The sequence below is a fragment of the Astyanax mexicanus genome, chromosome 1, assembly GCF_023375975.1.
Source record: "Astyanax mexicanus isolate ESR-SI-001 chromosome 1, AstMex3_surface, whole genome shotgun sequence".
Taxonomy (NCBI): Eukaryota; Metazoa; Chordata; class Actinopteri; order Characiformes; family Acestrorhamphidae; genus Astyanax; species Astyanax mexicanus.
In genome coordinates, this window is record NC_064408.1 from 59,110,204 (window position 1) to 59,182,292 (window position 72,089).

Genomic DNA, 72,089 nt, shown 5'->3' on the forward strand with positions numbered 1-72,089 from the left:
CACATTACGCCCAAAATACACCCATGATTAATTAAGATAATAGGTATAGGCCTTTTGCCATTTCGAGCTGCACAAGGTGTACTTTTCCTGTCATTCATCAAGCTGCGAGGTGCACGGTTGACAGCTCATCTATAGATGCCATGAGTTACAATGACAGATGCCTTAGGGAACTTTCCATGTCTAAAGGGTCTGTGACACACATGTTGGCATGGGCTGTTTTGGATTAATGTAGACGTGATTTGATACACGTTTCCACAGACGATAAATACATTACAGACAGTGAGTAAAAAGTCAGTTTCTGAGGTTGTTTAGGAAGCATAAGAATCAGATATACTTTGAGTAGAGCCAAACAGTGATGGCTACACAGGTCAGAACATCTCTAAAACACCAGGTCTTGTGTGGTGTTCCAGTGGTTAGAACAACTAGTAAACAGCTGCCAGGATTTACAGTTCATGCTGATATGAATATGATTGGATATTTTACTTAAAGTATATGTGGGATTTAACTGGCAAAGGGTGCACAGAAAAAGTACAAACCTTCCAAACAGCAGTTCCTCAAATAATATCCACCTATGGTACATTCTGAATCTGCCAGACCTCTGAGACTGAGGCATTTATTGTGCCATTACATAAATCTCTCAGTGCCAATTTCCAATCAGTGATGGACCGGATGTGAAAAGCCTTTTGTAACACAGGAGCGAAGCCTAGTCTCTGTGAAGTGGGAGTGTGATCCAAGAGTGAGGAGAATGAATATGGGCTCTGACAGGGTGGCAGAAAAGGTGTGTGTGTATGTGGAGTTGTGAGATAAGCTCTTGTGGCATGACTGTCCTCATCTGTCCGTCCTGCTGTGCTTCTGTTTTAATCAGTCATGCAAGCCCAAGCTTTTAAATCAAACCACTGTGATCATGCTACCAAAAATATTTTTTCTTTCAGATTAGTGCTGGGCGGTATAATATTTTAAATAGTTCCATAAACACTATAAATAGACCTAATAGAACTAGCTCTACTGCATAAGACAAGTTTAATATCAATTTACAATATGTTCCAAATAAAGCCATTAAAGGCATTACAGTAATAAAATCAGCCACATTTCCCTTCTTTCTCCAGTTAACAAATACACTAAAATCATCCTTTAAGGATTAATATAATTAAAAGCGCTGTAGTAACTGCTCTATTTTACTGGGATAAAACACTCACACAGTGGAAACAGCAGCAGGAGCAGTTCTGATTTCTCTCCAGGCAGGACGGAGCTACACCAGCGTCTGACTCCACAGAGCTGCATATGCTTCTTTGACTGCACTGTTCTACACGGCGCCCTGCAGCACCTCTATCGGTATGGCGGTATAAGAAAAATGCATAGCGGTTCTAGTTTCCCCTCTGGTATACCGCATTAACCGGTACACCGGCCAGCACTAGTTCAGATTAAAAACATGGATTTGTGCCTTTAAGAAGCAATGGAGGCAATATTATAATCTCCTGAGCATGTTCAATGGGTTTCAATGGATTTTTAGGACACCAAAGTCATTGAGAATCAGTCTGAACCAGGATAACAAGTAGACAACATTAGACAAGATCACATTCTGTAAATAAAAGATATTTATTCAGTTGGAACAAAAAAAATAAACAAAAACAAAATCTCAGTTCATGCATGTCTGTTCAAAATCATGTAAACAAGATCACTTGGAGAGATGCTGAATATGTCCACATCAGTTTCTAAACCAAACAAAGCAAAAAAAAAAAAAGAATGTATTTACGCCAATTCACTTACATAGATCCTTTCATGTGGAGAAAATATATATGTGAATAGCAGAGTATCTGGATTTAATCTGGATTGGACACAATTTAGATGCATTGGACGCAGACACACGCACGCACGCAGACACACGCACGCACGCAGACACGCACGCACACACAGGGTCCCTGATGTGGAATGCTTTAACAGGAATAAGAAGCCTGAGGAAAGGATACACTTTTAGTGTACTCGAATGAAGAACAAGGTCCAATTGCTAGTAAGACAGACGTGGTTACATAAATCTATCCAATATGTATTGATACAGTCTAATGTGGCAGCAGTTTCAGTCTACTGAGAGTCTGTTGACAAGGCCATCCATAGTGTTTGGCATTTAGAATAGGGATTTTAAATCCGGGAAAAGCCATCTTTTAGATCGAGGGATTGTGCAAGCAAGCAAAAGCACTTAATAATTGTTGGATGCTGGTGGGTAGGGTGTGGTTTAATCACCATTTGTCCAGACACATGGGTGAAACAAGGGTGAAGTGGAACATCTGAATGAAACAATGCAACTTTTAGGATAAATGCCTTGGCTAAAACTGTTTCTTTGCTACAGGTCTGTGTTGGTTCTGGCATCACTGCAGATTTATTAGAGCCACTGCTCTACAAAATGCTGCTCTTTTGCAGATGGTGAAGCGCAAATCAGACATACTAGAACAACCACTGGATGCTCCTACACCCACCGTGTCAGAAACATTAGGTTCACACTGGTCCTAAATTCAAACCTGACTGGATCATCACTGGACAGCATTAGCTTGCCTGCTATGTTACACACTGGATAATTAGATCATCTGCTCAGGAAAAGGTATTGAAGTGTTGGGGAGATCATTAAACCAGCAGTCATTTTTATATTATATTATATCACCTACTGCTTAAAGAACTGTCATCTGAGAATAAGTCAATAACTCATCCATGATACATAAAACACATACAGTTTTTAACCATTTTCTGCAATCACTAGACCATAAATATATATTTTCATTACTGTAATTCTGAGGATATAAATGAAAGCTCCCAGTATTAACACTTGTAAAACAGGCACAATAGTGTCACCCTGGATAGGAATGTTAGAAATAAAATAAAAAAACAAACAAACATAATACAGGCCTATCTCCCTTTTAACAGATTATCAGAAAAAAAAAGAAAAAAAAAATAACTAAAGCATCAGGAGTACACCATATATTCCCAAGTCATCTAAAGAGGCTAACATGGAACGATTATTGCTGTAATCACAAAAGCTTAAAAAAGGGAAACAAAATCTACCCAATGTCATAAAAATAAAGAAAAGAATCCCCTCCTTTACTTATACAGCTTCAGTAGTATTAAATTTGCAAATTCAGCCACATTCTCAAAAGAATGCAGAGGTTGCATATCCAGCACAGTAGTATATAATAAGGCCTCAATCGTTGTTGGCAAACAAAAAGAGAGAGATAGAGACACAGTGAAAGAGAGAGCGAGAGAGAGAGAGAGAGAGAGAGAGAGAGATAGAAAGACATATACATCTGTCTTAATTACACCATTTTATACCTTAAAAACCTCATTATGTGCAAATGTAAATTTTACAATTTGTGGAGTAAGTCAGTGACTATAAGGATTATGGGAATGATATTCGTCACTTCTGGGGGCTTCCATCCACCAGCAAAGGGACAGGAGGAGGGCTTTCAGGCTTGATCGCTGATCTCACGTTGATTGTACCTGCTTTTTTAATTTCTCTATCTCCAGCTGGAAAAAAAAACACAAAAACACAAAAGAACAGTTTAAATTGACTTTGCACATATGTCATTACACACAAGTTTGCTTTCGGAAAACATGTGAAAAGGTCTTAGATAAAGCAAAGACAAAACAAACGACATGAATTCTCCACTGTCCTTATCAAGGTTTTAAAGGATGTAAATGTTGTAAAAGATTGTTTTTCCTTAAACAATAATTGTATCCAATCTGAATCACAAAGCATTTCCCAACAAACAAACACATGCCTACAAACATACACCACATATTTATCTTCTTCTCTCCACATGTTTCAGAGAGGTACAGGAGCATAAACACCACTGACTTGCATTGTGTTACGGTATCTCTGGGGACAGAGGTTTTATGCCCATATTCTACACTGACTGAATTGTGTTCTGGTTTAATAATGTAAGTATTTAATTATAATAACTCCACTAATAAGGTTTAACTGGTCTTACATGTATATTGTTAACATCAACTGATAACAAAGCCAAGCTACATATATCTTAGTGTCAATAACAATTACACTTTGCTACCAAGAAACAGGACAGTGAAAGAGGGCAAAATAAGACAGGGAACATTCTTCTCAGAAGCTTTTTGTGAACTGATTGGTGTTTTATCATCTGAAGAAAAAGCTCCAGTGCTCTGAGGATTCTACTGGTGGATGTTGGTAGCTGGGCTCAGCAGGAGTCAGGCTCTCTGCATGTGGTGAATGTGAGGGCAGTTTCTCTGCTGAGAAGAACTCCAATCTCTCGGGCACAGGCCCACAGAATTAAAAAACGCAGGATATAGAAATTGACCTGTAGAGTGATTTACCTGAAGGGCCACCCGTTTCAACCGCTCCTCGTCCAGCTCATTTCTCAGTTCAGAAAGCTCCCTCCTGCAGGAATGATTTTTATTACACTTTAGCAATTAAAATAACAAATCTGATAAAATTACATTCCAAAGCAGTTTTTTTTTATGTTTCATACTGTTCAAAGCACCTATTAGACTCAGTATTAAAAAGCAGGGCCCAAAATAATTACCCTGTTCTTATTTTTAATTGTGTTTTTGTTTGTTTGTTTGTTTGTTTAATTATTTGTAATAAATGAATAACATAGTCCTGAAAATAATAATAATAAAAAAAAACATCTTGAATAAAATGTTAAAGATATGTATGTTTAAACTGACTTGGCGCAATGAGACTATAAAGATTAGACACACACGCACAAAGTAAAACTCTGCTTACGTTTGCTGCGTCTTTAGTAACTCTATGGAGAGCGCCAACTCCTTCAGCTGAGTCCGGAGCTCCTCCACCTCGCCTCTTTTTTCCTCCTCACCCTCAGCTTTTGGTTTGGGCTCAGGAGTGGAGGTGCTGACCACTTTATTGTGCACAGCAGGTGTTGGTGTTGGGAGGGATGGCTGTGGAAAGACACAACATGTTAGGCTTCAAATTCAAGTTTATTAGTGCCAGATGGGCACAATGTGTGCACCAATGTGACGGGTGTATCGGTCACTTTAAACCGCACTGAGACACTTTATTTTTTACTGCTCTAATTTCATTATCATGCTGCTATAGCAAACTTGCACTCTGAACTTCATGTTGCTGCTACTTGTCTACTCTATCTATTTTGTTATATTAAATCTTTTTTGTATTCTTTTATTTTGTCATCTTATTTTATCTATATATCTATTGGGTGTAAACTGGATCGTGAGATCACAATTTCGTTCCACCTCATGTACCACATGTGATGCGAATGACAATAAAATCTCCTTGAATCCTTAAATCCTTAAAATCGCCCATAAATGTAGGTACAAAGCACATGTACTTCATGACCTGGCAGAGCATGAACTGGAAGTGCATGTACAGATGACATAAGACTGCATAGTCTAATAAGTGACCTTCTCATTATAAAACAGCTGTAAATAAGAGATTTCTACAGTTACAACTGCTCAATGCAATTATTTAAATAGATATTTTAGTAGAGACATACAGAATTAATTAGATTTTAATGCAAAGTGCTGTTATCTACATTTCCTACATTGTGAAATGGCATTTTAATTTATCAAATTAAGAAATGAAGCCTGAGGCTCATAATCAAATCAAACCAGGTCAAATTATATTACAGAAGCTGAAATTGCCTCATTAAATAACATGGAAAATAAATATTCTTATAAAACACACAATTCATCTGAACAGTATGCAATGGTAAAAGGAAGAATAGTGTTAAATATAGAAGAATAAAATGTTCTCCTACCTTCCATGACTCTGAGGACTTTGGTCTTGGAACCTCCTCTTCCTCTGTTTTCTGAACTTTCTCACTGGCCTCCTTGCTTGGCTGCGAAACACCACAAAGCACATTTCTCAAACAGAGGGTTTGGAAGCTCTGCCACTTCTGACAGCATGTCCACCTGCTTCTAAGCCGGCCCTCGCTGCTCCGCTAATTCCTTGTTTATCTTCTGGCCGCTTTGTTTTGTGATGTCATAACAGAAGCAGGAAAAACAGCTAAGCAGTTAGGTAAACATTTGGAGCCGAGTGATAAAGGCGAAATAAAATTATTACAGCAAAATGACTGGACTAGAGTTTCCACAGATGTGTCACATCACATGGGTCATATGCGGTCATATTCGGATCATTCGACAATCAATGATTTTTTGTGATATGTTTATTTTAATCAATGTAACATTTCTAGCTTTTACAGTTTAGCGACACAGGAAATTCAGCGACCAATAGCATGTGATCTGTGCATTCAGATTTACACCAGTATGTCTAATTTGTTCCAAGACTGTAAAAAATGATTTAAAACAATGCAATAATTGTTTTTAAGCACTTTATTTTATAAGATGTTTTTTAAATCATTATTTTGTTATTTTAATTGAAATAAAAATAATAAAAAACATTTATACACAGTAACTGTTATTTACAATTAATATATTTTAGTATGAAAACTGAAAATATACAGTACCAGCCTGGACACACCATCTCATTCAATATTTTTCTTTATTCCCCTCATTTAAATGATTTTCTTCATTGCAGATTAATATTAAAGACATAAAACAGAACAGTTACTTAGCTTTACTGCTACAGGTGTGAATTTCCATTATTTTTTTAGTTTGGAGAACTATTAGCCCTTTGTAGGTTTACTGGTTGAATTAAGAGGGTTCACCCTCTGAGGGGGTGGTACATGAAAAACTATGATACTTTAACTGGCCTACAATAAGTATAATTAAACAGGAATGTCCTTATTCAAGCTGATCAGAGACCCTTAATGATAAAAATACACAGATATTTGTTTTGATAATTGTATTATATATGATCCAATACCACTTAATTATGGAAGTGGTCATCAAGTGGTCATCATCCACACACAATCTGATGACAGTATTGTTATTTCAGGGATTTCTGCACAAAATCTAAATTTTTTTTTAACAAGATTTTTTTTTTCTTTCTGAAATTAACCCAGGGTCAAAATGGAGCAATCATACAATGTTCAACTGTATAATACCACAAAAACTATACATATCATCATGTTGCTCAGCCCTACTGCATACAACCCAACACTGACCATTGCTGACTTGTACAGAACCTTGTACATTTTTTCACAGCAAAAATATAATAGCACTTTGCAATTTTCACTATCATTTAATTGTAAATTTTCTTTCCCAAGCTAATGCCTGTTGTAATACTCAGATTTTACTTACGGAGTGACCACCGAACTGGGCCGGGAGCCGTCTGCCGGGCATCTTTGGTCTGCTTGTAGTTGGATGAGACAGTTTTTCCGAGGTAGAGGAGACATCATCGAAACTCATGAGATCTGTAGGGACAGGGACACACACACAGATGTGATTATATTCCACAAGCATAAAAATACATGTACTAACACAAGATAAATACAACACTTTCTATTAGAAAAACCTAAAAGAGAAAGATTTGCTGAGTGTGGCGACAATGACATCCTTTTGATTTTTTATCAAGTTAAAACTATTATAACCCAAGAGCTTTACTAGTGCTGAATCTTCAAATACTTATTGATATGCCATCGTTATATGCCAAACAATGCAGGCTAACTTTATATATTAAAAAAAAAAGTTTATACTTTGTGGTTCTTTGTGAATGTAAACATGATGAAAGGAACTTTACTCTGTCTCAGATTAATTTCTTAACATGTTTTAGTGACGTAATAAATTCATTTGGTTACAGCTATATGTGAGGAAAACAGCTAAAGACACCAGAGAGAGATAAATATCTCACATAAACTGTAAAATGATTACAGCCACATTTCTTAATGCAGTCTCTTAAAAAGTAAAACATTTTTATGAAGCTTTATGCACCACGGCTTCCGCAACCTTTACATTTACTGACCATAAATTAGGAGAACACCCTCTACACAACATATGTGCTGTTAGCAGAAAGGAAGTTGCTGCAGATTGTGGTAGACAAGGAGTCTCAAATGAACCAGGTTCATCTGGTTATCAGACAGATGTATTTTTCACAGAGCAACAACTAGAAAAAGCCAGTAGCTACTACAGTCAGGAGATGTAATCTGATATCTCTTTTTTTGTTTTTAATCCAGAAAAGCAAAAGTAAGTCAGTCTAAACACAAATTATACATATTTACCGATCAAAAGGGGGCCCAATCTACAGCACAAAGCAAGTCCTCTGCAGTTCCACAGTGCAGTAACATGATGTGACAAGTTGGTGACCTTTTAGCATGACATGCTTTTAGCAGCTTTCATGTTGCTTTTATCAAGCTCTCCGGCAGCTTCGGCTGCAAAGTGAAGTTATAGGCCTGCGGCCGTTCTGAGAAATCTCCTCACTCCGCTGTTCTGCCATCACAACACATTCCTGTTTCTTTCTCTTTTACTGAATGCTCATCTTTGATGTGGAGCAGTGACTGTATTTTATTTTATACCAGCTGACGTTGACCAAGTTGTAAACTAATGAGCTAAACAAAAATTCTCAGAATGAAAAGACTGAAGGAGTAAAAAAGAGCCACTTGATCTTGATAAAGGCAGGTTCTACTGTTCAGAGTTTGAATGCTAGAATAACTAATATTAGTCCTAAATTACTTTCAGAAAAAAATGCTATTTATACAATGAGCACAGCTAAATATTTTATTTTATTTAAAGTGGTAATACACAAAAGCACAAACCATGGAACTGAATAGCTTTATAAACAAAAAAAAGCTTCAATTGTGAATTTAATGTGCATCTTAACTTTAAAAAAATCCTGTCCAAGCCTAACCTGACCATCACTACAAAAAAAAGATGGGGATTTTTTTTTGTAAATTTTGTAAATATGTTCTTATTTATAGGAATAACATATTATATCTTCAAAGGCAACCCTCTTACCGTTAAGAAGGTGCATCCATACATATTCAAACTGTCTTTAATTTAAAGATGATTGATTAAATTACTTACAGTGACCTCAAGTAACCTGTGCTGCAAAGTAATGCTCTTAAGACATTAATACGGACTGATGCTATGTAAAATAGCCCTACAAATGAGGGATGGGTGGTGGGGGGGCTTTCTGCGTGTAATGGCACTCTGCCAGCTTCTTCAGCTGAGGGCAACAATTTAGAATTAGGGCATGTCAAATGTATTTAAGAGAATCCGGTCAATTTCACAATCAGATATGAGAGTAGCTCTGACAAAGGCCTAATCCAATCATGAACACTAAGATCCATAGTCCATCAATTTCAGAGGATCAGAAGTAAACCTGTCCACAAACTTTACTTCTGGGTATAAACTATGTTGATGCTCCGCAGCCACTTCAGTTCTCCTTGTGCATTTTGAGCACTGAGAATATTTCTATACACTGCTGATTATACTATTAATCACATCTCATGACATCACAGGCAGCTGTTCATTACCATATTACAAACAACTTTGTTTCAAGCGCATTTAAAAGTATGAAGAAGGTTCATTCCAAAAAGGCTGATCGTTTAGACCATCCATAATATTTTTGACTGTTAAGGCCCTTTCACACAAAGTTAGATATGTTTTACATGAAAAAAAAAAAACAGAAGAAATGTTCAGCTTGGTGGATCAACACATCAAGCATGTCTTGTCTTTGTCGTTATTTATTTTTTTTTTATTTTTTTTTTTTATTTGCACAGATAGAATGTGACATCAAAAAAAAAAAATCAAATAAACAAACAAAACAAACAAAAATAACTGTGCAGGGAAAGTAAAAAAAGCCTTAAAGAGGCTTGTACAAGGTACTTTCCCTCCAAGGAAATTATAAAAGAAACACAGAAAAAAGAAAAAATTTGAGAAAAAAAAAAAAAAAGATAATAATAAAATAAAATAATAACAGTAATATATAGTTACTCAATATACATAATTAGAATAATATACACAAATACATATTTACTACTTGGATTGGTTATAATGAGAGTAGATAAGTTTTAAGCTGTTTTTTAAAACTAGTGATGCTATTGCAGATTTTTAAATGAGTTGGTAAGCAGTTCCATATTATGGGCCCTCTGTGCGAAAGTGCAAACTGTCCAATTGATGTTCTAAAAAAAGCAGCACGGAGATTATTAGAGGATCTAGTGGAGTAGTGATGTACTTGAAAGTTATATTGAAAATTATTTTCCTAACAATCAGGAAGTAGGTTATTGGTAAAAGAGAAAATAAACTGACATATTTGAAACTGGTTAATTTCATACACATTGAGTATCTGAAGATTTTGAAAAAGTGGGCGAGAGGTTGCACGGTAATTTGCTGAGGTGACCATTCTAACAAATCGCTTCTGAAGAATATGTAAACAGTTAATACTACTTTTGTAAGTGCTAGCCCAAATTATATTACAGTAAGAGAGATATGGATAAATAAGTGCATAATATAGATTAAGAAGAATGTTATATGGTAAAATATATTTGACTCTTCTAATGACACCAACATTTTTAGATATTTTATTAGAAATCATTGAAATATGTTCTTTCCAGCATAATTTGTCATCAATGAGTATACCTAAAAATTTTGTACAATGAACGTGATTTATTATATTACCAGACATGGATATTGGTGGAAGACTATTACTGCTTTTTTTATTTTTAGGACTAAAAAGCATATATGAACTTTTTTTTACATTAAGGGATAATTTGTTCGCTCTAAACCAGTAATCAATGTTTGACAGAGACGAGTTCATAGTTGAAATTAGTTTGTGACCATCTTTATCAGAAAAGAAAATGTTTGTGTCATCAGCAAACAAAACAAAAAATACATCTCTTGCTACCATGTAAAGATCATTTACGTATATTAAAAACAGTAAGGGTCCTAGAATTGACCCCTGTGGAATCCCACACTCAATGGGTTTGAGATTAGAGCAAGTGCCCTGCCATGAAACACACTGTTTTCTCTGTGATAAATAGCTTTTAAACCATTCTAGTTCCATATTATGAACACCATAATATTGTAACTTTTTTAACAGGATACTATGATTGACTGTGTCGAATGCTTTGGATAAGTCAAGAAAGACTCCTATTGTTATTTCATTGTTGTCAAAGGCACTGGAGATTTTTTCAATGAGCTGAACCAAGGCCATCGAAGTAGAGTGATTTTCTCGGAAACCATACTGGTGACTGTATAATAGTTTATGCTTATTAAGGTGATAGATTAGTTGGTTGTAGACAAGTTTTTCATAGACTTTGGAAATGCATGGAAGAATGGAAATAGGTCTGTAATTTGAAAATATTGTTGGGTCATCTGATTTGTATATTGGGATAACTTTTGCCAATTTTAATTCATCAGGAAATACCCCCAAACTTAAAGATTGGTTTATGAGGTGAAGTAATGGGTTAGATATGGATGGGAGACATTTTTTTAATAATGTTGGCGAGAACTCGTCTATCCCAGCACCGGTGTTCCTAAGTTTGTTAACAACATTGGTAAGTTCAGTTAATGTTACTGGCCGGAAAGAAAAGGATTTGAGTGCTGGTGGATGGTCTAATTGAGGCAGTGGAGTATCTGGTATTTTGTTAGCTATAGAGGGTCCTACCTGCACAAAAAAAATATTAAATTCATTGGCAATTTCTATATGATTAGTGATAGCTGCATTATGTGTTATAGACTGAAATTCGCTTATATATGTAGTTTGGTTACTCCTATTAGTAAGTTCATTGATAATTTGCCATGTACTCTTCATGTTATGATGGGCTGTTTTAAATTTATTATCATAATACTGTTGTTTAGCTTTTCTAAGGATATGCTGTAGTTTATTTCGAAATGTGGCATATTTTCTGTACATTAATGGGCTGGGGTTTGTCAAGTAGTCTCTGTAAAGCTTGTGTTTTTTACTGATAGCAGTCTTGTGAGCATTGGTAATCCAGGATTTAGAAGGCTTGTTAAGATTTTTTTTTATATATGGAAATGATTGATTAATTCCCTGTTTTATTATGTCTGAAAAAGCCGTGTAGGCATATTGTGCATTATTTTGAGTTTGAACATCATCCCATGAGCAGTTTGCAATGTATTCCCTGAAAATGTTTATGTTGCTATTATTGAAATTTCTCACAGTGATACTTTCTCTGGTTGTGTGTGTAGCTGAAGTTACTATGGAGAAGACTGGAAGATGATCAGAAATATCAGCATATAATATACCATTAATACTGGGAACTGAAATTATATTGGAAAAAATATTATCAATTAATGTTTTGGTATTTGCTGTTATTCTAGTGGGTTTGCTTATTAGGGGAAAAAAGAAGGACGCGTTTATCTGATTAATAAAATTATTGTTCTGCTGCTGAAGAAGATCAATATTAAAATCTCCCATCATGTACCCCATTTTATTTTCCTCTGTGATTTTATTTAAAACGTAGGTAAAGAGTTTTTCAAATGTATTGCTATTTAGTTGTGGTGGCCTGTAGATGCAACCAACTATAACATTTTTACTATGTAAAGAATTCTTAAGCTCGATAATAACTGCCTCTGCCTCATCAGCCAGTAGTGCTACTAGATCACTGCGTTCAATAAAATTAATGTGATTTTTTATAAATAGAGAGACTCCTCCACCAGGCCTATCAGTCCTGTAATATGAAATGTGATGATATTGTGGAATATTAAACATCGAGACTTTATGACTATTCAACCAAGTTTCTGAGAGACCCATTATAGTGAATTGTATAGGAAATAGTGAGATAAAGTGTTGCCAAGAGTCATAGTGCTTTGCAAGGCTACGTATATTTAAGTGGAAGAGGGAAAAAGAGTTGTCTGTGCTAATTTTACTTTTTACACATAGATTTGTAAAAGATTTATCTGTAAGATATGAACATTTACAAACTGCATTACCAATGGACATATTTAGGAAATTAATATCAGGATCTATGTTAGTAAATAAATTAGGTTTATCAGGCTGGAAAGCCATGTGCTCAGATGTACATGGGCCTGAATAGTGATCATAAAAAGGAAAAGGAAAACTGTGAAGAGCTGAAGCCATGAAACAGTGAAGTACTACTTCAGCCTATGTATATATATGAAACAGTGAACATTGTAAGGTTACTCATTATGCTTCGCTGGGGATTTGGGAGGGTGAACAACAAGCTGATCATATCTGAAATATGCAATGTTTCCGCGCCTTCGTGCTTCATGTAGTTGTGGTAACAGTTCTTTTCTTTTTAAACGCACGGCTTCCAGTTGTTGTTATAACGAGGGCCAGACACTCCACAGAGCATTTTTATTCTTTTTTATCTCTGTATTCTTTCTGCTTTTGCTCTTTTTAATCCTCTAACGTTCCTCCACATGAGTGCTCTTTACAGAGAGAAGATACAATTTGCAGTTCTTTGTACACATGAACAAGATGCACCTTGACACACTATTTAAAAAGGGGCTGAAAGTGGTTGTGCAGTTGCTGTCATTTCTCAGCCTCTAAGATTTGCTGCCTTTCAGCTTAACATGTTTAGCCTCGTTATGTTTTTTATTCAGTTTCAATGACTTGAGGAAAGTTTAAACATCTAAATGAAACTTTTTAAATATTTTAATGATCACACAAAAACACTGAACTGAAAAACTGACCAATAAACAGCTATGTTATATGGGTAATTACTAGGGGTGTCATGATTCTCTAAATCCTCGATCCGATTTTATTTCCGATTTTATTTTTTATTTATTTATTTTTTTTACAGCAGAAAGGCCTATGCCAGTTTTAGGTTAGTTTATGGTCAGTTATTGGTTTGATTCATCAAATTTACAATATCTTATTTCAAAAGGTGGGCTTGATATAAGTGATGCAAAGGGATACAAGTGATCTGTAATACACCACTAATGGTCAAATTTAAATAATTAATTAATTAAGATATATGTCATTTAGTGGCAATACAGGAATAATAAAAAATACAGGAACAGTCATGTAAAAATAATAGAAGAATTAGAGCCTTAAGAAACTGAACTCTATCCTACTATAACAGTTAAACATGAAAAATAAGACTAAGACTTTTTCGGTCCCTGAGAATGACAAGTTTTCTCCTTTAACAAAGATATATTATTAACTTTATCTCAGAGAAAGATGCTCCTTAATGAACTAAAACTATTAACATATTTAAGTTTAGACAAAATAACTGTTATTTTTATGTTTTCAAGTTTTTCTTTAAGAAGATGAGAATGTCCACATTCTCTGGAGAAAGGGCTGCTCTTTAAGCAGTCACAATGTCCGCAGCCTCGGCTACAGTGTGCTGCGCTATTTGCGGGAGGGATCGTCAATCCTCTTTTTGACTTTGAGGCTCAAGACCATGACATAATTTCGATCGATTTCGATAATTGACACCCCTAGTAATTACTGCATTTTAAATTTGAAAAAGTTCTGAGGCTCATGCCAATCAAACACCTGGAATACCCAAAACCTAATGCCATTACATTAAATGATGGCTCCACTATGGATCTGTTTAAAGATCACCAAATATTTTCAAGTTTGTGACAAATAGTCAGACACTGGGCTGTATGACAGGAATGCTTTGATAACTGCTGGTACGGCACAATTCGACAGATGGGGTGGATACGTTTTGGCGTATGCAAGGGCCATGAGAGACACCAAAACAGACAGGCAGCCATTCTGTCTCGCTCCTCTGAGACTACAGGTGCTGGTCAACGAATTAGAATAATTTGAAATAGTGCAATCATGAAATTCTTTGAATGCATTTTTTGTGCAGAAAGCAAATCAGGTGTTCACCGCACCTGTCCTACTCGTTAGACTAATCACAGAACTCGTTACCTGGAAAAAAATTTGCTCAGCTGAGCTTTCCAAAAGGCCCATTTAGGCCATTTAACTGTGACACTGTTGTTTTATTGAATTAGAATAATGGAGAAACCGTTTCATTGAATTAGAATAATTTTTATTATAAATTACAATCATCACTTTCTCAGTATTTTGTGGCTGCCCCCTTGGCTTGTATGACTGCCTGAAGTCTCCGCGGCATCGATTTGACCAGCTTGTCGCAAGTTTCCGCACTCACAGCTTCCCAGGCAGTGGCGATGTTCTGCTTCAGTTGGTCCAGCGTAGTAGGCTTTCTGTCGCGAATTTTCCGCTTGACGATGGCCCAAAAGTTTTCAATGACATTGAGGTCAGGCGAGTTGGCCGGCCATGGCAAAACTTCAAGCTGTTTTTTAGTGAACCAATCTTTGGTCGACTTTGCCGCATGAGCCGGTGCAAGATCCTGTTGAAATATGAAGTCTTCTTCGCCGAACTGTTCCTCAACAGTCGGAATCAGGAACGTTTCCAGAACATCTTGATATACGGCAGCATTGACAGTCTTCTTGAGGAAGCAGAGTTTCCCTACACCTCGAGCGGACATGCATCCCCAGACCATAACGCTCTGGGGAAACTTGACGGATCTTTTCACGCACTCGTGGTTGTAGGTTTCGCCACCACGACGCCAGACACGAGGACCTCACCGAAGGAGATGCAGAAGCGTGATTCGTCACTGAAGACCACTTTCTGCCAGTCTTCAGCAGTCCACTCGCCGTGTTCTTTGGCCCACTTCAGCCGTTTCTCCATTTGTTTCTTGTTCAGCATCGGTTTTACTGCTGGAACGCGAGATTTGAAGCAGAGTTCGCGCAGACGACGGTAAGTGGTTGATCTGGAGACGTCAGCGCCGGTCTGCTTGTTCCACAAGTCGGTGAGCTCGGAAGTGGACTTGAACCGGTTGCTGACTGCGATCTTTCTCAGCTGCTTGTTGTCGCGAGCAGACGTTTTTCGGACGCCGGAACAGTTGGTGCGCTTGCTGCAGTTTTTCTTGAGAGCTTTGCACACGGAAGACTGGCTGATGCCGAGCTGCTCAGCAATTTTAGTTTGGGTCAAGCCTTGTTGGCGAAGGGCTTGAATTTGAGCCACTATTCCGGTTGAGATAATTGATTTTACAACTTAGAAATTCTACTCAACCCTGACTTTATACTGCACAGTGAACACTCTTCACAGAAAACAAAAATTCGAGCATTTATTCTAATTCAATGAAACGGTTTCTCCATTATTCTAATTCAATAAAACAACAGTGTCACAGTTAAATGGCCTAAATGGGCCTTTTGGAAAGCTCAGCTGAGCAATTTTTTTTCCAGGTAACGAGTTCTGTGATTAGTCTAACGAGTAGGACAGGTGCGGTGAACACCTGATTTGCTTTCTGCACAAAAAATGCAAATGCATTTCAAATTATTCTAATTCGTTGACCAGCACCTGTACATAGCATGTCACTTATGACAAAACACCAATAAAAGTACATATTGTTGCTTTCCAATGAAAAACACTTATCTCCATTTAGGCAATTTTTAGTTTACTACATAATTTAAACAGATAAACGGTCCCATACACTGTGCCAAAATTTCTTGAAGAACGGACCAATAGAAACTCTTCAAAATGACCTGAAATAAACTCTTTTAACATTGACTTTCATTGAATGTTTACAGGGGGTTTTCTCTCTCCTGTAAAGTTGCCGTTTTGGAGATTTTTTTTGGAGTGTTTTTCATTGGACAGCAACGATATGCTTAACTGTATATACACATATCTAGTGAACCTGGCCACTAACTGCTGAGCTGAAATCACAAAACCCTGAAAAACACGTTTATCCTCATTGAGATACAAAAATAAATAAATAAAAACACTGAATGATCTGTTCAGTCTCTCCATTCACATCAGCAACAAACCTGATTCGACGACTTTCTCCGCCCAGTCTCCCGACAGGGTTTTTGGTTTGCTGGGTAACGTCGGCTCTAAATCGGACTTTGGTCGAAGGTGAGGCACCTCTCCATTGTGCCTGTGGAGAGAAATAAACAATTATATTAAAAGCATGGTCTCAGTTACTGATGATTTATATTGATAATATATTTAAAATATTTGTCTCTAAGGATTCTTAGTGAAAATATTAATCAATTTCTGATACTAATTATGTAATTATGGCTTAGTGATCTATCAAATGATCGCATCATGTTCATCAAATCATAGTATATGTTAAAAGATATCTGCTGTAATATTAGAAACTGCTTACTTAGCTACTGGAGATGGAGCCAGAGGTTTGTCTGGACGTTTTGGGGTCAAAGATCCTGGACGTATCAGTCCTTTGCCTGGAGGGGGTACAGGCTTTTTGGGGGGAACAATGGGGGCAGCAGGCTTGGCAGGTTTTTCTGGAATAGCCCTGTCAACTTGATGGAGAAAAAAATAAACAGTATTAGGAGGGAGGTTTCAGCAGTGACAGTTTAATAAAATATTATATTTAACTTTAAAACAGTAAAAACATATATTCATAGGCTGATACACAATATATGAAGCAAAATAACTAAATAATTTACGAAGCAATGTAATAATAAAATATATATATATGCAATATAAAAATAAACCAAATTGTTCCAAAAGCCTCTTCCCTCTGACAAGCGGTCCGTGACCTGTCCTTGGCCAAAGAGCATCCCAGGGTTTAAAGCTTTCTTAGGGGTGAAAATGTTTTGGCACTTAACACATCTGTGGAAAAATGTATGGCCCTTTCACAAAAGGTCACATAAAATCACCTCTTAAATGGTGAGAGGGTCAAACAGACAATCTTTAAGCAGACAGTCAATGTGTGGCCTGTAGACCTTCTACATTATTTAACGTCAGCTCACCAGAGTATGGGTATACACACTGCTCCTCTTCAACACGGCAGGGCAAGCTGTCTCTTCACATAACTCCATATTTAAGTGCTACTTCTTATTAATCAAGACTACTACAAAGTCTCCTTGAAAAAAACGTGAACATTAGCCTTTTATTCCAGAACTCCACCAGAAGGGTTTGCTTTGAGAGACAGAATCATTTCTCAAAAGACTCTTTCTCTGTATTTAGGTGCTTAAACTTCTTAAAGATAATTTGCAAAACATAAAAATAAATAAATAAATTAATTAATTACAGTTGTTTTGCATAAGTGGGCCCATTATTATAGTCCTTTAGAAGTCTCTTATGGATGATTACTTTTACAACCAATAATATAAACCACATACATTTAAACCTTAATAAATATGCAATATACTGTACCCTTGTAACTAATGGTACTCTCTAACAGTTTGTTACCCATCTTTTATTTTTGCCTAGAGAAATGCATTTTCAAAAATAATAAATAAAAAAATAACTAGTTCGCCTTCAAAACATCCTCCATGTTTATCTGGTGAGTTTCACTGTTGAAACTGCCTTCAACTGTTGTGAAGCACACTTTCACATACCACAAATTAGAGCTGAAACTCATACAGGATGCTTGCACCCTCCATCTCCTCTAAATGACTCATTACTTGTAGGAAACAAGGAGCATTCTGAATTAGTCTGTGTAGCCTCAGCCTTCCAAAACAGTTCCACACCTGAGTCTTAACAAGCCATCTGCTAAAGGTAAAGCTTATTAACAGGAAAAACTTTCAATTCAGGCTTTGTTGTTTCTCTCTATATATATATATGTCCTGCTTTTAAATGAGTAGAAAAGCTCTTTTAAAAACAGGTAGAGAAAAAAATGGTACCCACTCATACGGCAACTTTCTGAAATACTGCAAACAACTGCTGCTAATAAAGAGAAAAGAGCATCTATACAAATAAAGCATTCACACGGCTAACAATGACTGAAGAGAGGAAGACAGATAGATCCCAGTCACAGGATGAGCTAAGAGGTTAACCATCACTACAAGCAATGGCTTCATGGGTAAAACTTAGGGGTATTTCCTGCACAGAAAATTCACAGTTCGGTGCACACCTCTCTATAAACTAGACAGTTTTCGTTTTCAAAATAGTTGGTGGAAAAATAAAGAGGTATAGCCTCATTTTTATCAACTTCATAATAACAATTAAACTTAATTATAACCATGTTCTGTTTTTTGGGATGGAGCACTTTTATTATTAAATGCTTAAAACAAGGTTTCTCTCCTACTGTCATCATGAGAGGCTCCATCTTTAGGATCTTGTTGGAACAAACTACCAATGAGCATTCTCAGGGCAGTAGCGAGTTGCTAATAGCAACAGTGCTACAGCTACACTTTCCAGGTGCAACACTCCTGTGAACATTAGTTCCGTGTTACGTTCATTGAGTACATGTACCTCACAATATTTCCATGATTTTCAGGACCTGTGGGAAACCTAAATCTTGTAAATGCCTGTTACATTATTTGCAGTTTTCTTTGCTTTCACAGCTTTCCTTCAGATGTACAGCGTCACATTTAGACAAAGTGAACCGTGTAATTCAAAGGTCAATGTAGGCGTACCAGTTAAGTGAGTCCTCATTAGGAAACTATTTTTCATTTCACAACAGACAGGAACACAAAAGAACATTTTTAGTTACTTATTTGAGTTACAGGATATTTTAGTTCAGTTTTTGGAGGATGAGCCTTCTAACATAAAATATGACAGCGGAAAACTTTGCTTGTAATCCAGATTGATCTGCTGTTGAGAGTTTAATACATTTTTACCAGGAGAAAGACTAGGAATTCAGGGTTGACCTTAGCATCAAGAAAACAAATCCATTTCTGAATTTCTGACTGAAGTTTTGTGCCATTCTGTAGATTACGTTATGCTCATATTTGGCTCTCCAGGTCTAACATTGATCACTAATGGCAAAAATGATTGGGATTTTCAAAATAAATAAATATGGTAAATAAATAAATTATCAGAACGCTATATGTTTTGTCCCACGTACACTTTTGTCCTAAACATTACTGGATCTAAATTCTGAGGTAATTTAACCCTTAGAACCCTTAGATATTAATCCTAATGCAGAAACAACTGTGTGTATATTTTGTATACATGTAGTTTAGCATATTTTGCAGAGTCCCACAGGGTTCAGTTGTGGGGTCTATGGAACTGAAGATAATTACAACAGCTGTTTATTGGAAGTGTCTGCTTACATACAGGGTTTCAGGGGTTAATTGCTGTAAAACTAACACTGCTATATGTATGCTAATGCTACTGTACACTAATTTCAAGCCATTAGACTGCAGCATCTTCAACAACCACAGAAAGCAAAACCATTTGCCAGTGTAGTCGAGTGGTATTAACAAGAACAGTTTGAGAAGCAGTTTTTAACCAAGCTAGTCTATCAATATGGGCAGCTTGACCAAACTGGTCAACCACCTTTTTCACACTGACAGAGCAGATAAACAAACAATCAAACTTAAATTAAATCATATGCTGTCCTCGTCAGGAGCTAGATCATCCAGCTTGCTTACAAGGAGGGGCTGCAGCCGCTAGTCTTCTGAGATCGTACTGATGCACAGTAGCACTAGCTGGTATGTATTAATATTAAATATTACACAGGGTCCAGTGGTGTGCAGGACACAAATGTACACAGAAAAGGATATGTATTGCTCTGTGCATATTTATTCACCACACATATCGAGGTGATTTTTTTTAAGCCCCATTTATTTGTGCCATTAAAAATCTTACGGACATAACAACATAGTGCCAACAACAAAATGTCGAAATGACAACGTCTGGCCAAAAAGAAGTCGCTATCAAAAAAAAATATATATATATATTTTGTAGGACTGCTTTTAGTCTTTGTAAAATTATTTATTATATTCAAGTTTCTTGCAAAGCCTTAATAAACAAAATGTCACTGTGGCATTTCTACCAGGTGAGTGATTTAAATGTTGGGATATGTTGTGACTTCTCGTGAATTTATTGTTCCGTTCTATAGAATAATATAAAGACTGTCCCTCAGTCTGTTTTTTATCCCTGTTTTTCTAAACCTCTGCCTTTTTCTCACATTTAAAAATAATTACAATAAGGTAATATACAAAATATAGACATTTTTTATATCGTTTCAAATGTTTATATGGAACTATACAACTGTGGGATTTGCCGTGGTCTTGAAATTACACTGATCATCAATTTCACACCAAAAACAAAATACAACATACATCATCGCAATTCTGCACTGCTGAAGAGAGAGCACATAAGCAAGGGTTTTGGGAGAATTGGTATGACCACTTTAACAGGTGACCTCTCTTACCTTTATCTTCAGGTCGTGGCTGTGGAGGTTTTCTTTCAGCGCTGGGGACCTCGGGCTTCAGCACTGAAAAACGAAACATGGCGTTAGTCAACTTTCCCTCACTCTCTCAATGCCACAGACAGTGCAAAAGTATAACAAACAAAAGAACAAAGCACAGAGGAGGAAAGGTGCAGGCGGTGACTCTGTTTCCTGTGTGGGCAGGGGAGACAGGCCAGAAATCAAGTCAAGTCTCTTGAGCTTACAGTAGAGCCGGGGCGCTGACGTTGAAGTGCTATAATGCACCAAATGCAAAATGTGACCAGCAGCTTCACCGCAAGGGCTCAAGCTGGGCACTGTTGAAGCCACAGCATCTGCTTTGAGAAGAATGTCTAAGACAAATCAGTCTAAAATGAAAAGGACGCTGAGCTGAACATCACAGGAAATGAAAGCCAGCCCCAACACAAGTCAATATGACTCTATGTAGGGCAGAGTGTCTTTGTTGAGCACAACGAGCAGAATATTTTATAAGCAAATTACAAATCTGTCTCTCATCAGAACAATTCAATTAGTTATGTACAATTACGAGATGCAGTCTCATTTTTTACTTCAGCAGAAACGATTACTTTAAATAAAACCAGAAAGCCTAATGTTGCAAACAATAATTAAAAGAGAAGCATAACCAATAAGAATTAGACAAATAGTCATTTTTAAATTATAATTGGTGTTTTTAATAACTTTGTAAGGACAAATATTATGGAGGGCACGGTATATACAGAGTTTTAAAGTTGTTTCACGAGTATATGCATCATTGACTCATACTATCTAAAAGAATACTAATAACTTGATAACTGTTTTAACTCCATGAAATAAATTTAGGATCCACAGTGTTATGAACACAATGTGCTACTGAAGGTTTTATTTAGCAATTAAAATCATATCATATCATGTGTGAAACAATCTCATTACAGCAAAATCATTCATTAAATATTTTAACATTAAACCGTTGTCTTCGCAGACTCTCTCACAGGAGGTCTTGAGTAAATGAAATGAAATGCTCTCAGTAAAGGAAAAAAGGTGGTCTCGAAATGCCTGAATAGATACTCTAAAACAGCTATGCATGCTAACTGAAAAATTCTGAATCCACAAAATGGCTCTCAGTATTTTGCGCAGTGCTGGAAAGAGGACTGTCAGCAGGGAGCTTCACGAATCAATAAATAACTCTGACTCTGATAGTCTGTGAAGTGTCCATTTCAAGCACCAATACCATGTCAATCATATCCCTCCAGCAGACTGCAGCTAATAATTTTCCATGAGCAATTCTTTCCTGTGATTGGTGGAAGAGCTGTAGTAGTGTAATGGAAAACTGAGGGAAACGGTCTCTGATCAGCCTCTATAAAAAAAAGCTAAAGCATTATACTCAGTAATGTGTAGTGGACTAAGCCACTCTTATACCTCACTGATCTCTTTTGCTAAGTGTGGTTTATCAATTGAGTACATAGTAAACAGTAAATCTGAATATATGCAAAAAAACATCTGCTTATTTGTTAAACGTTGATATTTAAGTTTCGGTTTGTTAATTAGGTTTGTCATTTTTCAGAATAAAATCAGCTGAGAAAACCTTGGCCTGAATTGAAGCTGTATCATACCTGTGGATTTGGATGGGGGAGGGGGCTTCTTTGGCTTCTGTGGAAAGAGAAAAGGTCATTTTACATTACTGAAGAGCATGCATTTTTTATAAGTTAGAGTCAAGGTCAAAAGTACATGAAAATGAAGCTATTTCAAGGGACAGTGAACATATAACATCTCTTTGGGAATTCACCCAATTGTTAGGTGATGACACTAAAATAAGGATGTATGGCTGCAGAATGAAATGCATCAGTAGAGAAGGTGTGTGGGTGTCTGGGCTCAATTGGCCATTTAAGTGCCCTTAAAGCAGCATGAGGCCAAGATTAGCAACTAGCAGAGCCTGACCTAAAACACATCCTGCTGTTTTCCTCCTCAGATATTATCTTGACCAATATTGCAATACTTGTTGGGGTGGTGGGGTTGAAGAAATCACATCTATATTTATCTCTGGAATATTCGATGCAGCTTACCAGCATGCCTTAAGATTTCTTGCACCACTGTAAGCTTTGCACCAAGCTGTGATTGTCACATTAAACACAAATTTAAAAACATGCAAATAAGCTTGCATTATCCAGCCCTTTTCTTTTTTTCATCTTTAACTTTCATCTTAGCCATCACAATTCACAATTATTAAAATGGTCTAGATTCTTACACTTGACCATTTATCACACATCAGATCTTTATAAGCTGCCTACTGTATCTTATCCCTATATATATATATATATATATATATATATATATATATATAGAGAGAGAGAGAGAGAGAGAGAGAGAGAGAGACTGCGCAAGTGTGGGAGAGACAGCACAAATGAGAGTTAGCAAAAGAGAGACAGCGCGAGCACCTGACAGTTTTTATCACAGCAGCAGTGTATATATATATATATATATATATATATATATATATATATATATATATATATATATATATATATATATATATATATATATATATATTATAATACAGTAAAACTTATCTAGTCTGCCAGTACTAGTCTGTCACTACAGTTATTACTGTCTTCCTCAAAATAATACTTTATTCCATTTTTTATTCCAGAATAAAATAAATAATCATGATTTTATTTCATTTTTAAGTGATTGACACCACTTATATAATATAATTTTGTCAATCTAATGCTGATATTCCTTAAAAAGGACACTTAAAAACTAAAATACATCCAGTAATATGTTTCAGGAAAAATATTTGTCATTCAATCAGTTAAAGTAATGCTATTGATTTTGTTCTTAATAAAATCAATTGTAATAAATAATTGTTTGTTTGTTCCAACAAGACCAAAAGGATGGTAGCCTCTCATGGTGTTAGTATGAGAATGTCGGCTGTTAAATAAATAGGTTTTATGAGAATAATTATTGCTGTTCGTACTTTTTGGTTGCAATTTAGAAAAAGGTATCGGAAAAAAAAGCATTATTTGAATATTGGTGCAGAATTCCAGGTACTGTACCAGTATCAATTTTTTTTTAATTAAATCTAGCCAGAGTCAGGGTCATGGGCACATATAACTTATTGATCTGATTCACAGAATCAATCTCACACATTAAAGGACTTTAAGTATCTGCTGCTGACATCTTGGTCAGACACCCGCAGGTCTTTTGGAGTCCATGCCTCGACACATTAGAGCTGTTTTGGTAGTGAAAGAGGGACCTACAGAATATTAGGCAAATGGTTTTAATGTTATGGCTAAGGTCACTTTTATCTTTTTAGTGAAAAGCAGGTGCAATTCGGTTGAACAGTAAGAATCAAATTAATTTTAACGTTTGTCTACAGGATTATAAGTGTGCAACGTATTCATTTACCTTTTTTTTTCTTCAATGGTATGGATATTGCCATTGTGAGTATTCATTCAAGTATGGTTCAAAATATTATGATCTTCCATTCATTATTACATTTAAATGAGAGTATTCCTACTACCCATTTTATTAATACAAACAGTAAATGAAAGCAGTGGTGTTGGTTTATCATTGATCAGTGCAGTTGTAATAAGTTTAATTTGTAGACCCTTTAATCACCCTTGTCTCTAGCATACTTCCCTAGCACAGCTTTCTCAATGGGTCACGATAATACTGTTTATACACCACAGTTAACTTGTTTCACTTAAGACAATACTTCCTTTTACGAGCTCCCTCGTCACATGCCTTAATTTAGAGCGAGCGGAGGTACGTCCTTATGCTTTCCTCATCCTCTTCTGCAGAACTCAGTGCTTCTCAAGGCTCTGTGAACTGTGAGCCCTGCCGTCATTCGCCATCACATGAGCTTCAGCTCGTCACATTCATGCTCACTGCAGCCAAGGCCACACAAAGGCACACATTCAGGCTGATTAAGGCTAAAGTCGCCACCCTTTAAGCCCGCAAGCATATCACCCTGTGACCCCTCTAGAGTGTTGGGTGGGGCTTCTGCTTCCTCGCTGCTAAGAGGACAAGAAGGAGTGCAACCTCTGTCCACACAATCACTTCAGTTGTTTTCCAGATAAAGAGCTCCAGTACTTAACAACAATAAAATGCACTGACTTTTCGTGTCCCTCTAATGTTTTGACATTGGGTGGCTGGTCAGCCCCTCTTAAGAGCTAGTTTTATAGAGACTGTCAGACCACAGGACTCAGACACCTCTATCAAACTGTATGCGATAAACAAAGAAAACCCAAAAAGCAGAGAAAAGCATGTGTGCTTGTTGATTAATTACAGATAAATCTGATAATTTCCATACATTCTTTAGTCTAATGTTGATAATTAAAGCTTTACTTATCAACAAAATTACAGTTGCAAGAAAAATTATGTGAAACCTTTGGGATTACTTGGATTTCTGCATAAAATGTGTTCTGATCTTTATCTAAGATAGAAAAACAAAGTCTGCTTAAACTAATACCACATAAAACAAATATATGCTTTATTAAACACAACATATTAACATTCACAGTGCAGGGTGGAAAAAGTGTTTGTCTATTGTGACTTAATAAAGATCAGAACACATTTAATGACCAAGTAACCCCAAAGGGTTCACATACTTTTTCTTGCAACTGTATGTTAATAATAACAAATGTGGTTATGACAGTAGTGTTTTTCCCTTACTGACAGAGACATCAGTCTGCTAGTCACGCCTCTGTGATGCACTCAATGACATTTTGCCCAGTTGACAAACTTTGAGAGTGGGAGCATCACTGGACTGAAAGGAGAAAGACTGTATTCAAAGGCATATTCTTCACAAACCAACTACCATTGCTACTGTCACACTAAAAGTGATAAAAGAGATTCTAACATCTTAGCGATTGTTTGCAGGACATCCTGTGGCCACATGTTTCTTCTCATGGCAGGGTTTCCAACTGGCATTTTTCAGCAGGATAATGCTAAAGGTGTTTTCCTAGTGCACCCTTTCAAAGGCACAGTTTTACCCCCCAAAACTTCTTTATTTATCTCTAATTTTTCATATCACCACTGCAATGACACACGAGTTTAGTTAGTTTCCATAAAAAAAAAAAAATCCATAGAGACACAGGTCGCTTTTCCATCAGCATGGTGCCGGTTCCAAGTTCCTGAACGGTTCTGTGCTTTTCCACCACAAAATCACAGGTTCTCTGCCAGAAAATTTGATGCCGTTCTGGCCACACAACCTTGCTGGTCTGGAACCAGTGAACCTGTGACGCGAGTGGCCAAAGGGCGGGGCGCTCCAGCGTCACAAAAAAGGCATTCAAATCGTCCCCTGACTTTTGTTGTGGAACACGCCCACATTCACATCCGTAATGAGTGACTCCTCAAAGCAGTGGAAACACAAGCCAGTTCTTAATAGGTTTGCAGGTTCGCAGGAACCAGCACTGGCTCCGGCTCTGCCACCAGCACTTAATTGGTGGAAAAGAGGTAACAGATTCCTTTCTTTTTGTTTCAACTCATTCATGAAAAAAGCAGCCACAGTCTCACATCCCACTAAATATATAAAAATAACTACTTATGTTTTTAATACATTCTCAATCATAATACTGTTCTTTTTACACTACAATAAAATTTTAAACAATAAAAGCTGCATTTATTTAGATTAACTTAATTAACAATATTTTTTCTGTATGTGAACATGATCTATTCAGCACTAAACTTCAGTATGAACACATTGATACATTTCAAGTGTAGTTGTAAAATAATAGCACACCCAAAACATTCAACCACCGATGATTTTAGTGTTAAGAAAAATCATCTGTTAAGAAACAGGCCTAGGACAGTAGGTTGTTTTGTATCGGCGAGCGCCAGCAGCAATGCATCAAAAATGGACCTTCATGCAGGCATGCACTGCAGTGCAAGCTCAACTGCACCCACTCGTCCCCACACTAATGCACCAGTGGGTCACAACTCAGTTTGCTTTCCCAGTAAAATCCAGGATATTCCTCACATGAAGAAGCTGATGAGCAAACTGTAATGATGCACAGGAATAAGGAATTTACATGAAATGCAAGTTGCTGTTTCTTACCTCCTCTGGTTCTTGTTTGGGTGATTGTTTAACAGAGCCTTTGGATGCCAATGGCTAAACAACATTAAAAAAATTATTAGTGGTTACCAAGCACCAGCCTAACAATTAAAATCATGATAAAAAGAACTATAAACTCTACAATACATTCTTACAAGCTGGAGAAAATAAATGATTCTACACTAGGCAAGCACTTTGTGGGATAAAGGATTATAAGCACACAAATGAGACCAGCACAGATGGTTTAATTAGCTGTCAAGGGAGACCATATTTTATGAAACTCCTTATTAACTAACACTTTACCTCTTTGTCTGACTCTGACAGCAGCACCACGAAATTGTCAGGAAACACTCCCTGTTTTCCACTCAGTTCTCCTCTCCACCAGCCTGGCTCTCCTGTGTCCTACACATAAAGACACAGTCCAATGTTAGCAAACACCTCAGGGTATTGTAGCTTAATTACAAGATCATTATTGATTATTAAATTATAGTTTTGTAAATGACATTCCTTCTAAAAACGATATGCTATTGATACCTACAATCAATATGTGATTATAAAAACCAATGTAAATGCATTATTATTATTATACAACTTTAATTGGGAGTTGTTGCTCCAAAACTGACCTCTAGGGGGAGGCAAAGTATAATAAAAAGACTGAGTTTATGGAAGTGCAGTGAAAAACATCAGTCATTAGACATCACTATTCACTCTCACTCTGTGTGAATGATGGTGGGCTTGTAGTGATTAGAAAATGACATGCTGCTCTCCTGTCCACTCAATACCATGCTCATACAAGTAAGCCTCATCAAGATCACTGTTTGCTGTGATCAGAACATTCTGAAGTATCAGTACATTCTGCAGTCTTGTGTAGCTGAGTGGAAATATCAAGCTGCAGGGAACAATAAGCTGGAGTGATTGATGGCTGATTGTTGTCCTTCAGCTTGGATGATTAACATGTAAAGCATGTAACGCAGCATTTCAACTCAGAACGAGTGTTTTTCTTATTTTGTAGTACCTTGCCCATTACTAAGGACACAGATTGATCATTCGTTTGCCAGAGAAAGTTGCAGCATACCTATTGAGCGCCGACCTTACCAACCTCATCCACAAAAGGCTATTGTGGTTGATGTGTGTGCAGACTTGTTTGGTATGAAAATGATCACACATATTGCCTAAAAAGATTTTACCCCTAGGTTATTTTCTCGTTTTATTGCTTGTTTTATTTAGCCTTTTTAACAAGAAGTTTAGAGAAAATGTACCATGTAGAATAAGAGGTTACATACATATTTACAGACAGTTGGTGTTAGTGTTAGCTGATGTCAGTCTCACTGATTATGACACTGATGAGCATAGTGAATGTGTCTCAGAGCTCATGTAATATAAAGAGTGTGATTGGTAGCTGCTATTGTGAAATTTTGACTGTGAAAAGGCTCATTCAAAACATGTTGTTTTTGGAATGTAGGATAATTGTATTAATAGGCTAATGTTAATTCTTGCTGCATTTCGAATTAGCATTGCTCCCCTGGATCAGTTTTAGATTATTTAATTTTTCAGTTTTGGTTTTGCTTAATGTTCAAGGAAAATACTGGCTGATTCCAGTTATGACTTTTTTTCTTCAAATTAGTAGAAATGTATAGACTTAGTCACAAAATATGAAAAAACTTTAATAAAAATATAAATAATAAAATATAAATATTCCCCCTTTTTTACAATAGCAATAAACAGCAAAGATTAACATAACTAAATGTTTAAACAAGCTGTCAAACCGAATCTAGCTGGACCTTTTTTCCCCCCATGCAGAACACAGAAAAGCGAAAGCAGTTCAGAAATGTGGAATCTAATGACAGAGTACAACAGTGCCCGCTAGTGGTCAGGGTTCAAACAAAACTAAACACAAACCACTCTGCCACCAATCTTAATAAAACTCAAATGATTATGGGTAGCTCCATACAATTTTGGCTACTTATGGATGAGTAGTTGGTGCACCTGTGTAAGCAGAATTAGGTAAAAATCATGTACTGTGAAGATATGATGATTTGTGTGTGAAAACAATAGGCAACATCCATTTTTGGAGCCCAAGTATCTACTTTCATAAGAGCCATTAATCACACAGTGTGTTTAAAAAATATATATATTCTAAGCTGAACACAGAGACCCTCAAAATAGATGAAAATTTTATTTTTTGGCCACTGTGAAAAGGGGTTAACATGGAAACAAATATTAGTGGAATGGAAACTCATTAGTGTAAATACAGTCAATACATTATGCAAAATGATTACGTTATCTATACGATATCTATATCAGTATTTTCTTATAAACCCTCCTCTGAATAAACATTCCATACTCACCTTACTCAGTAAATGAATGACATCACCTTCCTTAATATCCAGCTCGTCCTGATTCGTAGCCTCGTAAGCAAAGGTAGCCTTGCAGTATTCCTTTACTGTAAACAGTAAAAAGAAAATATGAACACTTCATCTACATTAACAATTTACATACAAGTAAACACCCCACACAAACTCTACAGTGCAGTGACAAAAGAGAATGACCATGAAACAATAGGAACATTTCAAACAATACACAACATTTCTGCAAAACTCCATTATGCTCAAGTTTGGTTTTTAGCGTCAAAATGCAAATGCTTTCAAAAGAAATATGAATGACTTGTGGGCCAGAAACTGACCTTTTCCTTTGCTTTCACCATCTTTCTCCAATTTCTGAGCGTCTGATGTGCTCAAATTGGTGGGCTTAGCAGCAGATGGCAATGATGGAATTGGCTGAAATGAAGAAGCACAGATGTGTTTAAGGCCAATGACAGCCACACTGACTCACGTATGCTAACAGTCACATACTCAATGCATCAAACCCTGGGATGCCACATTTAGACCAGATTAAATGTTTGCATTTGTTTAGGACAAGGAAAAAACAAATGACAAAACAAAAAGCAGTAAAATGTAATGAAAAAAAAAAAAAAAAAGTAATGAAAAAGATCATTGTTCTATGATTTGTTCTTTTAGTTATGAGTGTTTGAACTGCAGACAAATTGCATTGGCATGTACGGACAATTGCAATTGCGATGCCATCTACTGATTCAAAACAATAGCATTTAATTAGCAATCAAAGAATGGAAGCCCAGCTCTCCTAAGCAAAAAAGCCCACGGTCTTCTTGCCAATGACTTAATGTTGAAATATGTTCCATCATGTCTCCAAACCAAAGAACACAACTCTTACTTTTGCATAAGAGCTCTGAGCAGAAGAAACAGGTTCATTGCTCAATCCAGTGTACTCCACAGGAATGCAACAAGAGCATTTTTCTATTCCACTACTGAGTTCAAGTACCTGACTACTCATGAAGTATTATAATATTCCATTTTTTAAACAAAGTAGTTTGGCAAAATGCAGTTTTCTGTCTCATAAATACAACACAATAATCTTGGATGTATTTGAGTTTACTGCTTTAAAAAATGATTCAAATATAGAAAACAGCAGCAATAGTAAAACAGCATAATAGCATTAAGCGTAAACTGCAACAACAGCAGAGCAACAGCAAAAAAAACAAAAAAACGTGTGTTTGTCTCTTTGTATAAAGATATTAAACTTCAAAAACAGGCTTTGCATATTTTTAACCACAGAATATTTTTTTCTTAATGTTGTAAAACACCCTCCTCCAAAAACACCCTATATTTATTGGATAGTAGGATAGGAAAAAGAAAAAATAATATAGTATAATATACTCGTGTAACTACATGATTTGGAGAATGTGCTGATTTTAATGAGAAATGAGCTACATGTGATGTGCTGTGCATTAAACTACAATAATGAGAGGGGAAAAAATGCAGCTAAAAAAAAAGAAAAAAAGCCATTATTGATATTAAAATAATAGTAATAAATTATAACAAGGATGAAACTGAATTTATAATATTGTAATCACTAATTTTGGAACTTCAGAAAGGTTTTCTTATTTATAATGTTCGCTCTTATGATACAGTCATGCTTTCAGTCCCTGATGACTCAATCCGATGAGGTCAGTTAGTATAAGTGTGTTACTGGCTTTTTCCCTCTCACTGGATGTGTTTACTTGATGCTCCCAGACAACTTGAAAATTCTTTGCTGGGGCTAAAGTTTGCTGCAGTGCACACACAACAAAAAGAAATGTCTCAAAACAAGCTATATAACAATATTTTAGGGGAATGCTAATGGAATTACTATGATTTATAACAGAAAACAAATCATCAGTGTGGAGAGTGCACATTCTTGGACATTCACAAAGCATTTATTTTTAACAAAGTTAAATTAGGAACTGTCAGCTGGATTGAATTTCCAAGCTTTATATATTCTTTGACTTTACAAGTCTTGAGCTAAAGCTTAGCAACAATGGCCTCTTCTAAGCAACTGTAGCAAATGACACCAACATAGCATGGGAAGGCTATAAGAAATATTAACCAAGTGTTTTCAGTATGTGGTTTCTACAATGTAGGCCTACATCATGCATCCGTCTACCAGTGGCGCTGGCACCAATAGGATGATTAATCCCATCTCTTTAAAACGTCGGCAATCACTTCCAAACACTTTTTTTTTTTCAATACACTATATACATAATTAGATACAGAGTATTTCAACTTTGCAATACAAGCAGCTCTTTAATGAAGTAATGTAATATAAGCAGTACACAAAAAATGTTGTTTCTAACATCTCTGCAGCATACTGTTCATTTCCACCTACATGTTACATCCACTTGAATCAAAATGTTTTTTTATATTTTTATTAAAACCTCATTATATACGATTTAGATATGATAAAGTGAATTTATTTGCACATTTGCACAAAGAAAGACATGCTTCTATCACTGCATGTTCATCAGGTACTGCATGGGAATTATGTTGAAGAGACCAGTGTTTGGGTATGTTAAGGGCATTAAAAACAGCATTACAACCATACTATAGAAATGATATACAAGACACTAAAAACAATCCACTTAATTTAACTCTGAGGTGAGCATTGAATTTAAGCTCAGATAGTCTGTCTTCACAAATAACGAAATCATTGAAAATAAGGTTTGAGCTTCTAAAGGATTTTACTGCTATTTATGCAGAGTTAGTGCATAATACTCAAATGCTGTAAAGACAAAAATGGAAGAAATTCTTGTCAGACTCACAGTGACTGCATTTTGGACTAAATGGAAGCAGTTCTTAGAAAGGTCCCTGAATAATATTACATACAGACTAGTTAGTTGTGCTATTATTGATTAACTGAACTGAAATATACATTTAATATATTAATATGAATTTAAACAATAAAAGTGTGTTTAATTTAAAAAATAAAAATAAAAATAAAACAAGCAGATGCTGACGAGGAAACTTTTAAAAGCCCAGTAAATAACATGCCAGTTTTAGTAGTTTACCAAGAAGCTTTAAAGCAAAGGAAGGATGAGCTTACTTTTTCTTTCTTGTCCTCAGTCTCTGACGGCAGTCGCACTTTGAGTTTCACAGAGTCTCGGAAAATGTCTCCGAAGCCGACTCCTTTGACCTTTTTAGGCTGTGCAATAACCCCATTTCCAGGGTGAGGAGAAGTTGGGCTCATGGCCTCATCTTTACTGTCTGTGGTTAAACAAATGCACACGCAAAAACACATTATTTTAACTAAAGTTGAAAGATCATTTTCGTTATGAAAGAATCATTAGCATTAAAAACCAGTAGAATATAGTTGGGAAGTTTAACCACTTTGAGATCAGTATTATCAGCATAAAAGCTAGCGGTCACAAAGTGCTAGTTTATACAGCTAAAGCTTTCATAGCTGCAGTGTTATAGAAGTAGTTTACTTTCAGGTTATAAAGTGAATAATTAAATCCAATCATGCCAATCTAACCTCCTGTTTTCTGTTTTATGAAGCTTATACCAGCATTTACGAATTAAAATCTATTTCAAATTTGCTTCTGCTGGAATAAACACGTCTTCACAGTTGTTTGTTTAACACTCAGCTCTGTCTAAACACTTCAGGCATTTCTTCACCATATAAAATAAACAATTAGTCTTCTAAGTGTCCTGTCCTAGAAAATGATCCAATTAAAGCTTCAAATTAAAACATAAGACCAAACTGCAGGTAAGTGTGTGTTGAAAGTAATCTAATACAAACACGCACATGCACACGCACGCAGAAAAAACATCAACAAATCCCTCCTTTGAGCGTGTTCATGTTACGACATGTCCTAATGGAGAAGTTAAAGCAGCACACAGGTTTGTAGACAGTACCTGGATCATCGGGAACATCGCTGATTTCTTCTTCTTCGTTCATCTCGACTTCTTTGACAAAGTTAGACGGAAAAAGACCAGACTTCCCATTCATACTTCCGCTCCACCAGCCTTCCTCAACCTGCCACACAGACACACACACACAAAAAGACAAAAAAAAAAAAGACAAAGCTACCATTAAAAACGCTCACTTAAAAAAGTTATTTAAACAGAAGTCTCCCCTCAATACTGTAAAAAAATCAATTATGAATGGCAGGCATGGGTTATGCAAATTGCATTATATTAAATGCCCCCACTGACTGTTAATTACATTATTTGTAGGGTATTTAAAATAGACAACTGAAAAATACTCTGGAAACAAACTGTCTGTATCTGTGCAGGACAAGAAACAGATGTCATTATGTGAACAGAATTGTCTACACTTAAAATTTTGAACTAAGCTTTAAACTCCTATTATCAGCTGTTCCTATTACAAAATAAAAAAGATTGAAAAGTATGTTTTTAATATATGAAAAAGCCCTAGGAGAGAACACAAGCTCATCATATTTTCACACAAAAGTACGGAAACCTGGAAGGTTAACGGCTACTGAATTTACAATACCTGCAAGACCATTAACACACGCTTACAGGCTTACATTATAAATGCTTTACAGGAGGATTTATTTCCACAGAGAACCAAACAATCCACATTAACACACAAGCTGTGTGCAAAAGCGTTCTGTGCACAGCAGAGCACAGGCTTGATGGCGAACTTTCAAGTTGTAACTTGAATGCATTGCAGCAGAGCTTAACGGCTTCTTACCTCTTCAGTGATTTCGATGATGTCGCCCACCTTCAGTTCCAGCTCATCCTCATTCTGGGGTACGTACTCAAACACGACTTTGCACTGACGCTTCTTCTCTACAACAAAAGATTTGAAGAGTCCAGCGTGAACACCTTATCCAACAGAAACATACTGAGCCACGTTGTGGTTTATACCTCAAGACTACCTGTAGAGGGCTCAAGGAATTAGAATTCAGCAGGAAATGGAGCTTAAAGCAACACACATACACCCACACACCCCTACCACACCTTGTCAGGGCACATTTTTTCAGATGATTCACTTCTGAGAAAACACAGCAGCAAGTTCCACTGGCCTTCTTATTTCCAACCATATCTCCCAGACAAAACACGTAACAAAAAAATATTCTGACTGATGAGAACCTTGCCATCAGTACTAATATAGATTAGTTAAACAGTGCTTAACTGACTGAAGTTCTCATAAGTTCTCAATAGTCAAATTGTACTAAAGATATCAAATAACCAAACAAAACTATTGGAGAAGATACAAAGTACCAGTTCTATGCCAGTGCTTTTATATATATATATATATATATATATATATATATATATATATATATATATATATATATATATATAAGAAACTTGAATCTGTCTATATGAAGATGAGACCGTATGAACCAATACCAGTCCAACTTAACAGACCAAGTCAGTTAAAGAGAAATGAAACCACTGGCCTTGACTAGATGCAGATTAAGTTTTTTTTTTTCTCAGTGTCATCTATCCTTCCCATATGAAGGAAATGGTGATGGCTTAAGGGTAACATGGATGACACAAGGAAGTAAAGGCTCTTCTTTTTTAAATTCTGAGCTTTTAGGTTTTGAGTTACCACAACAAGCCAGATTAGAGCAATGAGGCTGTAAAAAGTCATTAAGTGTTTTACCTCAGGTGTAAAATGCTTAATTTTACCAGGGGAAAAAATTAAATAAAAACAAGACTTGTAAGGTTGGGGCTAAAACTAATCTACACATTAAAACGAAGAAGAAAATTTGTATAAAATATTTCCTATTACTGCTACAAAGGAAAACATGGAATTTGTTTTGAAGTCCTATCATTTTGAACAATTTGAGCCTAAAGTGATGATAAGTGTTATTTCACTTTTAATAGTTTTAAAGGTCCAATTTCAAAACATCACAGAGAGTAGTCTGCTCCGCTCAACCCTTCCCAGACACAACGCTACATCGGGTTGCCAGATGGGCCAGGCTGAACCTACACAATCCAGCGAAAGAAGAGTTCAGTCACTTCTACCACAGCAAGAAAGTCATATTATAAACCGGCTCATGTGAACTTTATCTGTAGCTAGCTAAACTAGCTTCATGCACCGCTAGCTGCCAAGCCTGTTATTCCTGAAAAATCCCACTGCTCCAAAAATACACAACCCAGAGCTGGAGTTACTACTTTACAGGTCCTAGTAATTTACTGCTTAGCTTAGCAAAGCCAGTTCAGACTGGTAAGAGAAACAAAGAATGGAAAGAGACTCTTCTAAAACCTGTATCCAGTGTTATATTGACGGCTAAACAGCTAAATAGCTAGATAGTTGCTGGGGATGGCCATAAGTAACGTTTACCATTAATCGTTTTGGACATAACAAACCACTCAATATATAAACACATTGAAAGCTAAACCAAATCACTATAGAGGCTAACTATTGGTTTCTAGGTGGTGGTGATAAATTTCCTGACTAAATTATCTAACCTGTTAGCTGAGGTTTAACTGAACCAGCTCTGCTAGCTAGCTCCTTTGCTGTACACTACATCTCTGTAGTGTAGTGTGGGTGCTGGCAACCTCAGGGGTGGAGTTAGTGTTGGGGAACGAGCAGCAGGAGGAGTCAGAGGACAAAACTGACACAAACTCTGGGACGGACTACACACTTAAAATAGGAATTTACTGCTGAAGCTCTGCTCACAAGAGCTGCCAGTGCTTTCACCCAGCGTGTTTCCTTAATAACTGATGATACATCCTGATCATTTTATTATTTACTACAAAAAATTAGTTACATATTGGTCCTTTAATTATGACACCAAATATAAGTACATTGACTCTAGCCACCTCCAACATACAATATTTCAATAACAGTTCATTAAACGTCCAGCTGATGCACTCTAAGACAACAGAGACTCACTCTTTTTGGAGGAACGGGGCTGGAAGCCTAGACCTCCTGTTGGGATGCCATAAGTGCTGATCCTCTGCACCAAACTGGCTACGTTCCCAGCCGACCTTCGCTGGGGTTGCGCATTCTCTTTCACCTCCTTCACCTCCTTCACCTCCTTCGTCTCCTTTGCCTCCTTCACCTCCTTGGCTTCTTTCACCTCCTCTTTCACTGGTTCTTTTCTTACTTCCTAAATAAAAAAAAATCAACAGATAAAAGATTAAAAGGGGCAGTGCTTCAGAGAGATTTACAGAATACTCTTTCAACGCAGCAAAATCACCAGCCCACTTTGAAATAGGAAACAAAGGCCCACTGCTGACAGTGCTTTCTAGATGAAAGCAAAAGAGAAACCATTAAAACGTTTCCTTTCTTCAGGGTGACTAATTATTATTATGCATCAAATATCCTTCACCCTTTTAAGTCTTTCTGTGTCATCAAAATAAACATGAAGCAGCTGATGCAGAAACAGTCAATTATAATCTACCTCTGTAACTCAGTTCAGTCATTTTCAGCTTAACTCTGGGCACTTCTCAATGAATGGTTGCCTGGCCCATTCGAACTCTTTTAATCTTTGCCAAAAAATGCCTGTTCTAAGAGTTATCAAACCAGCAATTGACAAAGCAATTATGTGCCCTCCAGGCTACAAGGAATACCCTCATTCAAATGATTCAATTTGTTCACTAGCAAAGTGTCTACTGAAACAGACTATGATTCATTATTTAAAGCTTTAGTCAATTATTTAAAATGCAGGAAACCTCTGCTATCAAATGGCTGTCTGAAACCACAGGTAGGATGGTCTGAAATTTTGACAGATTTGTTGCCTTTGACTACTAAGTTTGAGAGGGCAGAAATGAACAGATTTCTATATAAATTACCAAATGATATATATCTTCAGAAACATACCCCACAATAGCACAGCTGTTCTTATTCATAACACGCTATTTTAAATGTCCCACATTCATAGATATGGTCGGAAGTTTACCTATACTAATCATAAACAAAAAGATAATGGCAATGTTGGACTTTTCTAGGACGAATTAATTTAAAACAAATATTTTAACAAAAATATTTTTTTAATTCAACATTTAGATTTTTTTATTCAGCAGTGCTCAACTTTTACTCGATTATAATTAACTACACATTATTGGGATGTGCAAGATCCAAACAATCAACGTCAGCTGAGAGGAAACTGAATCAGATTGTCATGAAAAACCAAAAGCACAGGCTTCCAAATTAACTGGAAGCTTGAGTTGTACATCACCATCGACTGAGAGATTGCCTTTCAAGTAAGAAGCACCTTCAAGCTCCACTACTTTTAATTATTTTTTATCATCTTAGCAATTACTTTATTCCTGCCACTTTTCCTCTTTTAGACCTCTAAATCTTCTCTTCACTGCTGAAACTGAAACTCAGTCTAATGTTAAGCTACAGGCATTGCCATGTGGGGCAGCCAGACCTCTTTGTGTACCAGTTTTCTCCAGTTTCTAAGGGTCTTTTAAGGGTATAGGAGTACTCTGTATCGTTTTCTAGTTATTATGATGAAAGTTTGAACATGCAGTGTTGTGTAAATGCTGCAGAATTAAGTGCAGTAACATGGTCTCTTCCAGCACTGCTTTACTACAAACTACACTTACTCTCCACATATGGGTGTAACGGTAAGTGTATTCTTTACGAACCGTCACGGTACCGGGGGTCACGGTTTGGTTCGCACAAACGCACGCAGAATACACGGGTACAGGCAGTCTATAGGAGACTTGTGGAACCAATGAACGAAATACGGAATTAATGGAGTGTTGCACCCGAAAAGTGCAGCTGTAGCACTGTTACTATTAGCGACTCGCAACTGACTTAGCCCATAGCCTGCCCTGGAATTTTAGCTCTGACTGGAAACATGGAGCACACAAGCAAAGAGCATGGGCAGAAACGCAGCGGATTCGCTCGTATCGCTCTCTCTCTCTGTCTCTCTCAAACAAAACATTGGTATAGTGCTGGGCGGTATGGGCAAAAATGCATATAACTGTATTTTTCAAGATTCTGGAGGTTTCACAGTATTTTTATATAAAAAAAAAAGTATTATTTTTTGCATGACTGGGTTTTAATATAGGTTTGCGAGTTACTGTACTGTAAGGAGTACATATAATATAAAACACTAAGGCTTTAAATTAAGGCTTTGATTAGTACTTGGGTTTACTTTGTTCCATGAAATATGAAGAAATCAGACTTTATCATCAGAAAAATAGCTAAAGAATGTAAACAATAGACCTTAAAATAGATACACTAACAAATTAAACAAGGCTCCCTTTACAAAATTAAATATTTTTATAAATAGTTCGACAAACACTATAAACAAACCTAAAATACTCAATGTTTAAGTAGTCAAAGAGATATTTCTTATAAGTTCTATTGCACTACAAGTTTAATATCAATTTGCTGTTATTTCTGAAGCCATTAGAGGCATTACAGAATTGAAATCAGCTACAATTCCCTTCTTTCTCCAGTTAACAAAAACATTCAAGCTACATTATTACTATATTTAAAAGGGCTGTAGTTGCTGCTCTTATTTACTGGGATAAAAACACTCATACAGTAGAAACAGAAGCAGGAGGTGTTCTGATTTCTCTGCAGGACAGAGCTAGACCAGCGCTTTACTCTTTTCTTTGACGGTTCTGTTCTGCACAGCACTCCGCAGCGCCCTCTAGTGATATGGTGGTATGAGAGAAACGCATACCGGTTCAAGTTCACCCCGCGGTAAACCGAAATAACCGGTATACCGCCCAGCAGTACATGGTTATGTAATAAAGTTCCACTGTTATAATAAAGGGAACAAAGGTGAGGCTATACAGAATGCCCAGCCTCTTTTTTTCCACCAACTGTACCGAAAACGTATCGAACCATGGGGTTTATACCGAGGTGTGAATTTTCTGTACCGTTACACCCTTATCTCCACAAGAACAAGAAAAGAAATGATTAACAGCCCAATGCTGCCATGGTATTTCTGACCATTGTGAATGTTTGTAAACTTCTAAGCAAAACTGTATGTGGAATCGTTTCATACTTTAATATGAATTGTCACAACATAATTGTCAGAGCAGTCCAGTTAAATGCATTTAAAACTGCCTAGAACAACAATAAAAAAGCTGCAGCATTCTAAGAATGTGTCTAAACAAGAAAAGGTCTCTTGGTCACTAGACACACAATGAGTCAGGGGGAAAAGAGAATGGCATGAAGCATGAAGACCTTGGCTTCCTGAATCCCCGACAGAGAATGGGAAATGCCGTAAGCTACATCCGCTGGAAACTTCCTGTCCGTACTGCTGACTGAGCACTTGTGTTGCCTGTTTACTTCCTTTAAACAAGTAATGATTTAAGGAAGGCCTTCCTGACCTCTGAGGTCTCAAAACACAAGAAAAAAAATTAAAATCTTAAATCCAGTTGCCAGACACAGTGCTGTCATTTTCATGGCACAATCTACAAACCCATATAGAGGCACACCCCTGATAAGGAAGTTATGGATAGTATTAGAATTCACTAAATGCACAAAAATACACAAATAACACACAATTCACAGATACATTTAATTTCTTATCTAATAATAACCTGTACTGTAAAAACTACTACCAGCTTTAAAACTGCTAGTTTTTTTTTTTGTCTTCGCTATTACACTTAAGCAATGGTAAATAAAAGGAGCAATCAAATGAAGTGTAGAAACAAAATGAACAAAAGGACTGTCCACACCCTCAAACAAAACATTCAAAATATGTATTTAGGCTGGACACAATGTGACAGCATCTACAAGAGGTGTTTAAAAGAAATGAAGAAAAAAAAAGAATATGAAAGAAAATCTAAAGTTAGTTCACTTACCTCTTCATTATCCATGACTTTCTGTTAGAAACTCTACCGCAGCCTAACGCTAATGTTCAGAACAGCAAACTTCATCCGGGAGCAAAGTTCAGTTTGGAGTGTTAAGAACTACCCATGTTGCAATACTGCACTAGTAATGAGGAGGAAGAGGGCAATGACTCAGTAATGGCAACAGGTAAGATATTCAATTCTCCCTATAATCTCCCAGACTTCACTGAGCCAGCTTCTCCCACACTCAGAGAGACATATACATATCACAGGCCCTATGCTCCCATAGTAAAGAACGAACATAAGACAAGTCCCATAGATAGCTTAGAGCTGTCCGGCTCAGCACACATTATGGTCCCAGCCAGAAGGCAAGAAAACAAGTACCGTTACCCTCTACAAGCATGGTTATATCAGCACATGGACCCCAAAGGCAAAAAGCAACAACTTTACCGCAAGTTTCAAGCACTTCTACACACTCCAGATGTTTCCAAATGACCACTGTAAAGAGGCAGTGATTGAGAAATAATGTTTCAAGAGCTTGTTTTAAGTACTGATGTCACAATACTGGAGATCCCTTAGACAAATATTACTGGTCAACAATGTTTTGATCCCACAGAACCTAAAACAAAGCACACAAACAAGGCCAAAATAAAAAGGTTGCCCTAAACAAAAGAAACTATAAAACCAAAAAACAACAGGATTACAGCTCACTTTATATCCAAGCAAGTGGAGCACCTGCAGTATTGCTTTATTTCTTTATTTTACCTGTGAATTTATTTGATTCTATGAATTATGTAGAATTAGTTTTAAAAAAGTAAAGATACATTAAATGATATGATAAAACAAAATAAAGATGCCTGAAGATGCCTCCAGTGGTCATTAGCAAGAACAATTTCAGAGAAGGCTGATGACAAATAACAAATAAAGAAAATAACAGCCAAATGTTCTGCATTTAATATTAAGGAATATTACCGTTCAGTTTATTTGCACCCTGACTCGATCTAAATGACAGATTGATTGATTGAGTAGGTTTTTAACGCTGTGCTGACACACTACGGTCATTTTTACGGCGGTACTTAAGCCAATTCTTCAAACTGTGTCATTAAAAAATAAAAAATAAAAAATAAAAAATAAAAAAACAATTATAAAAGATGTTTTATATTTAAAAAAAGTCAAAAAATTTATAATTTTTCCAGATGCTGCAGTTTTAAGCACATTTGGCATCTCACTTTCATTAAAAAACCTCAGTCTATCTGAGTGCAGTGGTTTGCAGTCCATTAAAATGTGTTTTACAGTAAGTCTGTCTTTACAAAGATGACACGTTGGGAGCATCTTCTCTAGTTAGTAGATGTTGGTGCTTCAACTTGGAGTGTCCGATTCTACATTTTGTAAGGATGGTTTGGTGTAGACGACTGTCCTAAATGACAGATATGGGAATGCTATAGTAAATGAAGTGTCAACAAACTATTAATTAACTATTCTATTTCATTAGTATAGCACAAAATGTAACCATGCACAGTAATAGGTTTATACTAGTATGTCCCCTGTAACACAATGAATCTGGATTAGAAAATAAAGTACAAAGTATACCAATATAGAATGTTTATGACATAATTATAATTTTGTCCATAACATAATTATGGATTCAAATCAAAGATTTAAACACAGCATTCAAAGGGCAGTAGATGCTAACAATGTTTGATGAAATCCTTAAAGGACTCCTTCTGCTAAATTCTGCGCGGCCGCGGGAAGAGAGGCGAGGAATCCGCGGGAGTAAGGGAATCCACGTGGCTGCAGGAAGTGGGGAGGATCCGTGGGGCTAGCGGCGTCGCGGCATTAATAGTCTGACATTAAGTGAAGTTTAGGGTTAACTTAACTTAACTAGCACTCAGTGCTATATCTTTATAATATAGGCTGTATCTCTGAAAACTTTGTCCTTTAGTTTAAATTTTTATAGCTGTAAAATTGACTGTTGGAGGGAGGCAGGTAGGCGTTTTCTGCTGCAGTGCTGTTAGCCAATCAAAGGCCATATGTTTGCATGTATGAATATTTATGAGCAAGAGCCGAAATCCTGTCTTTTTTCAGAGACCACTAATTCAGTGAAATAAAGCAGGGCTAAATAGAAACACCTGAGCACTTTTTTCCCACAGAAAATGGATCACATTACAATTATTCATACTAGAGGCCACAACTAGACATTTTAAAAAGAATGAAACGATGGAATAATACTTTAAAATACTGGTGGTGATGGTGACTGTTTGTATTTTTCATAGCAATGCCTCAAATGCACATATGTGTATGTTCTATGTACTGTGTCAGTCAAAAGTCTGGACACACCTCATTCTCATTCACAGGTTTTCTTTCAGTTTATGATTTATGACAGCGAAAATTTTTAAATAAACCAGAATATGTTTTATACATTAAATGAAAAGGTGTGTCAGAACATTTGACTAGTACTGCATATACTCTGACCTGTACTGAAACTGAATTAAGAGGAGGAGGAAAATGTGAGCCAAATCAAGTGGCTATGTTAGTCGGCTGCACAACAGTTCTTAAAAAAAAAAAGGGAGAGTTATTGATCCTCATCTCAAGCCAGTTTTTACTGTTTCTTATCTTTTTAGGTGATAACTGTCAATAAAGCATAATTTTGAAATTAACATATGAAATACTTACCATCTTCTAAAAGCATAATCTACATAAAAAACATAGTTGTGTTTATGTGCTCAAATAGGTTTGCAGGCATACACTATAATAAGTATTTATATTTCACCTTGACAAAGTTGTCTGGGAAAAGGCCTCTTCGTCCATTAAGGTCACCTTCCATCCATCCCTCTTCCTCAATTCGCCGAACATTCTTGATTATGTCTCCTTGCCTGAGAGTCAACTCATCTTCATGGGCAGCTTCATACTCATACTCCACCACCACTTCAACTACAAAGAAGAATAAGAAAGATTAATTAGTTTAATTAAGAAAACAAGCACATTTTTACCATTAAATGGGATTTTGATACAGAAAACTTTACTGAAATAGAAATACAGACATAGCCCTTTCCCTACATACATAAACACATACATTTCCCTACATACCTTTATTGGGTTAAATAATTTACATTGGGATCTGACACAGCAGTTCACAAGATAGCACCTTTTGTCTAAAAGAACTTTTTTTTTTTAAGCAAAAGTATTGGAACATGTGACTGTCGTGTGTTTTGTTGCCCAGGTGTATCCTGATAAATTGATTATTCAAATAATAAACAGCAGGGAAATCCATGTTCAGTTTCAGATTTGGGTTTTATCTGTGCAGACTATGATTTTAAAATGAAAGGAGTAACCAGCATGAAAAACAGAGAGCTGTCTATGGGTGAAAACTGTGAAGCTGAGAGAAGATGGGAAATCAATCAGAGCAATTTAACAAATATTTGCCATAGCCAGAACAACTGTTTTAAATGTCCTGAAAAAGAAAAGTCCTTACTGATGTATTATGTAATAGATATTAAACAGGTAGACCCTTAAATTTATTTAAATTGTTGTGTTAACGTAATTAACAAAGCTGCTGCCGGTTGAAGGTAATCGCAGATGTTTATTGCAAGAGACATGGTGCCCATGTGTACAGTGAAAAAGATGTATGTGATAACAAGCTGCAAATTCTTTTTAGAAATTGCTTTACCACAACTGTATAATGCACCAAAGAATCACTAGATATCTGGAGGAGGACACGACACCAGGCGCCACGTGCAACATTAAATCTTGCATAAATTGCACATAAAGCATATATTTGGCTAGAAGGAAATCCTACCGTTTCTAAAAACTCCAGCTTTATCGGTCTCCGATGAGAATCTATAATTAATTATAAAAAAAAAATTTAAGAGCTCCTTCAAAGTTCTGTTCCCAATAACTTTCTGGGACTTGTTTACGGCTTAGTTTCTGCACTTGAACCCCAAAATTAAAAGTTTAAGTACATTAAAAATAAAGGTAAACCATTTCTTTATCATCTGTAGTTTGATTTGTAGTAGGGGGGGGGGGGGGGGGGGTTAGGCCAAACAAATTAGCAGGGAGCTGACTTTTCTAAATGATCTGGATTATTAGATATTAAAACACACTAACAAGGTGACAGGTGCTTATTTCCATTCATACAGCAGTCTGATGCCTGCTTCATTAATAAGGTCTTTTCAGCTACTCACTTCAGACAACCAACCCATTGCCAAGCTACCTGCCTCAGAATAACGGTCATACTTCACTGCTCCCACTATCTCTGATAGAGTTTTTCTTGCCATGATTACCTGGGCTTGCTCACCGAAGCTTTCATGTTCTATGATCCTTTGTCTCATTACTAGATGTACAGAGGTATAAAAAATGTTGGGCATCCCTGATAATTTTCATGATTTTTCTTTGTAAATCATTGATTGTTCAGATAAGCTTTAAAATTTAAGCTAAATATATCATATATCAGATGAACACAATGATATTTGAGAAGTGAAATTAAGTGTATAGGCTTCACAGAAAGTGTGCAATAATTCTATAAACAAAATTAGGCAGGTGTATAAATTTGGGCACCCAACAAAAAAAGACATCAATATTTTTAATAGATCCGCCTTTTGCAGAAATAACAGCCTCTGATCACTTCTTATAGCTTTCCATGCATAACGCCCTCTAAATAACTCAATTTTAGTTTCATCAGTCCACAAAACCTTATTCCAAAATGAAGCTGACTCCTCCAAATGTGCTTTAGCATACCTCAACCAATTTTGTTTGTGGCGTGTGCTCAGAAAAGTCTTCTTATGCATTACTCTCTCATTCAGCCTCTCCTTGTGTAAAGTGCACTGAATAGCTGAATGATGCACAGGGACTACATCTGCAGTAAGATGATGATGTAGGTTTTTGGAGCTGGTATGTGGGTTGATCATGACTGTTCTCACCATCCATCTCCTTTGCTTATCTGAGATTTTTTTGGCCTTAACTAGAACTGTGCCTGTGTTCTTCCATTTCCTCACTCTGTTATGGAGTGAATTTTGTGCCAAAAGTTTTACGCAAAAAAATAAAATCCGCAATCAAAATGTTAAGAATCAAAAGCAAAAAGTGTATGTTGCAAATTCAAAACAGAAAAAAATATATCAAATATATATTTTTAAATATACTTGGTTACTTTATTATTCTTTGCAGTTATTTGAAAATTATTTCTGTTTGGATTTTGCCAGTCTTTGCTTTTATTTATGTGTTTTTGTGAATTTTCTGTGGGATTTTTTGGGGATTTTTCTGTTACAGACTTTTGCTTCTGGAATCTCTTGTTTGCTTCTGCTTCAGATTTTTGCTTCTGAGTTTTGGCACAGTTTTCACGGGTGGGCGGGGCTTAGAAGAAGGCCTTCCCCCTGAATTTCCATTGGTCAGCTGGTTCTGGACTGACGGTTCCCTGAACCCTCCTCTGAGACTGACCACGCCCTCAAACACCCCGCCAGCTTCAAGCGTCCTTCCAAAAACGCAGTGAACAGCAGCTTCCAGCAAACAGCAGCAGATACTTTTACAATTAAATATTATACAAACATTATGCTTAATGTTATATTATTCTCTGTTTCACTCCATTTAAAAGCTCACATTAGCGAGATGTGCTAAATATTCATGCACAAAGTAGGTAACTAGCTAACTCACTAGCTCAATGACTAGATAACTCTTACTAGTTCACTAAGTAGGTAACTCACTAGTTCACTCACTAGGTAACTCATTTGCTCACTTTTGAGGCAATTAGCTAACTTAATAGCTCACTGAGTATGTAACTAACTCACTAGTTCACTTGCTAGATAACTCACTAGTTTGCTGGCTAGGTAACTCACTAGTTCACTGAATAGGCAACTATCTAATTCACTAGCTCACTGAGTAAGTAAGTCGCTAACTGAGTAGCACACTTACTATGTAACTCACTTGTTCTAGATCATTGGCTATGTAAGTTAACTCACTAGTTCACTGTCTGAGGTAACTCACTAGCTCACTGAGTAAGTAACCAGCTAACTCATTAGCCCACTGAGTAGGTAACTCACTAGTTCACTGACTAGGTAACAATCTAATTCACTAGGTCACTGACTAGCTAACTCACTAGCTCACTGAATAGGTTACTCACTAGTTTACTGATTAGGTAATTAGCTAACTTAGCTCACTGAGTAGGTAACTAACTCACTAGTTCACTGGCTAGATAACTCACTAGTTTGCTGGCTAGGTAACTCACTAGTTCACTGAATAGGTAACTATATAATTCACTAGCTCACAGAGTAGGTAAGTAGCTAACTGAGTAGCACACTTACTATGTAACTCACTACTTCACTGGCTAGGTTACTCACTAGCTCACTGAGTAGGTAACTAGCTAACTCACTAGCTCACTGAGTAGGTAACTAGCTAACTCACTAGCTCACTGACAAGGTAACTATCATACTTGAATATTCTCGCTAATGTGAGCTTTTAAATAGAGTGAAACAGAGAATAATATAACATTAAACATAACGTTTGTATAATATTTAATTGTAAAAGTATCTGCTGCTGTTGCTGTTTGCTGGAAGCTGCTGTTCACTCCGTGTTTGGAAGGACGCTTGAAGCTGGCGGGGTGTTTGGGGGCGTGGTCAGTCTCAGACGAGGGTTCAGGGAACCCGTCAGTCCAGAACCAGATGACCAATGGAGATTCAAGGGGAAGGCCTTCTTCTAAGCCCCGCCCACCCGTGAAAACTGTGCCAAAACTCAGAAGCAAAAATCTGAAGCAGAAGCAAAAGAGAGATTCCAGAAGCAAAAGTCTTTAACAGAAAAATCCCCCCAAAAACACATAAATAAAAGCAAAGACTGGCAAAATAATTTTCAAATAACTGCAAAGAATAATAAAGTAACCAAGTATATTTAAAAATATATATTTGATATATTTTTTTCTGTTTTGAATTTGCAGCATACACTTTGCTTTTGATTCTTAACATTTTGATTGCAAATTTAATTTTTTTGTGTAAAACTTTTGGCACAAAATTCACTCCATACTCTGTTCCTCATAGTGGAAACTGACAGCTGAAATCTCTGAGAGCTGTTAGTATCTTGTCTCTAAACAATGTTGATGAACAATTTTTGTTTTCAGGTTATTTGAGAGTTGTGTTTTGAGGCTCCCATGTTGCGACTCTTCAGAAAAGATGCAAAGAGGAGAAAAACTTGCAGTTGGCCACTTTACCATTTCTCATAAATTGCCCACCTGTGTATGTAGGTCAAGGGTCAATGAGCTTTTCAATGAACACACATTTTGTGTTCCAGTAATTAGTGCTAAAGGTATTCAAATTAATAAGCCAACAAGGGTGCTCAAATTTATACACCTGGCTATTTTTGTTTTAAGAATTATTGCACACCTTCTGTAAATCCTATTAACTTAATTTCACTTCTCAAATATCACTGTGTTTGTCTGCTATATGATATATTTAACTGAAATTGCTGATTTGAACAACCAATGATTGATAAAGATAAAATCATGATACCATTGTAAGTGCTGCAAAACTAGCTTTATAAATAAATGTAATTTCATTTAATAAATTGTGGGTTTTTTTAATTAATAAAAACAAAACACATCAGAATCAGTATCGGACATTACTCAGCATTACTTTAATTAGATGGCGGAAAAACTGAATCAGGAAACCTCTAAAAAGTAGGTCAGTTAAAGGTACAGAGTCACACAGAAAATATTTACCCAAAAAAATTACACTTGAACCTCATAGTGTTCATCTTTTTTACTGGAAACAAACCCACAAACACAGACATAGCCTTTTTTTTACCCCACTGGGTTTCAGTCATATACAGTCCAGCATAATGCTGTTTTTTTCTGCTATGCTGTCATATTCCGTCACAGTGCAGCAGTGCACATACAAACAAGCCATCTTTCTGGGTCAGACGGGGTCCTCAGCAACAGAGGCATGAACTGCAGCGCCTGAGGAGTGAGCTAAATTTGGCAACAACAGACGTGAGCTAGAGAAGAAACTGATTGGTAGCACTTGCCTGAGCAACTGCTATTGACGGAGTGTATTTACCCTGTGATGCCCAAGATAATACATCCACTCAATCCTAACAGTAAAATAAGAGAATAAAAACAGCTTAACAGGACACACTTCAGTTAGGTCTAAGGATCTTAAGCAACAATTAACTGGGTAGTTAAGGTCTGTACTTGACAAAAGGTAATAACAGTAAATAAACAATAGTGTGTTCAGAGACACCAGATTCTACAGATAACAGTACACAGAAACCAACTAAACCACATAAGGCTAGATTACATTGCATTTATACTGAACAGACACCAGAACAAGTAAGCTTGTTCCTCCTAGTACTGTATACAGCTCTGGAAAAATTAAATAAGAGATCACTTAAAAATTATGAGTTTCTTTGATTTTACCAAATTGAACACCTCTGGAATATAATTAAGAGGAAGATGGATGATCACAAGCTGAATTTGCTTTAATTTATTGCACCAGGAGTGGCATAAAGTTATCCAAAAGCAGTGTGTAAGACTAGTGGAGGAGAACATGCCAAGATGCATGAAAACTGTAATTAAAAACCAGGGTTATTCCACCAAATATTGATTTAAATCTTTATGACTATAATCTTAGCTAGAAAGCTCTGCTTCTACTTGGAATTTGGGAGAAATGCTGTCTGTAGTTTAAAGAATAAAGCAACAATGTTCATTTTACTCAAACATACCTATAAAAATAAGAGAAACTGATTCAGAAAGTGGTCTCTTGGTATCAGTATATGGGATAATATTGAAAAAAAAAAAACTAAATAACATCTGCATTGGCCAATATGGCCAGTATTTCAAATTCATATTTGCTGGCATATTTATTATGGGAAGAAAAAAAGAAGTGATTGCTGGCCATGCTACAATTAGCTGACCCTTAATGTGTTACTTTAAAATCCACTGATTTAACTTAATTTTTATTTAATTTATTATTTAGTTTTAAAGTTAGAAAGCTTTATCCATTTCTCTAGTCTCTTTGGAAGTTATAAATGTGTATATCAACATCAACATCTCTGAAACTCTTCTCAAAAAAAGCAGCATAAACAGGGATTACTTTGCAGAGGTCCCGTGTCAAATCACACAATTTTTTTTTTCTTGTTTAAAACAGTCTGGTATGAACAGCGTAGACTTCAGCTAAGATTACTGAAAATCTACTAGCAAATGATACTGAACAAATATGATCACTAAATCAAATTACTCTTTCTGCACTCTCTACTAGGGCTGCAATTAATGATTATTTTGGTAGTTGACTAATCTGATGACTATTTTTTGGATTAGTCAACGATTATTTTTCCCATGCAGGTGCTCCAATGAAATAAATAGCATTTAAAAAAAAAAAGGTTAAAAAGGCCAGCACTGAAGAGAGTCTTAATAACATGAAGTCCACTTCCTCAACTATTATCATGCCTAGCAAAACAAATCTCATCCAAGGACATGAGAAAGCTCTCACTGGTCTCTGGAAGGTTTCATTCGATCAATACATGTCCGTGGGCAAAAAGGTCCCATTCATTCAGCAGCTCACAACCCTCTGTGTAGTTACATGACCCTGTTCTGTAAGCTCTGCTGCTGGAAAAGGATTTGTGTGCACTCCTGCTGTCTGACTTCAAAATAGATCATCTCCTCACCTCACACTTTACACACTAGGGCCACACAATGTATGAATTAATGTTTGCAGCAGAAGGGACATTTCTAGGGCTGTGTATCATTTTAAAATTTTCGATACTGGTAACACTGTGATATGTTGAATTCAGTACCGATACCCAAACAAAAAGTTTTTTCTAAATTGTAATCATAAAATACAAAAAAAAGATAATTATTCTCACACAACAAATTTATTTAACAGCCAACATGAGAAATTCATTTTAATATGGTCACCATGAGAGACTCCATTTTTTGGATCCTGTTGAAACAAACAGTGAGCAGGTATGTGGCTCTTTATAAAGAACAAAAATCATTGCTTGTGCTTAAACAACAAATAGTTTTCCTACGCATATTGATTTATGCCTTTCAGATTTAGTAGTCCTTTTTAAAAAACATTCAGCATTATATTAAAAAAATTATATTATATTATATTAGTGTGGTTTCCATCTGGCAGACTAGAGCTTTTTTTACTGGATTATAATATCTTAGAAGAGAAAGAGAGGAGCGAGAGACAGCACAAGTGTGTGAGAGAGAGTGAGAGTTCAAAAACAAAGAATGAAGGTTTTTTTATTATTTTAGTTAATCCACTCTGTTTATGTATACATCTTTTCATTTATATTTGCTGCCCTGTGGCTGTTATTATGAAAAACAAAATAGAAAATTTGTCTATTAGCTAACTAGAGATGGAAATGGTTAATTGGTAAAAACAGTTCCATGCCTGAATTAATCTATACATTTTTTAAAACAGCTAAATAGCTCAGCGCAGGTTAAATTAGTAGATTCTGGTGTTTGAAATGATATGTAGATTATGGCTATAGTTCACGTATCTTTAATCACTGAACTCAGAACACTCAATGCTAATATCTGAACTCAGCAGTAAGGATTGGAGGGTGCTAGCTTGGATGTTAAATGTTTTATGAGCTGAATTAATCAATGCATTTTCATATCCAAATTATGTCCCTGTGCTGGCTGGATATGGTAGGTTTTGATATGTGACCACCATGGACAAGACCTTTTAAAAGATATGCACATAGCTGGAATGGGTTACAAGACCACCAGCACAAAGCTTGATGAGAAAGAGTCCACTGCTGGTACTTCTGGCAGTAGTGTCAGACCAGAAATACACAGAAGGAGTTTGCTGATAAACTCAGAGAAGCTGGTTTGGTCTCCAAAAAAAACATTAACAAATTTTGCAGTAATGGATTTATATCTTGGAGTCTCTCTGCTCAAGAAGGCTCTTGTACAGCTCATCTACAGTTTTTCAATAATCACCTGAATGATTTAGAGAAGGCTTGGTAGAATGTGATATGTTTAAATGGACCAAAATTGAGCTCTTTGGCATCAAATCGACTCGCCATGAACTGAGGCAGAGAAATGCTGGATATGAACAAGAACAGCATCCCCACTGGCAAACATGGTGGTGAAAAACATTCTGCTTTGGGGCCGTTTCTTTGCTAAACGTACAGAAACACTGATGAACAGAGTCATGTACCATCTTGAATTAAAACCTCAATGGCCTCAATCTGAACACCCATAGTATATCCCACGGAAAATCTGTAAAGTGAGCGCAAACTTCTAGTTTCCAAACGTTATCCTAACATCGCCCATCACACTACCCGTTTTCCACTTCATGTTTCTGTTTAGAGTAGTCTGTATTTACTGTTAAAAATATAGAATCACGTTTTTATTTTAATAATAACAGTAATGATGTTGTTTGTGTGGTTAGCATACACAAATCCTGGTCCTTAACTTCGGTTTGATCAGCCCTCAGAATCACCTAAATATATATATATATATATATATATATATATATATATATATATATATATATATATATTTATATTTATATATATATATACCAATACATAGATGAAGACAATTTCCCAAACATTATCTATAAAAATGCATTTTTACATGCATTCTAGTTGTACCACCTGTACAACAAGCAATTTTAAATGTTCTGTTACACAAGCTATTTGAATTCTAAATTATTTATAATTTATAGTAATTTCTGAGTTCAGTGAGGTCCAGCGCAATCCCACTATAATAACACTGTATTATAGTCAATTATTTTTCCAGGAAAAAAAAACTGTAATCACCAGCTGTAACCAACTGAGGGTCACATGAGAGACAAACATGACATCACCGATTACTGAAGTTTGAGTTTCAGTTACACTATGAGACCAAGTCTGTGGAAACATTTGGGAATTCCACTAAAGCCCAGAAGAGACATAAACAAAAGTGATTTTGCTGATGTACTTTGCTCTCTTTGGCAGGGGATGCCTCAGCATCACCATCCTGCTCAGAGCCACAGTCTTGCAGCACTGGCCCAGTCTAGCACTCAGACATAATGATAGGCTTGGCAAAGCACCGCGGCTTCCCAGCCAGAGACAGCCTGCAGTTGGGCGCCAATCCAGACCCTCAGACTGCACTCAGCCTCCATATTCCCACATCAGCCATTCAGGGAGGAAAACAGATAAGGTGATTGCGTCTACTTATGCTGATAGCTTGGAATAAGCACCCTCTTCCAAACATTGTTTGTGCGAAGCATATTTTCCATAAAACTACAGGAAGAGTCTGTGTCAACAGTCGAACAAAGAGCTGAATAAAGTCAGACGCACGAGGCATACGTCTCTCAAACTGAACACAATCAGCTGTCACAACTGGCACTTCTAACAGACACCCAAACAAAATCAGCTGTTAAGTTTACATGGCCTTATTCGACTTTCACCTTCTGAGAGGTCAGCTGAACAGCAGAAACTGAAGAAAGCCCTCCCTTGTTTTGACTTTTCAGAGGAAATAGTTTCGAGCAGTAACAGCCCACAGGTGGCTAAAACAGTGGAGAGGCATGCAGTGGTTATTTCCTCACACTGGAAATCCTATAAAAGACATGCAGTGAGGAAGTGGGACATGACTTCTAGGTAAAACTTTCAGTACTGAAATGGCAAGAACCTTAGATAACCTTGACCAGAGATACTTACTGAACACTACCCTAGAGTAGTATGTATAGGTTTTATTAAAGGCTGACAAAACTGGAAATCACCCAAGAGTTCCAGTCAGTGAGAAGCTTAGTTTAGCAACTGGTGCAGATTGCTAAAAAGGTTAAGTAGGGTATACATGCTTCTTAGCTTAAAATAAATAAAACCCTCACACCACAATTTGGCAAGTGTTTGGAACAATTGGTTAAAAAATGGATGAGGCTATTTTTTTTTTTTTTACATTGATTTTAAACAGACAGAGCATCAGAACATGTGGCACATTTCCAATAGGTGCATTTAATCTGATAAGGGTAACAACTGCAAATTGCTTAGCCGTGAAGGTACATTCAGTTTGCACATCATGGAAGGCTATATGTCACTCTAGCATACATCTGGCATTAGACATGGTAACAACATATTTATGTTTATCTGTTCCAGAGTGCCATGTTCTGCTGACCATCCATAGTGCTGGATGATATAGCCAAAATTTATGTCACAAAAAAAATTTCAAAGTTTTGTTCAATACAATATACATTCAATATTGATATGGACAGTGTAAAAGACGCCACTCTTCGTATATGTAATCAAGCACTGATAGGGCTGGGGGATATGATAAATATATAATGATATTTAAAAAACATTTTTACATTACACAGTATTTGTGTTTTTTCACAGACAAAACACATCAGCAGTGTCAGATTCGTATGAAAAATGGTATTAAAATACTCTTTTTGTTTAGCACAGTGATTTACATTAAGATTTCTTTCTGCACATCATCCAATTTACCAGAATTATTTTCTTTTTTATTTATTTATTTACAATCTGTAATACATTTTACAGTTTGGTCACTGTTCTTTGAGCTCTGATGATATTCTGATTATGCTTTTTAAAGTATATTGTAGATACGATAAGAAAATTTGATCAAGATACAATAAACATATTGCACAGTTCTAGCAATATCTCTCGACAGGGTCTAGACAAGCTGGATGTGTGTACATTTGCACATCTGTGTCGGCACTGGGTGTAACTTAAAGTGGCTAACTGTATTAATTAGAAAATATACAATTAATACAGAAAAAATATTCTGAAAGTACTGGCGATTTATTTCAAAAAGTATGTTGTGACATACTAACTGGATATTTACTTTTTTTAAAATAATATTTACCATCTTATTGCCTAGACCATATTTGTTGGTAGTATTTTTAATGGACTGTATTTCTCTGGCTGTATAAAACCATCTTCAGTGTGTTATTTAACCTGTATTTGCAAGTCTATTTGGAGCATATGTTAGCTAGAGGCCAACAGTTATACTCCTGGAGCAGAGGAAGCCCTTTGATTAAAAGGGGTCAGTGGTTTTGGAAAATAACACTCATGCAGCAAAAATCTTCTCTCAAACACAGAATTGCATAGGTATGAAAATGTGGACTACTGTACCTCAGCACCTGCTTACAGGCATCAGTCTCCATTTCAACATCACCACATAAAAAAAAAAAAACAAGGTGAGCTGTATGCTGTACTTAAGTTCAACTTAGGTGTTTTTATTTACACCTGAGTGTGAAACAAACTGCTGTCTGAACAAAGTAACAAAAACTAACATCCAATCTAAACTGCAGCTAGTACTGTACATAGATGTGTGCAAACTAGTTATATGTGATAACACAGCCATAACAAGATTTCCTATGAAACCTTTTGACAGCAGGTTCTGGAAGAATGCAGGTGATGTGTAGGGAGGAGGCTGTTTAAGAGTCTTTGCATATTTTCTGTGAGAGAGATTTTCAAAAGCTTTTAAATACCATTCAACGTCATGAGGAGGGAGTGTGAAAAGGGAGGAACATGGAACTAAACTCCTCACTATAAGGCAGGCCCAGTTCTCTTGACCACTTGTGTTAGTAGTTAGTAACCAAAGTAAAGCATTAATAAAAAGCAAGCATGATAATCACTCTTAATACAAATGTTCTGTATTATAAAATATTTAAGGGCAGATTCCAGTAGAGGATCTAAGCCTTGCCTTGGAATACCAACCACTTTAAATAGATATTTTCCCATATAAATCAATTTAGCTCAATTTTTGAATCAGTTAAAGGACTGCATATACTGTCATATCAAAACAAGAGATCTGTATCAGATTTAGCCATTTCTAACTAAAGTGTGCATTTTTTCCAAACAAATGATCCAAACACACTGTGAAATAACAGACAAAACAGTACGTCTATTTCAAAAATGAAATATTTTATAAAAAAAATAACATTTTGTAAACTTTCAGAAGAAATAAAAAATCAGCATACACACAATCTTCCATCAGAAAAACAACACAGAACATATACATTTATCTTATTTATAAAAGTAAAAATATGGGTTCACAGACTGGCCAGCTTAGAAGCTGTAAGAAATTGTATTTAATATTGCTATTTAAAGCCGAAATTATCAGTTTATTTCCTGTTAACAAAGGTATGTGCTCCTGTGCATTTAACTGGACTAAAACACAGTAGGGGTGCCTGCTAAAGTAGCTAAAAAACATCTAAAGAAGCATTTCCATTATTTAAATGTATATTTTATTTTTTATTAAATGTATTGAAATAGAAACTTTGTTTTATTTCCAAAGTTTATTTCGAAAGAGTTGTCAAACTTGAAATCAAATATTAAACAAATTATAGTCACCATGAAAAAGTAAACATTGTCCCAAAATACCACGTTATTTCACACATTGAGTTATTTAACATTAAGGCTACATATAAATTCATATTATTCTTTTAAATTCTACTATAAAATGTTGGACAAGGCAGTAGAATATTTAAATATGGTTGATTTATAGCTTTGTACAATTGCTTATGCTTCTGTATTGATTGCTTTATTAATTTCATGTAATCTTTTAGTGCTTACAACACTGTTGCTTATTATCTTTAGTGTGCCACCAACAAATGTTTTTGTTTGTTTGTTGAGATTGATTAATGTGCTATTTTCTGTAAAATGCAATCACTTTGAAACCAATAAAACATCAAACTAAAAAAAAACAGTGTACAGTTGTTGGGACTTGTCTTTTGGCAATTTAATTCAATAAAAGCTGTATATCTCTTTACCAACACTGTTAGACAATACAATATGTCTGCATTTAAGTAAGAAGATTTTTCTCTTTTTTTTGACTGAAGAAAAAACATTTTTCCGAACCAGGATGAACTGGGACAAAACATAGTACAACAAAGGCAAAATTGGCAAGTTATGTTCATGCTGAGCTGTCCTTGCCTCATGCTGCCTCATGTTATGTTCATGCTGAGCTGTCCTTGCCTCCGCGCTCACTGGGGGTTCTGTATTATGTATATTCTATGTTTAATGTTTTGCCTGATTCTTTGTCCTGTAATCATGTTTCTGTAAAGCTGCTTTGTGCCAACACCAGTTGTAAAAAGCGCTATACAAATAAATTTGATTTGATTTGATTTGATCCTGTACTGCAGGTGTTGCCCTGATGTAAGGTACATTTTGCTGGTAAGAGGCAATGCTATAATGCATTGCCAAAACAAGATGGTATAAGGACAGCAAATATACATTAAACTGCCATTTAAGTTTAGATCATCTAGTTTTAGACTAGTTTACATCAGTATAGTTCACCACTGAGTTCAGCAAGAGGTACATTTGAGCATAATCTAACATCAAATGTGTCAGTTCTTTGTTTCTACAATTTGGACCACCTGGAGTAGGGTTTACCATATTCATTTTTAACTTTTCTGTTTAAAATTAAAAAGTCATAAACCCTATTCGTACAGGATTAATGTCTTAGTGGGACATTTGTGAAAAATATATATTTTACACTTCTATTCAGTGAATCAATACAAAAGAACCAGTGAGTTTTTTTGGCTTTCTCGGTCACATGACATTGCATTCAGTAGCTCCTCCTTTTCCACTCGCTGTTGTGTTTACAGGGATCTCCCTGAAAACAAGTGCCCAAAATGTATTTATGGTGCATGGCAGTGGACAAAAAGCTATTTTATTTTACTTGAGGTGATGAAACTCAGAGTTGTGTGTCCAGACAGGACTAAAATTACCAGAGGATCACAAAGTTCAGCAAAAAATATTAGGTAGTTCAGCCTGTAATTTTCTCAGAGAACGTCTAAGAAAAACATATATGGTCGTTCTGGACAAGAATAAAATCAAAGAGAACCCCCATAAAAAAGAAAATTAGCCCAGGACCCCCTGAGAATCTAATCCTGTCCAGATAGGGCTTTAGTAGGACATTCTTTCCTGAGACAAGCCATACTATTGCCTTGCTTACTTACTTCCTGACAGAATCTTTTCATTGGAATGCTGGCATAACTTCAGTGACACCTCGATGCACTGATGAGTAAATGTTTAAAGCCATGCAGGCCACCCGCCTGCCTTTTCCAGTAGAGCAGCTTGGAGCAGCATTCTTCTCCATGGGGCTGCTCAGCTCTGTTAACCGGTTATACTTCAAATGCTGCTGTTTTTAACCATTCAAACAAAATGTACAGCCTAGTGAGCTAGCTATATATGGCAAACTCCACTCATGTGAGGTTTTGAGAAGTGTTAAAGTACTGACATGTTCAGACACGACCACTGAGCAAAAACCCTGCCCTCCAGAGACAACAAAATACTCACCAGCTAACTAACGTAGAGTTTAACTACATGGTGAGCAGATTTGGTGGAATTCTAACAATATAACAGCTATCAATCACAATGTAGTGTAAACAACCAAACCTAGATAGCTATGAGGCTGCCGAATTTAACCAGTAAGACTACTAACGCTAGTTAACTAATATTTAGTTATAGCAAACCTAGCTTAGCTAACTACTTTCCACATTTAGCTCCATTATAAACAAAAAACAAAAACCCAGGAAGTTTAAAACCTAAACTCAGAGCAGTGAATGGAGAAATGAATCTATACCTGCTGCATTTCAGAGCTAGTTTATACAGCAAAAATATAAGAGATCACTTAAAATTATGATCTTCTTTTATTTTACCAAATTGAAAACCTCTGAAATATAATGAAGAGGAAGCTGGATGATCACAAGCCATCAAACCAAGCTGGGCTGCTTAAATGTGTGCACCAGGAGTGACAAAGTTATCCAAAAGCAGTGTGTAAGACTAGACTGGTGGAGGAGAACATGCCAAGATGCATGAAAACGTGATTAAAAACAGGGTTTTCCACCAAATATTGGTTCCTGAACTCTTAAAACTTTATGAACATGATCTTGTTCTCTTTGCATATTTGAGGTCTGAAAGCTCTGCATCTTTTTCGTTATTTCAGCCATTTCTCATTTTCTGCAAATAAATGGTGTAAATGACAATATTTTTATTTAGAATTTGGGAGAAATGTTGTCTGTAGTTTATAAAATAAAACAACGATGTTCGTTTTACTCAAACATAAACCTATATATCAGAGAAATTGATTCAGAAACTAAAGTGGTCTCTTATTTTTTTTCCAGAGCTGTATGTATGTAAAGAGGGGTAGTTTAAGACAGAAGTGAGGAGAAGTTCAGCGGTACTGGGCAGTGTCAGGCTAACTGCTGCTGCTGCTGCTGCTATATTTGTTGACTTAATTAGCCTCAGTTAACTTCAGCAATAGGAGACGTCTCTCGCTGCACCGCCGCCGACATTAGAGCAGATTCCTTGCCCCTGTCGACACGACCATTGTGGGGCATTACTGTAAACAATAGCTGGGCTTGTAGTGAACTTTCCTCGGTGAGTAGTTAAATAAGAGTGAGGTAAATCTGCGGGAATGTTCTGGTCAGTTTTGTACGGCGACTCTCCGTGTAAAGACTCCCTCCAGTATGGCAGCGTTAGGTTAGTTATGTTAACTAGCTACTTTTAAACTCCTCCGCTGAGCCACGGCGCTCTGGCCACAGGCAGCAGCAGCAGCAGCAGCAGCAGCTCCTGGAAGGTTAGTTAGCCACCTAACGCTAACTAGCCAGTTAACAACCGTAAGACAAGCAGAACTCACCCATACTGTCCTTCTTTGAGGCAGGACTGTCTCCCCTCCTATAGCTGACGTTAGCTAGCCACCTGGATGCTAGCAGTGTATAATATATGTATGTATATCTGTCTGTCCCGCTCGCGCGTCCCCGTGCCACTGAGCTGCTCTCCACCAAGTTTATTCTCGATATAAATCCATTCGCCTCTGCCGGAGAGACCACCCGTCGACCGCCCCACAGCTGCGCCTCTTATCGCCGCTGTGTTCTCCTGTTCACCGCTAAGGAAGTTATCCACAAGTCTCCACCTTTCTTGGATTTTCCCGAAACTAAACTAGTGCCACACATCTAGCAACAGACACGGCACCAAAACTCCGCGAGATTTCGACGCGCAAATCGCGCGAGACCACACGATCCACATTGGAAGTGGCGTTGGGAATTCCGAGTCATCGCCACCGAACCGAGTCCTCCAAGCCTCGCGTTTCAGTGAACCGAACGATCGGACTGGTTCAACAACTCACTGCTTTATTACAAGTCAACCCCGTTCACTTTCACACCTATGCTGTCCATACACTACACGACTCTAAAAATACTTTTAACCGCCTAAAGTCTGACACCCTCTCACCTCTAAAGACTTTTTACTCACAGACTTTTTACTCACAGGTAAGGTAAGATTTTACGGGTCACTATCTGCACTCTTGCTGAGATTCTTTCCCATTCTGGTGGAGTTTACACACAATACATATTACATATTAATCAGAGACTTTATCAGAGGCTCACAGCTTTTTCTATTTTTCCTCCACACTGTTCATGATATTTTTTTATAGAAAACATTTTGTGTTGAAAATCGTTAGGTCTAATGTCGGCATAACAAACAAACATGGGTCGCTTCTTTTATTCACCAGCTCAAACACAAACTCACAGATTATTAATATTTAATGCAGGTCTGGATTCACTCCAAACTGAAAAGCATGAAATGTAAGTTAACGAGATGAGGTCTAAAGTAAATAAAAATTCTCTATACATAGATTCTAAACATAAATTCTCTATAATCTACAAGCAGGCTGTATGAGGTCCGACTCTCTGTTGAACTTGTGAATCGATTCAGCGCGTGTTTCAACGATTCGGTTCAAAAGAGCGATTCCTTCTGGAGGCGTGTGTGGCCAGTTGGAGTGCTAAAGTCTGTCAGACAGGAAAAACAACAAGCGAGTGAAACTGGCGATCAAAATCGATTTAAAGGAGCGTGTAGAATGTGTTGTGTGAGGTTTACAATAGGCTAATCTCCACTTATCACGTTTTTAAAGAGGACAGTGCAATGGCTGTTATTGTTCCACCGGGGCTGTTAAAAGACTGCCATCCATGCGGCCAGGCTCATTTGCATGAAATTTGTGTTTTAAGCTGTTGACAGTATTCTCAAAATTGCTCCAATCAAAGCTGACTGCCGGACTGGTGTTCTTCCTTAAACCAAACACTGATACCTGAAACTGAGGGGTTTCACCACCACAGCAATTAAAAAAGAATGCTAGCTAAATGTTTAATGGTCTAAAGTATCTCAATACCGCAAAGCTATTTGGTTTGAATAGTTGTAGTTGTTGCTCACCCTTCATTGCTTGCCATTTTTATAATGGGTGAAAATAGTTTTGGTTTTGGTCTAAAGCCCTATTCAGACGGGATTCGTTTCTCAGAGCGTCCTGGAGTAATTTTCTCTTTTATGGAGTGTCCTCTGTCATTTTATTCCTGTCCGAAACATATGTATGTCCTCTGAGAAAATTACAGACTGAATTACCTATTGTTTTTCACTGAACTCCGGTAATTTTAGTCCCGTCTGGAGTCACATCTCTGAGTTTCGTCACCTCACATTTAATAAAATAGCTATTTGTCCACGGTTGCGCACCGTAAAAACACAACGGCAAGTGGAAATGAAGGAGCTACTGAACATGATGTTGTGAACGAGAAAGCCTAAAAATTCACTGGTCTTCCTATTGTTTTTTGAATTGCAGTCCAGATGCAAGAGTTTTGATAAACTAATCCCGTCCAGGTAAGGCGTGAGGCTCATATCATATAATATATATATATATTTTTTTATTCTCAGTCTTCTACTGTATACCCCAAAAGTTTCAAACTATAAATCTGGAACCGGTGGTGCAGTTAGAGCACTGTTTACTGGTAAAAGGGTTGTTGCTCAAACAGTTGTAGTTGTCTTTGTCTAAATGTTAGTAGACATACTGTAGTTTCTTCTTTGTTTAGTTAGCAAAACTACAGAAGTAGAAATTGCAGCAGTAGTACTGAGGCTTCACAGCCAGAGTGTACAGGTCTGCAGGGGTTCAGAGATTGCCAACACACAGCAGTGTTAGCCAGCATACACTTGTGCCATATTGTTAAATTGGTTGGAAAATTCTGAAAAGCTGTTAATGTTTTAATGCCAGCACCACGCTGGCTCAGGCACAAACACAATCGTCGACCGTTTATGACAAATAAACTCAGACGTGCCATTGCTGTTATTTGTATCATGGATGGTAATGTAGACTTGTTTGTTGGCTTTTGTTGTTCGTAAAGATGATGCTCCATAAATACATTGTAGGTATATCGCAAAGCAGGATTTCTTAGATAGCTAGGTGACAGTTTTTAAGGATATTCCTCAGCCCTTTTTCTATTTACCGGCTGTACCGGCTTTGTAAAACACCTCCAGGGATAAAAATTGATAGACTGTGAATAATCAAATAAGACATTACACACATTTACAGGGATTTTGTTATGCTTTTTTATATTGCATGCTGTCAGGCAGTTACAAGGGAACTAAATTCTAAGAATTAGTACTGAGTGTTTTAACAGATATTACATTTTTATACAAATTGTGTCTTTTGATTCACTGACCGTAGAGACATTGGGAGTGAACTGGGAGTGAACCAAATTATTCTGCTCTGATTCCCTGTTGCCAAATATTGATTCATGACATTTGTTGGGAAAATGAGCTTTTGTGGTTGTTGCTGTTTGGTTCATGATGTAGAGCTTGTATTTAGAAAAATTACACTGCACTATACACACTGGATCAGCCTGTGATTGATAGGGCCTTTTCCAAATAGGAATAGAATCAAGTTTAAATAAATGAACAATTATATATGCTGTCGCATAGTCAGACTATTATTAGTCCCTTTGAGTTCCACTCATCACATATGCACCCCCCTAAAAAGATTCTTAAAATACAAATTTTTAAATTCCTAAAGAACTTTAATGTTATGTAATGTAAAGAACCATTTATTTTTAGAAGTGTAGTTCAACACACTGTAGTCAGTTTGTCATATCAAACATCCTGTTCATGTTCACAGCATGTTATTTTTGTGGTGCAACCCTCTTCTGGGATTCTCACAATCATTTATTGTCCCACATTTCATTGTATTTAATGTGCGTAATTGTATTGTATTATTTGGAACACATTTCAACAATGATGCCTAAAGTTAAAAATTGTTGTGTATGTTAGAATAATCTACAATAGTAGATTACAACCAAAAACATTCAGCCGACATTGGTGATGAGGTCAGAAACTGAATACTAATGAAGTATATGTAGTACAAGTTTACAAACATATTACAAATCTCTTTAAATAAATCAGGCATTAGAGTTACAGTATCTCTGCCAATCGAAACCCAATGAACAAAACTTTAAATAATGGTTTAATTAAAGAAATGAAAAATAGTCAAAATAGTCTTACTACCACTACAGATTTTTAGGATAGTGTAATATGGTTAGCAATGAAATCACAGAAACCCGACAATAAACGATAGGTATTTCTGCCATTTTCATGCTCTTCTCACAAAACCTGTTATTACATTTATTAATATAACACATCTCTCAACTCAATATTTTATCACAAACAAGGCCTGAATAATCTGATGAGTCACATGTTTGGCTAAACAGAGAACCACTCCATACTAACAAACAAGTCCACTTGGAGGAAATCACAGCACAGCCAGGTATAAAGGAGCCTTGTGCATCTTTTATACAGACAAAAAAACTGAAAGCACAAATTTCATGTGCTGCTACATTTTATCATAGTCAGCAGGACATGCAAGTCCTCTGGTGGCAAAAAGGAAGATCAACCAAAATCACATGGTTGTGATGTGAATCTTGCTTGTATTGGTTTAATTGGATTGACTGAGGGTTTATAACACTGTTGTGAGGAGTGTTGGGATGTATTTCCTGAATGGCCTTTGTTAAGCACCTGACTGGTAAGCCCTGGCTCTGGTTTTAACCTTCTGTGTTTGGTATAGCCTGGTGAGCTCCTGTACTCTTTAGCTATTAACTCTCTAGTTGTACAACATTAAAACAAACATACAATGAACACTGAGACTTTTCAACTTAACTGATGATTTAATTGCACTATGTAAGCTATGTGTGTTGGTGTTGACTGGCTTGTGGGGAAGATTTTTGGTAGATGTTTTAAATTTTATCATAAACTATTTGTGTTAGAAATATATGCTGGGTCAATTTATTTTGGTCCAGTTTTGGGTTTAATGCAGTACAGATTGTGAGTTGTGCTCAAAGACAATCAGTAGCTAATTGACTGAATATCTTTGAAATTTTGTTAGTTGAGTTCTTATAGGTGCTGGGTGTGGTTTTGGGTACAGCAACATTAGTCCACATTAGGGGGAGGGAATTCTTCTGGATTTTAGCTAGTCCCTCATGGCCCACAGCCACCAGTAGCCCCAGGGTCAAAGAGCAGCTTAAAGCACCTGTCAGCTGTAGGACCAGCAACTGAGCTCTTTATAAAGAAAAGTTCCTTTTGAGAGTTGATTGATTCAAAATATGTCACAACACAAAACAAAAAAAAAATGTCATTTGAAATTCAGACATATCTAATGATTTTGAGGAAGAAATATGTGTCACTGTAGAAAAAAAAACAGCACAGGTCAAGCTGTACACTGGCACAGACAGAAAACCACATCTAGTTTCTGTGGTATTACACTGTTGGTGGTGAGAGGTTCAGCATCACCACAGCACTTTCATATGATCTATTCACTTGTTGTATGATGTGTCTGTGAGCAGTTGATGACAACACAGAGTGACAAAGAAGAGGTTACACAAAACTCTAATTAACCACAATATGTTAGGAGACAAATACAGTTTATGTGTGAATATCTAAACATGAATGTGGACAATCAAATATAGAGATGGACTATTCTTCAGTGTGTGTGTATATATATATATATATATATATATATATATATATATATATATATATATATATATATATATATATATATATATATATATATGTTTATATAATGTACTGAAATATTTTCCTAACAGGATTAACTTACAGTTAAGTATGAGAGTTAGTATGAAGAAGAAGAAAGCAAAAATGTAACTGTACTTTGTGCACTTGAACACAAACAGATTTGCCTGAACTAGTCTGTAATTGTTTGCATTAGAATAACAGTGGGTCTCAAAATGTTAACTATATTGTGACTGAGCAGAACAGTGTGATATTTCACCCTTACACATTTTAATTGTGGCAGGTCCATCAGGGTTAATAAATTAATAATGACAATTTATATAAAATGAAAGACTGTCCAGCTTTTACTGGAATTTGTTTCCCCCTGCTGGTTGGTATTGGTAGTGGCATTATATGAACAAGTTTCATATAATCTTTTTTTCAGGTTGTCTCTTCGAAAATGTGGACTAAATGTGACTATTCTTTTCAGATTGAGTTTGAGTTTTTGTGATTTATTACTTTCATGAAGAAATTGCAGCCTGTCAAAGCTATATTTAGGATGCTGTTTGGCATTATACTACTAATTCAGGAGGGTTTGTTATTTTAAAAGTTTTTTCCTTTACCTGAAATATTAAAATGGCATGTTTCTCTTTGTTTCCCTGGCCAGATATTGGTGATCTTTCAAACATATTAAAAATAGAAGTCAAATACTGACAGAGCAGAGGTTGTTGAAATCTTAAAATATGCAGAGAAAGTCAAATACTACACAAATGCAAGTGCAGTTTTTAAATAAAGGTTTTCATTATTAAGTGAGCAACATCCAAACCTACTTGGCCCTGTTTGCCCCCTATACATTGGACGGTTTTCCAGCATGAATTGTCTTTTTTTAAGGTCATGCCACAGCATCTCAATAGGATTAAGGTCAGGACTTTAAATAGACCACTTCAAAGTCCTCATTTTGTTTTGTTTTTCCATTCATTCAGAGTTGGACTTGCTGAAGTGTTGCTGCAGAACCCAAGTACGTTTCAGCTTGAGGTCACAAACACTGAAGCAGCAAAACAGCTCCAGACCTTCCCACTACCATGTTTTACTGTAGGAAGGATGCTATTTTTCTAAAATGGGTTTTTACTGTTACGCCAGATGTAATGAGACGACCACCTTCCAAAAAATTCAAAATTTTTCTAGTCAGTCCACAGAGTATATTCCCAAAATCTTAAATATTATCAATATGTTTCTGCAAAATTGAGACGACCCTTAATGTTCTTTTTGCTCAGCAGTGGTTTTAGTCTTGGCACTCTGCCATGCAGGCCATTTTTGTAAAGTGTCTTTTTTATGAACACTGACCTTAACTAAGGCCTGCAGTTCTTTGAATGTTGTTGTGGGGTCTTTTGAGACCTCTTGGATGAGTCGTTATTGCTCTCTTGGGGTAATATTGGGTGGCCGGCCACTCCTGGGAAGGTTTTTGTGGATATTGGCTCTCACTGTGGTTCACTGTGGTAAATTCAGAAATGGCTTTATAACCTTTTGCAGACTGATAGATTTCAACTACTTTCTTTCTCATTTGTAAATTATTTCTTTGGCCCTCGGCATGATGTCTAGCTTTTGAGTATCTTTTGGTCTACTTTGCTTTGTCTGGCAGGTCCTATTTAAGTGATTAGTGAACAAGTGTGGATTAAGGGCTGGGTGTGGCTAAACTAATTGAACTCAGGTGTGATAAACCACAGTTATGTTTTAAATGGGGGGGCAAACCCTTTTTCACACAGGGCCATGTAGGTTTAGATTTTTTTATCTATTAATAATGAAATTCTTAATTTAAAAACTCCATTTTGTGTTAACTTGTGTTATCTTTGACTAAAATTTAAATTAGTTTGATGATCTGGAACATTTAAGAATGACAGACTGCAAAAAAAAGAAATATTGAAGGGTGCAAACTACTTTTTCACACCACTTTATTTGGTGTGTATATTTTACTGTGGCACCTAGTTTTAAAATATGGATGCAATAAATTGTCATCATCTAGTTTTCTATGACACTAGTAATGTGATACATACCTACCTACATACCTATGCATGCCTACTATTTCTTGCCATAAGACTTAGTTGAATGTAATGTTAATTAATCAGTGTTCAATTTAGTTTCTATCTTTTATTAAGAATCAACAGAGTAAAACTGGTACTATGTCCATCAATCCGTAAAGTTATTAGCAAGTCTACTGCAGGAATGAGGAAATGTCTGTGTTGTCTTAAAGTATACACTTGTCCTTTGTAAGACGACCAACAGAAACTCCCTGCACAAAACAAAAGATAAAAAAAAAAAAAAAAATATATATATATATATATATATATATATATATATATATATATATATATATATATATTTTTTTTTTTTTTTTTTAATCTTTTGTTTTGTGCAGGGAGTTTCTGTTGGTCGTCTTACAAAGGACAAGTGTATAAAACAAGATCCTTCACATAAGTAAGAGTTCTACACCATCTGTTTAGATCATTGTTATCAAAACACTGATAAAACTCTTATGAGGAAGGTGCAGGCACTGGCATGGCAACTGTTTTCCAGTAGAGTTCACTGTTGTGTTCATACAGTGTGGTGGGAGTGGACGTAAGAGAGTCTGGGGAGATACAAGATTTAGGTCAGTATAAAACACTGGCCTCCTATCCTGCTCTTCCCAGAGACTTTGGATCTAGAATTTGCATATGTTATGGTGCACCACACTTTTATATATTTTCATTGTCTCTATTTCTTTTTCCCATTTTTAGCTACTACCAAAGGCAAGGGGCATTAAGGATGATAACATTTAGGCTTATGTGCAGCTAATATAGAATATCACATTTTATTGGTCAGAGCATTGAGAATATACAAGTAGTGTTTGCAATAGGTCATTTTTTTATTCACAATGTGTTTATGAATACTGGCCTATTCACTGGAGAATAAAAAGCATATTATTAATAATAACAATGAAAGATACAATGGAAATCATATCATAGCTTCTTCGGTTGTAGACAAAGAATGCTAGTGTGCATCACAGGAGATCCTTTCTACCAGTGGCTATGAAGCTCTTTATTTTCATTTTCATTTTTATTATGTACAATATCAGTACTTATTTTATAGAATGCAAAAAAAATGCTGTTTGCTTTTCCAGAACATTGATAATTAGACAATCACTTCATTTCTTATTTCTTAGGTACATTTACTTCTGATTTTCACGTTGGAATTGTTTCTGTATGGTGAAAGTTCTTATCATATGTTACTTTTTAAAATAAAAGCAAAACATATTAATCATTATTTATATTTATATTATATTGTACTTTAATTATTACTCAAATGTTCTCTGTTCAGTATAATGTAAATGTGATAAAACAATATAACATTTCTGAAATCATCTTCATGCCTGAGTGGCACTTTTTAAATATGAATTGATCATAAATATCAAAAAAGCCCTCCAACTAAATATTCATCTCTGGACCCACAGCGCTTGTTCCAGGCAGCAAGCAGCAGTTAGCCCCAGAGTGGCTGCTGTATCGATGTTACATTTCAGCTTGGCTGCATCAGTCTTGGCCGGCACGAATCTCTGCTGTTGTCCTCAGTCTGAGTCAGTAACCCACTTAGGGTGATTTCCTGTGGCAGAAAGCAGCGCAGCACGTGAGGGCTTTTCCCCGTTTGATCTCTTCAGCTCCAAGCTGCACGTGCCTGCCAGATGGTGTCCTCCTCATCTGCCACTGGATCTGCTGGGCTGAAAGAGGCTATGAGGAGAGAGCCCTTCATTCCTGTGCCCTATATGCTGTTGGAATTTAGGCCTATGTGCCATGTGTGGACAGTTGGCATGCATATTGTCTGAGAAGCTTAAACACACTATATGTCCAAAGGTTTGTAATGAACTCTGATGTATTACCAATAAAAATGAACTTCCTGAAAATGATCAACATGAATTTATTGATTCTGTGACTAATGCCAGGCATTAACTAGGATTGTAAAAAGCCCCCCTGGCACTGAGCTGTGCAGCATTGGAACTGTATTCTCTGAAAAATGTGGTGCTCCATCCATTACCAATGGGATGAGTTGGAGACTGTGAATGTAACAGATTCTCACAGTAATGCTTCAAAATCTAGTTGAAAGCCTTCCCTGGATTCTAGAGAGTAGAGATGGTTATGAGCTATACGTTATAAGACAGGGCTTGTAAATCATTGGGTGAGCAAGTGTATGTAAAAAGTCATACATACAGGGGTATGAAAAAGTTTGGGCACCTGTGATAATTTTCATGTATTTCCTTTATAAATCATTGGTTGTTCAGATCAGCAATTTCAGTTAAATATATCATATAACAGACAAACACAGTGATATTTGAGAAGTGAAATTAAGTTTATAGGATTTAATGAAATAGTGCAATAATTCTTTAAACTAAATTAGGCAGGTGCATAAAGGAGTAAATCCTCCTTTTGCAGAAACAACAGCCTCTGAATTCTTCCTACAGCTTCCAATGAGAGCCTGTCTTTTGTTTAAAGGTATTTTGGATCATTCTTCAGTATAAAATATCTCCAATTTAGTCAAGTTTGATGGTTTCTGATCATTAACAGCCCGATTTAAATCACACCACAGATTTTTAATAATAAGCAGGTCTGGGGACTGAGATGATTATTTCAGAATGTTGTACTTGTTCCTCTGCGTGTATGCTTTAGTGGATTTTGAACAGTGTATAGGGTTATTGTCTTGAAGTATCCAGCCCAGGCGCAACTTGAACATTGTTCTCAAGACTTTGACATTGACTGAAATCCATGAGACCCTCGATTTTAACAAGATTTTGGCCACACAGATCTACAGCATGATGGAACCGCCACCAGACTTTGTCTTGGAATGCTGCGTTCTTTTTCCGCCATGCATACCGTCCTCCAAATAACTCAATGTTAGTTTCATCAGTCCATAGCACCTTGTTCGAGCTCTTACAGCTTCCAGTACAGCTCGGCTCAACCCACCCACCATCCCTAGCTGTGCTAGAACCAAGGTGGTGGAAAGAACTTTCCTTGGGTGTGAGTCAATTGTGGTCTTCAAACACTGACTAATGATCTTTTCAAAGAGTTCCTAAACTAATCTTAAAAAACAAATTCTTATAGGGTTCCAATCATTATCAAAGCTTGGTGTATCTCCTGATCCTAGTCCCTAACAACAAGCTATGTATATTTTGAAGTAAACAACAAAGCACTGTTGTAAGTCACTCTGGATGAGGGCGTCTGCTAAATACTGTAAATGTAACAAAAACTGACAAAAATTACTTGTTTGTGACTGGATAGTGATGATATACACAAATATATGACTAATGTGGACTGAAATTATCTCATTTGAGCATGTCGATTTGACCCATTTGTCCATAAAAATATATAGAAAATATAAGGATTTGATGCTGTTTTTGAATTTTGGAGATCTGAGGCCTCCAATGATTAATAGAATGAACTTCACTCAAGAGTGCAAAGTCTGGTATAGCTTTCCCCTCTTACTTTTCCCCTGCAATGCTAACAAGTGTACTAAAGTTTTATTTGCATTGTAAGGCTGCTCTTAAGTCTATTTGAGACAGCTGGAGGCTTGTCTGTCACAAGACTGCCTCGGGTCGATTGTTAAGCTTGTTCTTGCTCTGTGTTTCTTATGTTGACAGGACAGTTAAGTCTGGCTATACAGTTGAAATAAACACAGCATTGTTTTGGACAGTAGTTAATACTTTTTTTCATGTATGTTTCTTTGGGTTTGCTCTTTCAGTTTACTTCCCAGCTGGCCAACAACTGACCTTCAACGTTAAAATATGCCTGAAATATGGGTAAAGTAATGTCTGTTGCTGTTTCAAAGTTGAAACAATGTTAAAACAACATTTAATGTTAAATGATTGTACAAACGTTAAATACTTTAACATTTAATCAACAAAATGTCCTCAACCTTCTGCCTTTTGAATTAGCATTTTACATTTAATCAGCATAAAATTCCCCCCCAAAAAAACGGTTGGATGGAGGAATGAAGATGTGGTTTTACTTCCATTTAGAGTAATAAAGCATTTTATTTAGCACCAATTTTTCACCATACCTGGAGTGTATGTTCATGTTATCCCAGCTGGCATTTCAATGTTGGATCAACGTTAAATCAACATTGGATTTGGTGTTGATTTAAAAAAAAAAAGTGAATCAACGTTAAAATGGCAACATTGTTTCAATGTTGTACCTTCAAACCATAGCTCACAAAAACAAGAAAATCTTATGGTTAACAGAGTGTTACAATAAACTTACATCACTGTAGTAAAGCTGAGTATAAAGAAAGTTACCCACCACTACAAATCTGACTCAACATTTTATCTCAAAAACACTAGAACAGTAAAACTAATAGAACATGAACATTCACCTCCAGCTATGGTGAAGAATTGGTGCCAAACTAAAAAGCAATTACCAGTACTGCAACTAGAAATAAAAAACACTTTTTCATCCCTCCATCCAACCGTTTTTAGAAACTGTATGCTGATGAAATGTATAATGCTAATTCAAAAGGCAGAAGGTTAAATGACATTAAAATTTCAATGTTTGCAGAACCATTTAACATTAAATATTGATTCAACATTGTTAACACCATAACTATAGGATTTTCTAGCTTTAGTAAGCTATGGTTTATTAAAGGTTGAACGTACGACGTTGAAACAAAGTTGTCATATCAACATTGATTTACTTTTCAAAATCAACACCAAATCCAACATTGATTCAACCATAACATTAACATTGATTGAACATTAAAATATCAGCAGGGTCATTTTGTTCCACAGTTCCTCCAGTGACTCATATTTCAACTGTAGGTAATTTGGTCGTTAAATCAGTGTGGAAATAAGGTGATTTCCGTCGAATCATCTGTGGTTGTTTACTAGGCACGGAACTCCTTTGTTAGCAGTATCTTCTCGTAAACAGGCTCGTCAGCCTTATTACTGCTTTTACCCACAAATATTCCCACAAGCCCCGCCCTCCTTCACCACGATTGGCTAACAGCTTCGGTCACTTGCGCTAGGATTGGCTAATGTGCGGTAGTGCGCTTGAGCTTGGCGTTCCACACAGGCCAACCCGCCTTCAGCGTCCTTCGGTGCGATTGGTTGGCAGCAGTCGGCCACGTGCAGTCGGAATGGCTAATAATTCGTTATGATCCTTCAGCCCGCCCCGCTGGCCAATCCTGCCGCAGGGGGGCGGGGCTAGACGGAGACACGGGGGAAGAAAAGAGCGAGCGTGTGGCTTCAGTAAACAGCCAGTGCCAAGTTTCGTCCGTGACGTCTGTCTCCAGCTCACTCTGGAAAGGGTGTTCACTGACAGCGAACCGACTCTATTGAACCGTTCATTTCAGAGAGTCGAGCGATATAAATGATTCAAAAGTCAGGTAAGCCAGAAGGTAAACCTATACTTGCACTCTGTGTTTACTAGTGAACACCAGAAGCCAGAGCACACTGTTATGTCTACACTTGTCCTCACTAGAAAAATAACTGACCTAAATTACAATATGCTGTTCCCCTGACTAAATACAAACTCAAAGGTATAATAGACTTGGTCTTTTTTATTTATTTTCTTAAGTTATTTATCTACCTGCGGTAGTACACATTTAAGTTAATCATCAATGTAAATATGTCAGAGCAAGATAATCAGCTGATATATATGTGCTCAACAACACTACAACTAAAACACTACAACTATAACACTTGTTATACTGACGCTACTATTCTCTAGTATGAACTCACTCATTGTTCTGCAAAATACTTAAAACTACCAAAATTTAAATATACCTTCTATTGATGAACATTTTCATGATTAAAAAATGACTTTCATTTGATTTAAATGTATTTTAAGCCCTATCTGGACAGGATTAGTTTCACAGGAGGACCTCTGTGAGAAATATCTCCTGCATCTGGACTGCAGTTGAAAAAAAACAGGAGGTGAGTTTTTAGGCTTTCTTGGTCACATGACATTGCATTCAAAATCTCCTCTATTTCCACTTGCTGTTGTTTTTACAAGGATCTCCATGGAAAAGTGCGCCCAAAGTGTAATAACAGTGCGTAGCAGTGTACAAATAGCTATTTTATTAAACGAGAGGTGACAAAACTCAAAGATGTTTGTCCGGACAGGACTAAAATTACCAGAGGACCATAGAGTTCAGAGAAAAACGGTAGGTAGTTCAGCCTGTAATTTTCTCAGAGGACATCTGAAAAAACACATACATGGTCAATCCAGACGGGAA

General features: G+C 36.5%; 1 protein-coding gene across 2 annotated transcripts; it reads right to left on the minus strand.

Annotated features, from left to right (window-relative positions):
• Window positions 1–1,577: 1,577 nt before the first annotated feature.
• LOC103029908 (CD2-associated protein) lies at window positions 1,578–59,016 on the minus strand. Of its 2 annotated transcripts, XM_007245401.4 has the most exons (19): window positions 58,663–59,016; window positions 42,853–43,013; window positions 36,208–36,424; window positions 34,048–34,145; window positions 33,246–33,366; window positions 32,434–32,594; window positions 29,681–29,774; window positions 29,346–29,440; window positions 27,301–27,399; window positions 27,001–27,054; window positions 22,556–22,592; window positions 20,931–20,993; window positions 16,968–17,121; window positions 16,627–16,736; window positions 7,198–7,310; window positions 5,754–5,834; window positions 4,745–4,917; window positions 4,333–4,396; window positions 1,578–3,510 (listed from the first exon to the last, which is right to left on the minus strand). In XM_007245401.4, exons 1-19 carry the CDS (start codon window positions 58,664–58,666, stop codon window positions 3,469–3,471), a joined length of 1,941 nt encoding a protein of 646 aa, XP_007245463.3. In that variant the 5' UTR covers window positions 58,667–59,016; the 3' UTR covers window positions 1,578–3,468. The 2 variants fall into 2 exon arrangements, with proteins under 2 accessions (XP_007245463.3, XP_022521957.2); XM_022666236.2 differs by lacking the exons at window positions 42,853–43,013; window positions 58,663–59,016 and adding an exon at window positions 40,095–40,160.
• Window positions 59,017–72,089: the final 13,073 nt, after the last annotated feature.

Excerpts from the sequence above, each read along its gene's own strand:
- LOC103029908 (XM_007245401.4), bottom strand. Across the intron at positions 29,441-29,680 it reads TGGTGAAAGCAAAGGAAAAG|TAAAGGAATACTGCAAGGCT; the intron begins GTCAGTTTCTGG and ends TACTGTTTACAG. Across the intron at positions 27,055-27,300 it reads TGTCAGAGTCAGACAAAGAG|CCATTGGCATCCAAAGGCTC; the intron begins GTAAAGTGTTAG and ends AATGTTGTTTAG.